The sequence below is a fragment of the Camelus bactrianus genome, chromosome X (genome assembly GCF_048773025.1).
Source record: "Camelus bactrianus isolate YW-2024 breed Bactrian camel chromosome X, ASM4877302v1, whole genome shotgun sequence".
Lineage (NCBI taxonomy): Eukaryota > Metazoa > Chordata > Mammalia > Artiodactyla > Camelidae > Camelus > Camelus bactrianus.
Window position 1 is genome coordinate 87,004,017 of NC_133575.1, and position 72,089 is coordinate 87,076,105.

Sequence of the window (72,089 nt, forward strand, 5' to 3'; positions counted from 1 at the left end):
GTAAAATGAAAGTTTAACAGCGTCTTTATCTCCTTCACATTGTGTGGCGGATTCACTTTAAAGAAAAAAAACCCCTCGAAATAGAATTCTGGATTTCCCTAACCCGGTTGGTTCTTCATTTCAAAGGCTACATGAGGTGAAACAAACAAGAAATAATGCTCCTTTTCCTTCCTAAATAGTTATTTAAATGTTTTCTTTTTCCCTAGCGGAGAGAAGCTAGTAGCTTTGGACCGTTCCTTGCCTGTGAGGGAGGAACAGGACTTGAGAATATTAATTGCAACCTCCTAAGGGGCTTCGAGCCTTCAAAGAACGGTATGAGCCCCGAGCCTCCTCATGGAGAATCCCGGCCTCCCGCCTCTGTCACCAAACGGTACGTAGCTGCTTGCCTTTCCTGCTCTTTTGGTTCCCATGGTATCCTGAGCACATGACCCGTCCTGCTACCCGGGAGACCGGCTACCCTTTCTTTTCAGGTTTTGGACTCTTCTACCTGGCCTCATTGGCAGGGGTGCACTTTGGGTTGGTTTCATCATCTCCATGGTTGTGTCCAACCCCTTCCGACTGATCTCCCCTCCTGCCCCGTCCCCAATGGTATGTCCCAGAACCAGATTGGAGAGGCAGAGGGGCTTCACTAACAGACACAACCGCTGGCCGAGAACTGGAAGGAGGTGAGGGCCAGGGTTTGGCGGGCCGTGGAGGTCTCTTGCTGCCTGAATCCAGCTGCCAGCCCTCTTCATAACCAAAGGCGAGTCTGGGGTGGACATTGAGGAGGAAGAGGATTATTTCTAGACTAATTAAAGACAGCTGGAGTTGAAGTTTCCTCTCCCAGCTCAGCCAGTACTGTGTAGTATGCCCTCTGACAAGTCATTGTCCACCTCTGGGCGTTGATTTTCTCTTCGGCTTGCCCAACGCTAAACTTCTTTGATTTCGGGAAAGGCAGCCTGGCTGGTCCCAAATTCTCCTTCCCCCAAGGCTGTTTGTGGAACCTGGCTGTTCCAAAGAGAACCCCTTGAAGCCCTCCTCCCTAACTTCCTCAACTGGGAGCAGCAGGTTCAGGCATTATGGCACAGGGTGGCAGTTGAAGAGCCCTCCTCCCCCGCATCCCTGGGTCAGAGCCAAATTTTACACCACCATCAGCTTGCCTCTTTCTTTTCTCCCCAGTTCCAGATACCATCAAGATGCCCAAGATTGAAAAAACCGTGCTCCAAAATGATCCCAATGAAGCAGAGAGTGGAGCCCGTAAACCTAAAACACCAGGGCAGAGTCAGGAAAACAAGAGCTTCTGTTTAGATGACCACTCTCCTGGTACGTGTAGAATTCTATCATCACTTCTTTGGGTAGTGCTTGAAAGCAGTTAGGTTAAAGGAATAGGTAGCTTGTGACTTAAGTGCCTTTAAGGAGCATAGAATGCTCTTTGCAACCTTGCATTTCCCCCGCCTCATCCCTCTGGTACTCCTCTTTTAGATTATTCTTTTCCTTGTCTTTTGTTCCCTCTAATCTTTACATATTGGACCTAGGCCTCCGGATTGGCAAGTGAAATTAAAAGATATTTTGGCTGTAGAAATAGAGGCCAAGAAACATAAAGACTTGTGTTTGACATAATGACAAGACTTGAGAGTGTCTAAGTTAGTTCAAAACATGGGAAATAGATTGCATTCTTATATTTTGATTTTGTAGATTGTAAATGGTAGATCCAGGATGAATTTGAAAGAATTCTAATTATCTAGTGCTGGAATTGTGTTCTGTCCTTTTCCAGCAACATTTGTTGGCATAAGAATTATCACTGCTATAGGATAAAATTTTTTAGATCTGTAATAGTGCTTTTCTGTATACACCGAGGCATGAGGTATCTTCCAAGCCTTATGATAGGCATTTATTTGAGGTTTTGGTTTGATTGGTCCAACCTCATAGGAACTCAAATTGCAATTCTCTTACTATAATCTACAATGAATTTAACCAAACATCAATCTGAAGATCTGTTCAAATGTGGTGACTTTGATCTAAACTTTTGAAGACAGAAATGGGAAGAATAGTCGGAAGCCACAATACTGTTAAGTTGAATCATGTCTGTCTGTCTAGTGGCCATTTAGGGTCACTGTCAGTAAACAGAATGGCATAATTATTAGTTTATAGTGTCTCTTAAATAAATGGCTTACTGAATTGATTAAAAGATACATTTTAACAAATATGTAGCTTTTTAGTTAGGGTAGGACGGAAATGTAGATTGGTGGTACCAACTTTTGTTGAAAGACTTTTTAAATGAGAAGTAAATATGCATAAGTAGATCATCTCCTTGCTGAAAGTTTTAGAATTCTTTTATGTGAGTCTTATATTTTGGTTATAAATAGTTCTCTCTGAACAAATTATGGAACAATATTGAAAGTGAGTGAGAAAATAGTTTTATTGCATGCTTTATTTTGTATATCAATTAATAATTATAGCTACTATGTGTGCTGACTGTGTATCTCAGCTGTAATTAAGCAATCTTTACAGCTATCCCTCTGTATCCATGAGAGATTGGTTCCGGGACCCTCCACCCCTCAGGATACCAAAGTCCTGGTGCTGAAGTCCCTTAGGTAAAATGGTGTAGTATTTGCATATAACCTACTTACAGCCTCCTGGATACTTTAAATCATCTCTAGATTACTTATAATGCAAAATTCAGTGTAAATGATATGTAAATATCATTGGGGAAAAATTCAAGTTTTGCCTTTTGGAATTTTCTGGCATTCTTTATTTTAATATCTTTGATCCCATGGATGTGGGAACCTGCGGATGTGGTGGAGAGGGGGTTGGACGGGTTGGTGGGGGTTGGTGATTACATAATGAACTCAGAACAGTGGTTCAGAAATTCTGGTGCTAGTGTGTGACAAAGTTCTTACTAATCTTGAATGAAATAAAACAAAGATATTGCAAATGAACTTTTAAAATAAAGTTAAATTGATGCAATTTAAACGGTTGCTGTATTTTGACTCGTTTCTTTTTTGCCCTTTGAAATGTTAAAATACACTTTTTAAATGAAATGATTATTTGGATGATGGTAAGGTGAGTTTTTTTTTCTTTTTTGCCGCAATGCCTATATGTGGAAAAATTAAAATTGGCAAATCACTGTCAGTCACTCATTTTTGTGTGTGTGAAATTGTATTGGTCTGTGGAATCTCCAGATTTTAGAACAATGTTTTAAGAACGGTTCAGCTTTAGAGCCATCTAGTAAGATTTGTGGTGTTATCTGTAAGAAGACTCATTTTATGTCTCTCCCTGTCTCATCAGAGGTAGGAAGAGGATAGTAGAAACAGTAAGTTTTAGATAAAGGTTTATTTTATAAACCATAACTTATGCACCGTTCCTTTGCTGTATTTTACTGATTGTTTTTACACTTCAGGCAAAAGTCTTTGAAATCATCTTCGCTAATGTTTTTCGTAAACTAACTTCCTTATGTCTGACCTCTCTGAGTTTCCAGAGATGTTGAAGAGCAAAGAGTTCGGAAAAACCTTAAATACTGAAATGATTGAGTTTGTGTAAGATCTGTTTGATAAATCTAAATTTGAGGGTTTTACAGGGCTTAGTGAATCTCTAAATAAAATAAAAATTCTTTTTGTGTGAGTTCCCTGTTGATGACTGCTATGCCTTTTTCCAGAGAGTCAACATGAAGTTCTTTCTGTCACAGATCTGATAGAGACAGTTAACGAAGTTTCTAAGCTTAGCATTGCTCATGAAATCGTGGTAAATCAAGATTTTTATGTGGAAGAGAGTGTATTACCTCCCAACAGGTACAGACTCTTCTATTTTTTCCATTTTACTCCTCCTGGCATAGGTACATAGCACAAATGACTTTTGATCAGGTTTGAAGCATTTTTATTAATACAGTTAATGTTTGAGTATGTCTTAAATGGTACCAACAAATAAAACAGAGGAGTAATCAGTGTAATTATTAGTTTAATAGAGTGAAAGCAGAATAATTATATTTAAACAGGGAATAAATCAATGCAATTACTGTCAGAATGTTAATTTTGGTATCCCAGTTAGCAATGAAACACAGTGAATTTCACATCTTCTCAGACAGCTTTGAAGGAAGTAGCTCCTAGAAGTTCATTATTCTTTTAATTATCTACAGATTGACCAAGTAAGGGTGAAAAGATTGCCTTTCTAATAGTGGTATTGCCAACTCTTCATGGGATAAGTGATGTCAGGGAACATTTTTGCTTCATAATCAGCTTAATAAAAATTCTGTGAACCCAAAATTCTGTGAGCCCACTAATAAATAATGTCCCTCTAACGTTAGACTTTATTCTGCTTCTTATTAATTATATTGATATTACAATACATAAATAGGAGTCATTCAGTAAGTATGAATTGAATACTTCTAATGATTTGTTAATAGTTAGATGGGTAAATTTCTTTGTCAGAAACAATATTGTATATAGCATTTCTAATTTGCCACCTTAAAAAGTGGCTTCTATTTTGCCACTTCAGGGATTCTATTACATAAGCACCTTGCTCTATCAGTTTTTCTCCCGGTCTTCACACTTCTTAGTTTGCCAACATGTACCCATGCCGGGCACAACTTCACTGAGGGGGGTTTTCACCAAAACACAGACCTGCTCGTATCTTCCTCGGTGTCTCTGGAGCCTTAGTTAGATTTATTTTTTCTACTGGCTGGGGTGCAGAGAAAGTAAAACTAGGGAGGGGAGTGAAGGTCTATTAAAGTGAGGGGTGGGTAAATGAAGCAGAGGTAATACTATTTAGAGCTTGGTTTTCATTGTTTTGTTATTAACAGCCTTATTCTAGTGTAGTAATGCAAAAAAGTATACCGGAAAAGAGATTGAATTAGAATTTGGGGTTATCTGTTATCTATAGATAATCAATGATTGGTTTCACCTTTGGGCTTATAAAATCGTACTAATTACAGTTATGGATTCCTGACAAGGGAAATCTCCTTGTCAGGTACTCATTCAACAGACTTTATTGAGTACTTACTTACTAGGTGGATGGCAAAATGTTAAATGCTGGGGACATATAGATGAGTAACATGCTGGTTTTGCCATCAAGAAGCTTCTGTAGGAGAAACAGTCAAATAATAGATAGCTCCTGTGCAGTGATAAATTCTCTCACACCTAGTATATGGAGTTCTATGTTCATGTTTAGCTGCCTGAGGAGGATCAGGGGAGCCTTTCCTGGTAAGGTAACACTGTATGAATAGGTGCTTTTCAGATGGTCTAGGGGGAAAAGGATTCTCCTGGAAGTGGAAGTGACATGTCAGAAGCATAGAATGGTGGAAGATGATTATATATGCATTATAAGTAGTTTGTTATTGTTGAAGAACAGAGTGTTAGAAGGAGGTTGACGATAAGGTAGGAGAAGTAGCAGAATGGGATCATGAAGGGTCTTAGAGGCCAGGTATCCTGCTGGTGATGGGAAGCTTCTAAAGGACTTTAAATGAGCATGTCGTTATGGTCAGATTTTTATCTTAGAAAAATCATCGGTTTTAGCAAGAATATGTGGCGTTGTGGGAGTAATACTTTGTTGGGGCAAGAAGGCCAATTACTAGACTATTGCAATAGACCAGATGGGGATGGATTCCAGAGATATTTAGGAAGCAAAATCTCTGGGATTTGGTGACCAAGTGCATAAAAAGGATGAGGGGAAGTAATTATTACACACTAGATGAATAATATTTGGTGACATCTCACAAATGGGATTGGTGTGTTGGGGGAGGAACTTTGACTTTTTTCATTTATCTTTGTATTGCTTGTAAAAATTTTAACAGAAGCATGCATTACTATTGTATTTTTTAGTGGGGAAAAGGATAAGCTTTATGGCTTGCATGAATAAGGAACAGATTTGCGAGGGGAAGATAATGAGTTCAATTTTAGGCTTGCTGAGTTTGAGGTGCATGTAAGATTTTCAAGTGTTATCAAGAAGGAAAATCCTTCACTGGCTTTTAAGACTGAAGGAAAAGATCATTTAGTTCAAAGATGTAAGTCTATGGATACAGAAACCAAAGCACACACATTTAGATGGATGAAGAACCTCGGCTAGAACTCAGGGGCTCAACCTTTAGTTCATGGTTCTTCTTACTGCAGGAAGAGAGCCTCTCTGGAACCATGAGGTATCCTTCTGAGGAAATTTGGCCAATGCCTTTACATCTGAGACTAAACTCAGTTTATTCAACTCTGCTGAAGTCTAAACATAGCTCCTGTCCTGTCAATGTAATGGTCCTTCATTATCTTAAATGCTGTTTTGGATTTAGGAGATCATGATCCTATATCAGTTCTATGGGTAAAGAGCAATTTGCTCATTTAATCTTCTTATAGTCTTGAAGGCAGGATTATGGAGATGATGTACAATGCTTTTTGGGACCATCTGGAAGACCAGCTATCAAGTATTCCCCCCAACTTCACTTGTGCTCTTGAACTTCTAAAAGAAGTTAAGGAGGTGAGTAACCAACCTCCCATTTGTGGATAGCAAGTTCCTGAGCATCCTATACCTTTTGATTGCTGATGGCTACCAATATTCTAAACATGTCCACTATTTAAGTAGATCGTATGGAAAAGCTTCCATTGTATTTGTATGAGATAAAACTTGAAAGTTGTGATCTTGCTATAACAACACAGTATATCATTTAATGAAACAGGTTTTCACTGAACCCCCATTATGTTTTATGTGTTTCAGAAGCACGTAGATGAATAAGAGAGCCCTTGCCAACAAGGAACTTATATTTTTGAGTCAAAAGGTTATTTTAAGTGATCCTTAATAGTTTCTTTGCCTTCTGAAGTAAGACAATTTAGTAATGTCTTTATCCTTTATTTAGAATGTCTCATTCAGACCCACAGACACAGAAAACAAACTTATGGTTACCAGGCGGGAAAGAGCGGGGAGTAAATTGGGAGTTCAGGATTAGCAGATACTAACTACTATGTCTAAAATACATAAACAGCAAGGTCCTACTGTATAGCACAGTGAATTATATTCAATATCTTGCAATAGCCTATAATGAAAAAGAATACTATACATATATATATATGTATAAAATTGAATCACTATGCTGTACACCAGAAATTAACACAACGTTGCAAACTGACTATACTTCAATTTGAAAAAAAGAATGCCTCAGCCACCTTGTGGTGGTGCACTTCTTTTATCACACTCTTGTTTTCAGTCATATCTTTATCTCATTCTGTCCAGAAAGTAATATGGTGCTACTGTTCCTACTGATCCCAGTGAAGCCTTAAATTATAATTGGCCCCTAAACAGAGGAAAATAATATTCCCTATAAAAAATTTGGAGACCTAGTTTCTGGATCTCCTGAAGACAAAGACTGAGATGGCTTTGTCTTAAGGGGGTTGTTCATTACAGAATGTTTGGGATTCTAAACAATTTGGCTCCACTGATTTTCTTTTCCGGGCAGATCTTGCTATCGCTGCTATTACCACGCCAGAACTACCTGAGAAATGAGATTGAAGAAGCCCTGGACATGGATCTCCTCAAGCAAGAAGCAGAGCATGAGGCCCTGGATGTTCCTCATCTCTCTAACTACATTCTCAATTTGATGATCCGGCTATGTGCACCAGTCCGAGATGAAGCAGTGCAAAAACTAGAGAGCATAACAGATCCTGTGCAGTTACTGAAGTGAGAAACTGAATGTACTGTCCCTGAAATCTGTCTTAGACACTATGCCAGAAAACTCTGGGCTAGATTCTGTGTTTAAGCCCCTGACTTGTCTAGCTCTTCTATACTGAAGAACTGACTAATACCTCCATTTTCCCTCTCTGGACTATTGGCTGTTATATTCCAAGATCAGACTCTCAGGGCCCTTTTGATGATCTTTACATAGTTTAGACCCTTCTAAAGAAATGATACTGTTAAGACATTAGCATACAGTAATTCTTTCTTCTAGAGATTTCAAACAGCCCTTTCCCAGACATCCTCCTATGTGTCCTAACTCAAACCCTGTGAGGGGACAAGAATGAGGATTATCCTTGCTTCACAGCTGGAAGAACCAAGACCCAAAGAGATAAAATGGTATGCCCAGTGAGTTAGAAATTCAATCACCATCATTCTAACTACCCACAGAGAGTTGTTGAGATTTTGGTCATTTTTCTGAGAAGACAGAGCGACTAGACTGGATAGAGCTTTAGACTGATAACTAAAAGGTCAGAAGATGTATCTGTTCCTAGCTCTGCCAACAACTCACTCTGTGGCCTTGGGTCCCTGGGTAGAGTGTCTTTATTTGTAAATTGAAGTAGAACTATGGTTTTTAAGGCCCCTTTTAACTCAAAAATACTGTGATTTTAGGACTCCTTACTTGGGTTCCACCTCTCCACACTAGATTTCCTTTCAGAGTGTAAACATTTTATTTCTTCCTGTAACAGGGGTATCTTTCATGTTCTGGGCCTGATGAAAATGGACATGGTGAACTATACTATCCAGAACCTTCGACCCTACCTGCAGGAACATTCTGTCCAGTATGAAAGAACTAAATTCCAGCAACTCCTCAACAAGCAGCCCAGTATGTTTAAAATTTAAGGGCAGAAGAGGGGAAATTTGACCTTGGGTCTGCCTTCTTACAGTGATAGAGTATTTTCTATTTTTTGAGTAGAAACTGTCTTCCTTGGGTAAGGGGTAGGAAGAAGAAACATTTCTCTAAGACAGAAAGACCTACAAAATCACTTCTTTATTGACCAAGAATATATCTTCAAGCCTTAGTCTTCAAGCCTTGGAGTTTGAAGATATTCAAATATTCCCTTCTATGTATGTCATAGGTCTCCTCGATTGCACCACAAAATGGCTAATCAAAACGGCTATAGATCTCACTACACCATCTCCAAGTTCTCCTGACTCTCCCAGATCCTCCAGGATGGCCTGTTCACCTCCAAATTGGGCAGCTAACAACTCAGAGCTTCCCAGTTCCACCATGGTGCTGTATGAGGGTTACGTGAACCTTCTTCTCTGGGATTCTGACATTGAAGAGTTTCCCGAGGTAGGAATGTGTGTTAGAATGTTGCCTTTTTGTTTTGTATTAAATACTTCACTAGAACCCTCTTCTCCTGACAATTTGCTCTTCCCTGCCTCACCAGACTCTGCTGATGGACAGAATGCGGCTGCGGGAGATAGAATCCCAGTTGAACCAATTAACGATACTGGCCTCAGTCTTGTTAGTGGCCAGAAGTTTCTCTGGTAACATTTTATTCAGCACACCTAAATTTTTGGATAAACTAAAATATATAACCAAGGCCCTGATGGAAGAATTTAACCCCAGGTAAGCTCCATAGATCTTTCTGAGAGTTGAAAATAGTATGTGGTTTTTGGGGACATAAGCAGCTAATGTATTATTGCTTATTCTTCAACACAAATGACACAAAGAACCTTGGAAACCATCTGCAGAGGTCATTGGTGTCTTTTGATAAACTGTATTATGGCTTGGGATAGAGAAAAAATTCTTTCCAAGGAGGAGAGTGTGGAACTAGTTTACTACAAATGATTCTTATCATGTTTGCTAAAAATGAGTCATGATATACTTAAATGAATGACACTGGATTTGTGTATATATATCCAGAAGTTGATCAGTTGGTCAATAATACTGATTGATCATTTGCTGCATGCAGGGCACCACAACCAAAGTAAAAAGAGGAATTAGAAATTCAGGTCTCAATATATCTATAATTTAATTGGTGAAGTAGGGAAAACAGCCATGGAAAATGCCTAAGAAAATCTTTAAAAAGTATTTGAATAAAGTTTATGGGACTAAACAGTACTGAGTGGATCCAAGGATGGAACTGAACCCTCATCCAATTTATCTTGTTTTCTTTGAAGTGGAGTATAGTACTGTATGTATGAATTAGTTGGCACCTTGAGGGTAACAATGAAGATATTTCACCTGCACACTGAGTCCTGCTGTCTGCTAGTGGTGGAGAGCTGGAACTCTTTTCTGAGTGGACTTTGGCCTCTGGTATGGGGCTGTCTGTGCTTTGACCCTATGCCAGGGCCATTCTGCTTTCTGTCCTTCATTTCTAGGCCTGAAGAGGCTATGGTGAGTGTGAGTGAACAAGTGTCTTATGAAATCCATCAAGGCCTCAAAAACATGGGCCTCACTGCCCTGAGTAGTGAAAAGACAGCATCTCTTATAGGCCAACTTCAGAACATTGCCGAGAAAGAGAACTGTGTTCGTAGCATTATTGGTAAGAGTCCCATGGTGGTGGTGGTGGTGGTGGTGGTGGGGAGGGGTGGCAAGGATGTAGAAGATGAGAAAGTGGAGTTAACCCTGGCTGGAAGTCAGTTATGAAGCCATTTAAAAATGGAAAAGCATGATCACTGGGAAAGTCTTTTGGTTTTAGTTTCCTTATGTATAATGTGCAGAATTGAAGTAGAATCTCTTTCAGTTTGAAGAATGAACGTATGGTTTTAAGGTGGATCTGCAGCTACGACATATAACTTACCGGTGTGAGATACTGTCCCACCAACCCTACTAAGTCATCACTGGTCATTGTCTAACTATATAGTCCTAGACCTACGGTGTGAAACCCCTTCTCTATCCCATGCTTTAAGTTACCATATAGACCCTCACACACCTCCAAGGAATAGATGCTAACTTAGTCTGTAGGACATATTCCGTGCTAGAATGGAAGCAGTGAACTTGGCCACCTTGCTTCTAACTTTTGCATCTTAGCATAGTCTGATTTGGATCTGTGATCCTGAACTTGGTGCACTGGCTGCTATGTGTGTCCTTAGAATTTCAGGTACAATGTCTAGGATCCTCTTTTTAAGTCAAATGCATGCCAGGAGCTCACTTAGAGCCACATAACACTATGAACAGCCAGAAATTTACTAGCTTTACATCTTTTGATCATGCATTGTCTTTGGGAGCTTGATAGCATTCCCTCCTCCAAAATAAAACAAACAAACAAATCTCATTTATGGGGTTTACCCAAATGAGTGGGTAGATCAGTGAATATCTCAGTTAATTTAAACTTTGGTGAACAGAGAGTGCAAGAACATTGTGTGTTTCTTCTGAAACCTCTTTGATCTTTCTCGCTTCACTCTTTCTTGCTCACAGATCAGCGGAGCCGCTTTTTTCTCAAATGCTGTTTGGTTCATGGTATGCAGGAGTCTCTGCTGGACTTCCCTGGAGGCCTTATTCTCATCAAGGAAGAGTTGGCAGAACTGGGTTGGAAGTTTGTCAATCTAATGCATCACAATCAGCAGGTGTTTAGCCCCTACTACGAAGAAATCCTGAAAGATATCATCCCTCCAGCTCAAGCACAAGAGAAAGAAGTGGAGTCTATCTGATAGTGCTGGACCCCGACTATGGCAACAGGGACCCAGGAGAGGGCTCAGCATGTTCCTGGGATGACATCACCTGTGGCCAGCAGATCAGCCTCTTCCTCAATAAAGCCCAGACACGGCTGCAGGGTTCAAGCATGTAAACACCAACTGGCTCAGCCTCCTTCATAATAAACTGAGCTGCAAGAAAACCTCGATTCCTTCTGTGTTGCAACTGAATCCAGATTCCGTTAAACGCTTAAACCCTACCATGTAAGAAGCCAGTGAGCCCTCAGTTTTCCCTTCACTGGCTGATCATTCGTCAGTATTCTGCTTGAGCATCAGAGCATCAGGTGCTAGCGTTATTTTCTCCAATGGAAAATCATTTCCTTGAGGGCTATGAAAACTTTTGGGGGAATTTTCCAGAGTATGAGTTCTGGAAGTGTAAGGGCTTCTGGAAGTCAGAAATACACTGAGATCAAGAGAGGCCAGAGAACCCCATTTCCAGTACCAAATTTTCCATATAATTTAAAAAGATGCAGTAACAGTAAGAGTCCCCACCTCCTGTTCTAGTGTGGGGCACGAAGCAGTATGAAAACCGGGGACTGGATGAAAGTCTGTATTGTCTGCTAACAGGCATTCAGCTGAGGACAGTTCTCAGCCTCAGCAGGATTCCCCCCCACTGCCCCCTCTCTCTCCCCTGGGGGTCAGGTTTGGAATATCTGAGACTGACAGCAAATCCAAGCCCTTAGGTCACTGACATTTGTATCAAGTTCATCTCTGTTCCCATTCCATAGCTGAATCAACCTCCTGTTTTCACATTTTTAGGTTTAGAATACCCCTTTCTTTTTGACAGAAGTGATGTGGGTATTCAAGGGTAGGGTAACCATCATGCTTCTTTCCACTTGCAGACTGAGACTCTAACTCCCAGGTTATGATTTTCAGCTCAGTTGGCATCAAAAATGACAGATGTTCTAGGTCCACAAGGATCTGGGCTTGTTTTCTGAAATTGTAGATATTCATCCTATCATTTTCAGGCCAACTGCAACAGACCAACAATCTAGGAACTTAGGGAAGAAAGTCAGTTTTGATTTGGACTTGTTTGAGATCGACGGGAGAAAATAGAAATTCACTTGTGGGATATTACAACTGGATGGAAAAAATGTCTTCACCATTTCACGGGATGGAAAGAGCTGAGTATGATTTATATAATCCAAGAATGATAACAGATGGGATTTGAGTTCCATTACACTGAAGGTAATTTTTCTAGAGGGTGGATCCCAGGTGATTGACACAGCTAGATGAATAGAGTGACATTAGACTGAAATGAAACTTTGCCTTATACTTTATAATTAAAATTTGGTATAATTTATTTCTTAGACATTCTGAGTTGGTTCTCTATCTCCATATGGAAGAGATAGAAATCCTAATCTTAAACAAGGAAAGATGACTTCATTCAATTCTGCTTACCATTTAGGGAATATATACGTGTGTGTGTGTGTGTAAATTGGTAGTATGTGTACATGGTTAAAAAAGACATGGTGAAAAGTCAATTTCTCTCCCACCCTGGTCTCATGTCCTCTACCCAGAGGAAATCATTATCAGATTTTTGTATATCCTTCCAGAGATATCCTAGAGTCAGAGATGTAGTGCACTGTATGTTAGGAGGGCAGTCAGTTTCAGTATTTCAGGTCTAGAGGTCACATATTTCAAAATCAAAGTCTGAGCAGTGTTTTGTTAATTAATATTAATATTTGTTTCATGTTCCTAAATATTTTCCTAAATGTTCAGACAGAGATTTGCCTGAAAAGGTTTAACTATACTGCTGTCAAGGCATGTCTCCAGCAGCAGTCATCTTCAATCTCACAATTAACTGGAACTGCATCTTCAGGCAGAAAAGCCAATGGCTCACTCTTCCCCTAATTCAAGGCAGAGCACACAGAAATGTTAACAGCTTTAACAAACTTCATCTAAAACCTCATCATTATCTAAAATGCTAGGCCCTTACGTCACTAGTCTAACTGTCTAGCTTACTCGTCTCTCCTGAGCCTCAAACTCTCAGTTATAGCTTCATGTGGAACAAGGTGAGCGTTAGTACCCACCACCCCATGCATGCTGTGATCTCTGAAACGTGTGACAACCAAGGGCCTCCAACAGACCACTATTAATGCACCTTCACCATCACCAAGTGTGAAGTCCCTTGTTTCCTGTCTCTCCAGCTGTGCTTGTGTGTCTATAGGGGAAGCAAGAACTGAATATCTTAGTGTGGTGCTGACAGGAGCTTTAGTTTCAGTGAGTGCACAGAGCAGTCAGCCTGCACAGAAGGCCATAAAGCCGTGGTATTTACTGACTACAGGCCCACTAGGACCCTCGGTATGAAGTGAGCCCCAAGCTCAGAAGAGGCTCTGGGAGGAGGTGTGTGAAGGTAGAGGCTGTAGGGAAAAGGGACACACAAGTTTAGAGACGTATGTACGTGTTGGAGTGTCAGCCTCTTTACAGGGCCCTTCACATAGAATTTCTCATCAGCACATTGGGAAAAATATTAACCTTCAGGCTTTGGCGGCAGAGACAATGGGGGCAGGGATACTGGTCATAAGGAGAAATAGCAAAGGGGCTCATACTGGGCCGGGCCTCATCAGCTTCCTGGACGCGCACATTTTACATTTTAAACAAACAATATAAACCTTTAAAATTTTAATGGATTCTGCCAAGTAAAACTTAAAGTTATAAAAATTTCAAGTGAAAACCCACAGTATACGAGAAGGGCCTATTTCCCAATACTCCTTCCACCTAAAATTTAGTATAGTTTCTGCCCCAGCCTGTCCACTTTTGAAAACTTAATTAATATATTATATCAAGTTTTGCATTAGGATTTCCATAGTGATTGTAGTTAAGAAGATTTTCATGGCTATATTTGGCCTTTTTGTTGCTCTTAATGAGAATTTTAGGTTGATATCATTTCATTTTTCTACAAAGTTATTTCTATACCAGGATATTAAACCTTTTGCAGGTAATATATATGCCAATTTTTCTTCCCACATTTTTATATTCCTTTTAATTTTTTGGAAGCAAAGTGTTTCATTTTAAATTTAATAGATGTTTGTGATTAAGAAAATAACATGGTTCAATGTTTAAAAGTTAATGAAGAACACCTAGAGGTCACAGAACTCCGACCTTTGAATTGATCAGTGTCACAGAGCATCCTCACGCAGCGGAGGCGCCAGGAGCCATGAGGTGTGCCTTGGGCTTTAGGGTAAGTGCAGATTTTGAGTCCTTGCTTTGCATTTTCCTAGTACTATACCCTGTGGCAGGTGACTGACTGGCTCTATCTTTCATCTTCTTTGTAGATAGGACAATGGTAATAGTACCTATTGTGAAAGATCTGATAAGGATTGAAGCAGATCAACTGACAAGTTCTCTCCACAGAGAAGCAGATTGGTGACTTCATATCTGTCCCTCAGGTTTCCTTCCCCATGTTCGTACCTGGGCTTGTCCCTACACACCATGGCTTCTCGGGAACTAGCCACATAATAATTACTGTTGAGTAAGGGATTGATCATGATTTCTATTTTCTTATTTATGTTTTATATATTTCTAGACTACATAAAATATTTTATTATCTTAATAAAAATCATCTTTGCTTTGAACCTAAGCTTATAATAGCCACTGGCCTTCTCAGCAGTGTGATACCTTTTTTTTTATGATATTCATCTGTGACTTGATAGAGAAGATGAGATTGCTGAGCAGGAGATTTCATCATAATTTCATTTTACTTACTCCTTCAGCAATTGCTAACAAAGCATTTAGCAAATTTTGTTTCATTTTCTTAAATAATATTTTTCATTGAAGAAAATTTAGAAATTGGAGGTCACTGACCACTAATGTAAAGAAAGCTATGTATGTATATGTGCATGAGAGAAAGAGAGAGAGAGAGGATGTCAGTATGTATTGTCGATGAAAAATGAATCATTCAATATAAGATAGAAATGGAAAATTTTATTTGAGCCAAATTTTAGGATTATAACCCAGGAAGGGCATCTCAGAAAGCTCTGAAAACTATTCTGCTGGTTAGAAATCAAGGCACAATTTTATAAGTTTTTTGAGATAGAGGGCTGTACATCAAATGACGTATTATTGACAGTTTACATGATCCAGATCTAAGCGTCAATCCTGGTGGGTCATGTGACCCCTTACAAGATCAAGAAGTAATGTTATCATTTAAGGAGTTGTCTTGGTGATGCCGGGAGAATGTGGCATCTTTATGGTTGAGCAGGTATCCCTGCCAACGGGGGAGGTCTGGTCGCTGCATAATGCAGTTACACAATGCACAGCTGGGGGAGAGAGGGAGCCTAAGGGCAGAGAAGAATTTCTCATGTTTAAATTTTTCTTGGCTTGCCATAAAATATGAATTTTATTTCATAATTTCCCCCTGTGGACCATTAATCTTTTGATAGAAAGCATTAGGTGATCAAATATTTGGTCCCTAGAAGCCAGGATGGCTGCGTCTGCCTCAGTGTCCATCATGTCCCTCGATGCCTTGTCCTAATAGTCTGGTTCTCTCTTTTTGGGGGCTATACTAGCAGAATGTTAGGCAAGGATTGGCAGCCAATTCTAGGTTGTCCACTAAGGAACTTAAGCCAATTTTCCTCACAAGTGCATTGTGTATGCCCATTATTTTATAGAGAGCTATAGAGGTGATCTATAGTTTCAAATCATTTAGACATCATTAATCTCATACGAGCAGATGCCACACAGTATGAAAGGCAAGAAACTGTCACCGTATCAGTTCCACAAACAAATTTAAATTGGTAGCAGGAACAACAATGTCATCAGCAAAAATTTAAGCCAAAATCCTCCTGAACCAAACCAGTTTCCTAGTATTCCCCGTAAACTGGGAGGAAGGTTGTTCAGAGAAGAAATTTCACTCTTCGTGGGTCATAAAATGATTTAACAAATATCGTGGCCAAATGGTCATACCATTGGAAAACTGATAGAAACCAGCATGCCCACCCTAAAGGCAGATCGACAGATTGGCAAGGGCTGTTTCCAAGGCTGCCTGGAAGTGACCTTGAACCCAAGGGAAACCAACTGTGCATCTCCCTAGCCAACCTGGGGAAAGGCAAGGTCATAAACTTGTTCCATAAATCCACTGGGTCCTGTTAGGAGCTACCCAATATTCAACATCTAATATAAAGGATTATTTATGGCCAAAACAGTCATCATTAATTGGCTGCGTAAAAAGGATCTGACTTAGTGATATTGGCAGTAATGTTAGCTTGCATGGTGCTGGACTTTCTTTCTTTTAAAATAAAATTTCTAAAGCACCCAATCAGAGCCTTGGAGAGGTGAAATCCACCAGGGCAACCTGGGTGTACTGGACATAGGTAATTGGTCATAAATCCAGCAACTGGGTTTATTTTTGAAACTTGCATATGATTGAGCCCAAGAAATACATTTGGCTCACAAGCAAAAGTATGAGCAAAATAATCAGTATGCAGGCTGGTCTGGCATCTTGGGTCAGCTGTCTACTTCAGATGTCTTCTTCTCATCCTGGTCTGGTAGCGCTGGTCTTAGTCAAAGTCAGATGTCAGAAACAGGAGTAGCAGTTCATTCAGGAGATGCCTGACATGGTCCCTTCCAATGTGGCTGCAACGAGTCTTTCATCTCATGTCTTTTCCTATATGAATAATCTAGTTGCAGGTCATGGAGAATCAGATCTTCATCCAAAGTTGGATTACTGTGCTAAACTTCAGAAACAAAGGTAGAGTGTCCTTTTAATAAATAAACTTTTCAAGGAACTATCTGGGAAGTCTTAGCCAGTAAATACAGACCTCAATTAACAAAACTAGAATTTAATATTTACTGAAACAACATAATGTTGTTCCTAAAACTATCCTCATTTCTACCAAATACCTGATTAATTGGCCATATAGTCTCTTATTTTGGAGAGTTGGTGGTGGGGGGGGGCGGTGTGATATAGATTCCTTTAAACTGGCTGTGCTGGAAGTTTATATAAAGAATCTCAGACTGAACTTTAAAAGGCCAGGAAGGGCATGTCATACATTCTGACTGTGATATCTATAGATTTGGGTGATGGACTTGGGTGAATTCTTCTCTTCTCCAGGTCCCCAAAATACCTTGAGATTCCTGCACCTGTTAGGAGGTGGCCTTCTTTATATACCTAAGAAAGCTGCTGGGAACCCAAGAGTTTCCAAAATCTGGAGGGATCAGGTAGAAAGAAAAGATGTGTCAATTCTATTTACAGAGGTGTAATTTGAAGGTTTCCTTATATCTGTACAACACAGATTAAAAACCAGTAATATTTCAGACAAAGACCAAAAATTATAACTACACTCATTAAGTTCACTTAGTCCTATGTGACTAATCTGTGGTCTTAATCTGTTAACAGTTTTATGAAGCCATCAGATTTTCCACTAAAGCTCTTTAATTTCTTACCCAGTTCAGCAGTATGACCTGAAAGTTATCAGGAATTTGTATTTGTCAAAAAATCCTTTCTATGAATCTTGAAGAAAAGTATTTGTGCAAAAACATCAGAGTACAATAATAATTGTCTACAAATGACAAAAATTTAAAAAGTCAAGGTTAAAGACTTCTTTATCACATCACAATTGAAAAGAAACGTGGTTACAGCTGTGACATACACTAACATTATGACTGATGTCACTTTCTAAAACATACCAGAATTTTAAAAGTTCCATATAATTTATAGAATGCATATATTAATAACATTTACCCATACGACACAATCTAAGAAGTTTTATCACCACTTATTTAACAATGCTTTACTTTTAATTTAACATACCAAATATACCTAATTAGTTTAATATTACTCTCTCTGAGATGGAGAGAAAACAAATCTTTTGAGATGTTCCAGGGACCTTTTGAAAAACCTCAAATTTAACTAGAGGTCACATGAACTTCATTTAGAATTTGATCTTTGGAAAGTTTGTCCAAAATACCAGTTTCTAAAAAAAATATAGTATAGTCAGTTTACAATGTTGTGTCAATTTCTGATGTACAGCATAATGTTTCAGTCATACATGTACATACACATATTCCTTTTAATATTCTTTTTCATTGTAGGTTACTACAAGATATAGAATATAGTTCCCTGCACTACAAAGTATGAACCTACTTATCTATTTAATATATAGTAGTTAATATCTACAAGTCTTGAACTCCCAAATTATTTCTTCCCATCTCCTTTCCCCACCTGTAACCATAAGTTTGTTTTCTATGCCTGTGAGTCTGTTTCTGTTTTGTAAATACGTTCATTTGTGTCATTTTTTTTTATATTCCACATAGATGTGATACGATATTTTTCTTTATCTTTCTGGCATTCTTCACTTAGTATGACAATCTCCAGGTCCATCCATGTTGCTGCAAATGACATTATTTTATTATTTTTTATGGCTGAGTAGTATTCCATTATGTATATGTATATACATATACAACAACTTTCTTATCCTGTCATCTATTGATGGATATTTAGATCATATCCATGTCTTGGCTATTGTAAATAGTGCTACTATGAACATTGGGATGCAAGTATCTTTTAGAATTAGAGTTCCCTCTGGATATACACCCAGGAGTGGGATTGCTGGGTTATATGGTAAGTCTAGTTTTAGTTTTTTAAGGAATCTCCATACTGTTTTCCATAATGGCTGCACCAAACTACATTCCCACCAACAGTGTAGAAGAGTCCCCTTCTCTCCACAAAAATATCAAAGTTTTAAAACACTCGATCAAATAGAATCATAGATCACTGTGAAACAATACCCATTCACTTAGCCAAGGTGGCAATAAAAGATCTCACTAGCAAATACAGATCATTTAAACAAAGAAATTCACAATCTATTACCAAAAGCAGTTCAATATTTTAAGAAAACTTTGTCCCTTTAGGGAGAGAACCAAATTCAGGTTTTGTACCAGTTTACCTTTGAAATTCATCTTCTTAATTAAGTTCAATCTTATCTTAGCCAACCTTGACCATGCACAAAACTCTCTCAGTGTTCCTTCTCCACATATCTCCCATAACTTTCTGATCCATTCAGAAACAACCATTACTAGGACAAAACCACCTTTTTTCCTTTAACAAAATACATTTTCATTCCCCATAACTTCTTTGCTGAAAACACACATCTTACTTTCCCTTGCATACTGAAATGTTCCCTTATCATTTTTAACCTCGAAGCTTTAATCTCTAGTGAACACCAAGAAGTAATTGTAAACTGTTTGTCGTATCAGTATTTCCTGATTGACACACTTACATTTTAGTCTTCCTCTCCTAAGAAGACAAAGGTAGGTAAACTTAGACCTGCCCAGTAATTAATGTCCCAGTATTTTATCCTATTTGAAATGACCTGGATAGTGAATGAATTTTTATTTTAACTTAGTTTAGTTTCATGTTGTCAAAATCTGGAGATACTATCCTTACAGCAGACATTCCTAAAACAGAAATATTCCTAGAGTACCTAAAAGCTCTTCTCATTTACCTCTATTATATTTAGTTAAAAGTTTGCCATTCTTTTTCTTGCTGACACACTTTGTAGGAGGAATAATAAGGTCTTATTTGATTTCTAGTAAACCTAGTTACAATAAAAGTATTATTGTTGATGACTCTAAGGACATGTCAGTATTAATCAAACCCACGAGCTTAAGCTAACTTTAATACCACATATTAATTCAATACTGATTATTTCCCAGATCACATAAACCTGATACTCATTCTGGCTAGATTCTTTTATATTTCCAAGTATTTATATAAGTACTTAATTTCCTTTAAGCCAATTAAATAGAGCTCTTTTAAAAATAAATTCTGGCAATACCACACATCTACAACACACATATAGATACATACAAACACATAAACAAACATGGAGACCTCATAGTTCCCATTCAAAATTTCAGTCCTGAATCAGATACAAAAATGTAAAACCCCTTAGTTACAAGAGGTTGGATTCAAATTGAGTTTCTGGCAGATGAAACAAATCAAGGTCGCCTGTCTAGATGGCTAAATCCTTTTCATTAATGTTTACGGAGAAGACACTTAAGATTTCTATTTATCCTTTGCAAGTCAAGTACCAAATTACCTACCCCCTTTCCTGAAATTTGCTTTTTAAAAACATGATGGAGATAAGAGTTCCTGGAGAAGACCAAGTAGCACATTTGCATCTCAAAGGCATAGGAGATCTTTTCATTTTGTTTATGGTTTCCTTTGCTGTGCAGAAGCTTACACATTTAATAAGGTCCCATTTGTTTATTTTTGCTTTTATTTCTATTGCCTACGAAACCTAGGAAAACATTGCTATGATTTATGTCAGAGAATGTTTAGTCTGTTTTCTTTTCTAGGAGATTTATGGTGTCCTAACTTATGTTTAAGTCTTTAAGCTATTTTGAGTTTATTCACGTGTCTGGGGTGAGGGAGCGTCCTAGCTTCACTGATTTACATGCAGCTGTCCAGTTTTCCCAGCACTACTTGCTGAAGAGGCTGTCTTTTCTTCATTGTATATTCTTGCCTCCTTGTCAAAGATCAACTGGCCGTAGATGTGTGGGTTTATTTCTAGGCTCTCTATTCTATACCATTGATCCATATGTCTGTCTTTGTGCTAATACTATGCTGTTTTAATTACTGTAGCTCTGTAGTATTGTCTGAAATCTGAGAGGATTATTCCTCCAGCTTTGTTGTTTTTCCTCAGTATTGTTTTGGCAGCTCTGGGTCTTTTGTGATTCCATAAAAATTTTAGGATTATTTGTTCTAGTTCTGTGAAAAATGTCCTGGGTAATTTGATAGGGGTCTCATTACATCTGTAGATTGCTTTGGATAGTATAGCCATTTTAACAATACTAATTCTTCCGATCCAAGAGCATGAGCTATCTTTCCACTTTTTAAAACCATCTTTAATTTCCTTTATCAATGTTCTATAATAATCAGTGTATAAGTCTTTCGGTCCTCAGTCAAGTTTATTCCTAAGTATTTTATTTTATTTTTTGATGTGATTTTAAAAGGGATTTTTTAAACTTTCCCTTTCTGATATTTTAATGTTAGTATAAAGAAATGCAACAGATTTCTGCATGTTAATCTTGTAACCTGCTATCTTGCTGAATTCATTTATCAGCTCTAATAGTTTTTGTGTGAAGTCTTTAGTGTTTTCTATATATAGTATGGCATCTGCACATAGTGACAGTTTTACCTCTTCCCTTCCAAAAGGATCTCTTTTATTTCTTTTTCTTGTCTGATTGTTACGGCTAGGACTTTCAATACTATGTTGAACAGAAGTGGTGAGAGTGGGCGTCCTTGTCTTAGTCCAGATTTTAGCAGGGAGGCTTTCAACTTTTCACTGTTGAGTATTATATTGGCTGCGGGTTTGTCATAAATATGTATGTTTTCCTATACCCACTTTGGTAAGAGTCTTTATCACAAGTGGATGTTAAATTTCATCAAATATTTTTTCTGCATCTATTGAGAAGTTCATGTGGTTTTTGTCCTTCCTTTTGTTGATGTGGTGGTGTTTGCATGTGTTGAAACATCTTTGTGACTCTGGGATAAATACAACTTGATTGTAGTGTATGATCTACGGACTAGGAGAAAATATTTGCAAACAATGCAGACGACAAGGACTTAACTTCCAGAATGTACAAACAGCTCATACAACTCAATAGCAAAAACAACAATACAAACAATCCAATCAAAAAATGGGCAGAAGACCTAAATAGACATTTCTCCAATTTGTATGTCTCCAGACATACAGATGGCCAATAAGCATATGAAAAGATGCTCAATACCACTAATTATTAGAGCATTTCTCTATGCAAATCAAAACTATAAGGGGGTATCACTACCTCACACCAGTCAGAATGTCCACATTTAAAAGTCCACAAGTGATAAATGCTGGAGAGGGTGTGGACAAAAGGGAATCCTCCTACACTGTTGGTGGGAATGTAAATTGATGCAGCCACTAAAGAAAATAGTACGAAGATTCCTTTAAAAACTAAAAATAGAGTTACCATATGATCCAGCAATCTCACTACTGGGCATATATCCAGAGAATACTCTAATTTGAAAAGACACATGCACCCCAGTGTTCACAGCAGCACTATTTATAATAGCCAAGACATGGAAGCAACCTAAATGTCCATCAACAGATGACTGGATAAAGAAGATGTGATATGTGTGTGTGTGTGTGTATATATATATATACACACACACAAAATATACAATATATACATATATATAATGAAATACTACTCACCCATAAAAAAGAATAAAATAATGCCATTTGCAGCAACATGGATGGACCTAGAGATTATCATACTAAGTGAAGTAAACCAGAAAGAGAAAGATGACACAAGATTTTATGGTAGCTCACAGAGAAAAAAATGTGACAATGAATATATATATGTTCATGTATGACTGAAAAATTGTGCTCTACACTGGAATTTGACACAACATTGTAAAATGATTTTAAATCAATGAAAAAAATTTTTAGAGATGAATATCATAATATCAATTATAAGGGGTCTTAAAAAATGACACAAATGAATTTATTCATAAAAGAGAAACCTACTTACAGACAAAGACAACAAACCTATGATTACCAAAGGGGAAAGGAGTGGGAGAGGGATAAATTAGGAGTTAGGGATTAGCAGATACAAACTGCTATATACAAAATAGACAAACAAATTTCTACTGTATAGCCCAGAGAACAATATTCAGTATCTTGTAATAACCTATAATGAAAAAGAATACATACAAATATTTTTTTTAAAGGCATAAGAGGAGAAAGTCAAGTTCATCCTAGGATGACTTTGTTCCGTTAAGGTCAGAAAAAAATTTTTTTCTCAATACTTACAAGCCTCTTAGGATAAATAGGGAGGTTTGGGCAGTGGTAAAAAGATTGGTGGGTTTTGGATTATTTCTGGAGCCACACCTCTGATCTTGTAAAGACAAGATTTGTAAAACAAGGAGTTTTTGTTTGTTTCTTCAAATAATTTGGTGGCCACCTCATTCTTCAAAGGACTGACACATTCATTCACCTATGTTGGAATGTTTTACTTTTCCTCTCTTAGCTTAGGGAAGAAGGCCTCCCCCCAAAATTTCTATCAGGCTCTGAATGTCAGCTGTGGTCAGTTTAGTCAGACCCGGTGGCCTCCCATTCTAGCAATCTAGTTACACTTTTTTTAATGGAGGTACTGGGGACTGAACCCAGGACCTCATGCATGGTAAGTATGCACTCTACCACTGAGCTATACCCACCCCTAATTTTTCTAAATAAATTTGTAACAGAGTTAAAAGCTTTTCGGGGGGAGGGGGTCACACAGCTAGTTTTTAATTCCATTGGTATCTATATCATGCCCACAATGTACATAAACAACCCATCCACTTGGTGGTGAAGATGATGATGGAGATGAAATCCTGTTGCAGACCTAGAGGCTTGGGTATAGAGCCAGAAGGTATGATGGGGTGTGGGGCCCAGGCAGAAGCACAGGAAAAGGTGTGACCTCCAAGGAGAGAAAGAAGTTAACATTCATAGAATTATTTTTAGTCAGAGACACTTTCTATGGTGTTTTCTTTAAGCCAAACAAGCATTCAGTTATTATCTCCATTATTCACAAGTGTGTAATTAGGTCTAAGTTTTTTCCATTGTTTCCTGAAGGTCTTAATGCTTTGAATGCAGAAATCCCTAGTAGTCCTGGTAGCTGATGCCACACTGTCTGTTGCTCATTTTTTTTTCTTTCATGAGTTGCATAATTTTTACATTAAAAAAAATCAGTGAATAAATTTAAACAATTTCTGTACTGCCAAAAGAAATGTTAAAAGTGTGAAAAGTAAATATTTATAAACAGTATTACAGACTATGCTAATATGCTTGACCAAAGAAGACTTTTGCTAATCAGTAGAGAAGGGGAGGAAAGTATCAACAAATAATTCACTTAAAATGCAAAATGATTCTCCAGTAAACTTCTGGAAAGGTGTCAAACCACATTAGCTAAAAGAAAAGAAAATTGGGAGATGTCATAAGTGAAAAAGTCAATATTGAGAAAAATTCTGTGATTATAACTTTTAAAATAATATACAAGCATATTAAATGTGGCAACCAGTCAGTGACATGGTGACACATGGGTTGGTAAAAGAATTTACCAAACGTAAACTATGAGAATAAAAAGTTTATTAGGGTGTGCGCTGCCATAGGCACCAGCGGGCCACGCAGGCAAGAGGTGCCTGTGTGAGCACTGACGGCTGGTTGTTGGGTGTTTCATAAGGTTGGGTCACAAGATGCCTGATCGGCTTGTGCACGTCTCTGATTGGTTGTAGGTGAGGTAAGAGGTTTAGGGTCCGTGAAGGGAGGTGGGGTTTGACTCTGATAAAGTTAGGAATTACCTGGGGCTATTAGTTTGCTAGGGGAAACACACCCAGTGAAGAATGTCAGGCATCTGAGAGCCTAGGAATGGGGGTCATTGGACTTTGAAGGACGTCAGTTGGCCCAACATTAAGTGCTTTAAAGTAGTTTAAGGTAGGTAACCACATTACCTAAGGAAAAATGCATCTGGAAATTTGACACCAATCTGTTTAACATTGGATATTGGTGAATCATGGTGATGGAATCATATAGATGGAAAATGCAGAATGATTTCATTTTTTGAATATACCTTTGTAGTGTTTAGTGTTTTGTAATTAGCCAAATTTGTTGAAACAATCGAACATAATGTAACAATAAAATTCTCATATATTTTTGGGTTTGGAAAAATATTCACAGTATGCTTTTTTTTTAAAAGCTGACAGCTCTTGACAGTTTATCTCTGTGTGTGTGTGTGTGTGTGTGTGTGTGTGTGTGTGTGTATTTTTGTCTTACGTTTCCATCACCCAAAATGTTTACAACTCTCATGCAGATGTCTCTTCAGCTCATTCTGGGGAATGGACTTCTTCTCTTAGGGTAAAGAGACTCAGGAAGAGATTACTGTTAGGAAATGGACAGTTCTGCCCGAAGCCCCTTCCTCACTCCCTCCCCCTTGCAAATTCAGCTGCTTTGAGACTTCCAGAGTTCCAATTCCGGCTCTGACCAACAGGGAGCATCTATCTACATTGACCACATTTTTTTAAAGGAAAAAGCATGACTTTTTTCCCCCTACTCTTATTTCAGTGACCACTAAACTCTGTTTTCTATTTCTTTTATTCTTTCCATATCTGTTCCTAGTATGCCCTCTCCGGGATGGGCTGAACTTATTTCCTGTCATGCAGCTATTTTCAGATCTTTCTGTAACTATGCACTTTCTTAAGAAAAAATCCCATATATTGCAGTAAGAGTTTATTAAAATTATCCATGCTGGTGTTGTGCTCATTCAATAGAGATCAGCCCCAGTGTCTGCATCTCCATGTAGCATCTGAATGACACCTTATAAACTCCTACACTTCACTAAGCCTCAGCAACTTCAGAGAGGGAAAGGGCCTAGTGATTCGCGTATCAGAGTCCTGATCAGAATACGTGAAGGAAGAGAATATAAAGCAGGAGGCACAGGGCCTGGCACACAGCAGACCCTCAGAGTTCCCTGCATTTATAGCCACAAGGACCTGGGACCCAGCTCTCCTGACTCTCGCTAACTGCCTCTGCATGTGTGGCTGGGTTTGTAAGGACTCTGTCTTTGTGGCAAACTCAGAGGGCAGTAAACACTGGGAGCTGTCTCCTCTGGCCCCCAGGAATCTCCTCTCTAGGCCCTTGGGGAAGGAACTTCTGAGGATCCATCTTGCTTATGTGGGCCTGTCAAGGTAGTTTGGGGTCTTTTCTTGGCTTCTTTGACATCTTGGCTCTCGATTTTCTAACAACTCATGGCTCCATCCCACAGATTCTCACAGACACCCTGTGAAGACGTGGTCACTGTCTACACACCACACTATGAGTGAGCTGGTCACCATGAGGTCTCGGCCTTAGGACCCTCTAGGGCAGGTGAGATGGTAGGATCCTCAGCACCTCAACCCAGAGGACTCCCCTTTAGATGGATGGTGGTGGTGCAAGGGCTCAGGTTGACTGTTTTCCACTCTTCTGAGGATGTAGGCTGAGTGAGCCCTGTCATGCTGACATGTGACAAATTTCCCCTTTTGTGGCTGTGGTCATGGCTGTTGTAAAATCCTCTTTCTGCTAGAGCGGAAAGGCCCAAGTCATGTGATTACTTACGAGCTGCAGAACTCTAGGCTCATAACCAAGCCTTCAAAATCTCTGCACTAAGAGACGACCAAACTCTACCATGACTTCTAGCAGCTTAAGGCTCTGTCCCTAGGACAACCCCAGCTCCCTCCCACCCCCACATACACCTTTAAATGCAGGCCTGAAAAAGCTGAGTGCGAACAATAGAATTTACTGTTTGCTCCATCTAAACCTTGGTAGTAGGCAGATAGGCCCCAGTCAATACCCACTCTTAGAGCAGTTAGAAATCTTGCATTTGCTAATCCTTTATCTCCCCTCTGAGATATAAATGTTTCCTCAAGGATGTGAGAGCCATCTCTTTGAAGTGCAAACATTCAGGGAGGTAACTTTTGTTCCCAGTCCCTGTGGTACATAAGAGCCTAACTAAAGTGTCAGCGCCTTGCTTCAACTTACACCACTGCCTCCTGTCGTAAAAATGAGAAGATTGTTTCTCTTCCAGGTAAGTGCCAATTAACAAATCCAAGTGGCCTCATCACAGGGACTAGCCCCTCTGCCCCGCGCCACTGCTGCTCAGTGACTTTCCCTTAGTACAGCCCCACCTGTAAAAAGTCTCCAGGCATCTTTTCACGGATCTGAGTTCAGTTCACACTGGACTCTCTTCCCTCCATAGTTACTGTCCACTGTCCTTATCACTTTTACTAGTGTTTGGCCTTGTTTATCTTTGATATGTCTCAGGAGAAAGATTTGGAGAGTGGGGAGGGTCACTGGGGTGGAAAGTGTTGGAATGCTTGGGATTTGTATTTGGGTCGGGGAGGGGCAGAGACCCCACCATTACCTCTGAATCCTCACAGCAACATTTCAGGGTACATTGTAGTACTCCCATTGAAGTTTCTTGAGGCTTGCTTTATGGCCAAGCATATTCTGGAATGTTTTATCCATAGTTGTTATGTGCAGTGTTCTATTCTGATTGAATTAATTTTATTACTCATGTTGTTTAAAACTTCCCCATCTAACTGATTTTTTTTGCCTGTCTGTTTTACTTGTAGTGCAGTGAGCTGTGTTAAAATGCCTCACTGTGACTGTCAATTTGTTCATTCCTTCATTTACTTCTGCCAGTTTTTGCTGTGTGTATTTTGGCTTCTATGATAAAAGGTGCACCAATTTAGAATTGCTTTATTAATATATTCTTATTGAATCAAACTTTTATCTTTATGATATATTCACCTTTTCTTTTTAAAAAAATTTTTTGGTGGGAGGAGATAATTAGGTTTATTTATTATTTACTTATTCTTGGAGGAGGCACTGGGGATTGAACCCAGGACCTCATGCATGCTAAGCATGTGCTCTACCACTTGAGCTATACCCTCCCCCCTATCTTTTTAATAGTAATATTTTTCTTTAAGTATTTTTCCCTTATTAGTGTGTTTATAACAATTCAATGTCTTTTGTTACTTTTGGATATTTCTCAAACATGATCTCTTCCAGTACTTCTCCACTCTTCTCTTTCTTTCTTGGACTCTAATTAAACATGTATTAGATTTATTCACCATATCCCCTTTAACTCTCACCCACTCTCTTTTGGTGCTGTCCATCATTCTGTCTTTCCAGGTTTCATTCTCTGTATTTTCTTCAGACCTATGTTTTATTTTTCTAATTCTTCTTTCAAGCAGGGAATTTACCTTTGACCTTTGAACCACAGCACCAAACATTCAGGGCATATTTTATTATGCACCTAGACTATTGAAGGGAGATAAGGGTTAGAGATGTTAAGCAAATGTTTCCAGGTGACCCAACATGAAAAAGGCAGAGTACAAACTAACATCATAGACTAGACCCTCAGCCCAAGTTCTTCCCACTGTGTTTGCTTTCTCCTGGGCTGTGGATCCTCCCAATCTCTCATATCCCAGGAAATGAAACCACAGTGAGCTCTTCCAGCATTTTCAGAACTGTCTAATACTCTTTTTTAGATCATAAAAATCAGTGATTTTGCTTCATTAGTCATGATATTTTCCTAGGACTTTGTTCTGGCATTTGGAAAATTGATGTATGGTTCCCAGATCAGATCTCAAAGAAGAGTAAATCCCAGGATGCTTTCCCAGGGAAGTATGGCATGGTCTGAACATGACAGTTTTAGTATACATCCTTCATCCTACCAGGAGCAAGATGGAGACACAGCAATGAGTGATGTCCATATGGGCTTCTATGTAGTCAGTAGGCTGCAATGTATCAACAAGCAGAATAGATGGCCACTTATTTAACTCTTTCATTCTTCTCCTTTCTCCAACTTGGCAGTCTGAGGAATACTAGGACTGGATTAAATGCTTTATTATGGTGGTGGCATCAAAAGAGCAAATGTGTGTAGAAGACTTTCTTAACATTCATGGACTCCTTCCTCCTCTCCAATTCCCTGGGTCCCCACCCTCCCCCACAGGTACTGTCACCTGTATCCTGTCATCACTCTGATGAGCACTACGCCCACTCTCAACCCAACTTTGATCTGGCTCCTTATCACCTCGTTTATGGAGAGGTTCAGAATCTTGACTGTGGGAGCCTTCCAATGTCAGACAGGCCACCCAGCCAGTACAGTTTGTTGTTGCCCAAGTTCAAGAGTGACAGCTTTTAGGGAAGAAGAGCTAGAGTGATGGTTACTATCTAGGGCAGGGGAGATAAATCTGCTCCCTATCCCATCTGTTCCACCCTCTACCATAATACCTGCTCTGCGCCTATGGGTTTACCTCAGGGAAATTCTACCGATGAACCAATGGCATTATCAAGACCATATCTATGCTAATATGTAGAGACGAATAATTCCCCCAAAGAGATGTACAGCTGGGAAGATGGAACCTCAGGGAGGTGGTTTGAGATCATAGTGAGTACCTTGGCAAAGTACAGAGAATATACAGGTGAGGCAGGTCAGAAGGAGTTGTATTAGTCTCATGGAGAAACGCTAGGTATTTTGCTGGGGGTTATAAAAGTTATCCTTTTTATTACTAGGAGTTAATATTTTCAATCATCTAAGGGCAGGTTCAGAAAAGTGACAACACAAAATAAGCTGACTGCAGAAGGACCAGGGGAGTTGTCTAAATGCAGAGGTGGAAACTCCTGCCAAGAAGATGGAGTAACTCATCATCAGTACCTCAGGTTGACAATATGGGGGCTAGAGGTTCTGGAGTCTTTGCTGGAGTTTAATGTTGAGGCAGGCCTTCCTAATCTATGCTGAGATGGAGCTTTCCTCCAAGAGTAGTGCTCCTTGCCTTGCTCCTAAAGCACCCCCCCTCCAATCCCAGGCTCACGTGGGGGCAGCCCTTCTCCATGCTAAGGGCTGAGGTCCTATTTAGCTGCCATCATGACATCCACTTCTCTAGCCAAATGCCAGGAACTGGGCCCTCCCTGGGAGAAATCAGGGTTCCCTGAGTCAAAGAGCCAGAAGTTGGCCACCACCAGTGAGCAGAGGTCTTCCTTAGGTAGGAGTGGAAGTCAGAGGGCAGAGGTGGTGGAGGAGACAGAAGCACAGGGCTCTCAGGGGCACTTGCCCCTCTGTCCCAACACACGTTACATCATCCTGCCTGGTCCTTCAGAGGAGCCTTGGGTAGCCTGAGACAAATATGATTCTTCAGGTAAAGAACCAACTAAGACAGGTGCAGAGACCGTCAGGAGAGAAGGCGGTTATCATAAGAATGGGTCACAGACCCTCACTCAGCCCCACACTGAGCTGGGAGCTGACTCTTTACTCCTTCTGGGGAAGGTCTGCCCCCCGTGGCTGCTCTGTTTCCCACGTTCAGCTCAGACTGAGCTCACACAGGTGACAGACTCAACCAGCATCCAGCAGGCCCCCAGCCCAACATGTGCATGGTTTCCATCCCTACCTCGGGCCCCTGGGACATGCGGGGGCAGGTAAAGGAAAGGGCTGCAGCAGGGGAGCCAGCTCCCCTTTCTTCTCTCTTCTTCCCTAACCCCTACCCCCTTACGGGAGAGGTTCTTTCCCTTCCCTTCACTTTGCTTTCTCTCTCTCCCTTGTCTCTATGCCCCTATGTCTCTATCTTTTCTTCTCCTTCCTTAACTCCTGTTCTGTCTTCATCCCCCTCCGTTTCCCTCCCTGCCTCACTGGCCTCCCTGCCTCAGCATCCTGGGCCATCCCTGGGGGGTGTCCTGGTCTTGGCAGAATGCTGGACCCCCAGGGAGGTAGCAAAGCCCTGGGCTCCCACCCCATTCCCTCTTTTCTCCAGAGCCTTCAGTGCGGACCTGCAGGAAGGAAGGGAGGCGAAGGAAGCTTGCTTCCTTGTTGCTTCTTGTGGCACCTGGAGAAGAGAGTCAAGGCAGTCTAGGTGGGAGGTACCCAGGAGGGAAGGAGACAGAGGGACAGAGAGAGAGAGAGAGGCTTCACCACCCTGACCGGTCAATCACTTCTTTCTTTTTTTTGGTGTTGGACAGTGCCATCCGGGATTGTTTCCCCAAGTTGTTATGCCTGGTAAGTGCCTATGTTCATTACTCTTATTAACACTGGTGACCTCCCCAGCTGCCCTCAAACCCTTTAGATTGAAGAAATTACTCCCTATTCCCAGTTTGCTGAGAGCTTTTATCATTTATAGGTGTTGGATTTCGTCAAAAACTTCTTCTGCATCCATTAATGTAACCATGAGTTTTCTTCCTTAGGCTGTTGATGTGAGGAATTACATTAATTGATTTTCAAATGTTGAATCGGCCTTGCATACCGGGAATAAATCCCATGTGGTCATGCTGTATAATTTTTTTTATACATTGTTAGATTCTATTTGCTAATAGTTTCTTGAGGATTTTTGCATGTATCTTCATGAGAAATACTGGTCTGTAGATTTCCTTTTTTGTAACATCATTTTCTGGTTTTGGTATTGCAGTAATGTTGGCCTCATAGAATGAGTTAAGAAGTACTCTCTCTGCATCTATCTTCTGGAAGAGATTATAGAAAATTAGTACAATTTCTTCCATAAATGTGTGGGTATAATTCACCTATTAAGCCATCTGCGCTTGACACTTTCTGTTTTGGAAATTCATTAATTATTGATTCAATTTCTTTTAATAGATATAGACTTCGATTGTCTATTTAAAATATATTTTAAATTGTGAAATATATAGATCTGTGTTTTTTGTTTTTATTTCTTTTGTGCATTTAACTGCCTTATTGATGTATAATTCACATATCACACAATTTACCCAAGCTATACAATTGTTTTTAGTCTATTCACAGAAATATGCAACCACCACCATAGTCAATTTTAGAATTTTTTCATCACTTCAAGAAGAAACACCTAACCTTTGAGCTGTCACCCCTTATACTCCCATCCCTTAAGCTTTAAGCACCTAATGATCTACTTTGTCTTCATAAGATTTCTCTATTTTAGACAGTTTATGTTAATGAAGTTATGTAATACATAGTTTTTTGTGACTGGCTTCTTTTACTTGGCATACTGTTTTCAATGTTGATCTCTGTTGTAAGATAAAATGGTAAGTCACTCCTTTTTATTTCTGATTAATATTTTATAGTGTAGATATACTTCAATTTGTTTATCTCTCTGTCAGTTGATGGACAATTGGATTGTTTCCACTTTTGGCTATTTTGAATAATGCTGCTATAAATATTCACCTATAATTTTTCATGTGAACATATATTTTCATTTCTCTTGTATATATACCTAGAGTGGAATTATGGGGTTGTATGGTAACTCTGTTTATTTGTTTCAGGAACTTGAAGACTGTTTACAAAGTGGGTGCTCCATTTTACATTCCCACCAGGAGTGTATGAGGGTCCTGATTTCTCCACATCCTGACTTTTTGATTCCAGCTATTTTATTGGGTTTGAAGTAGAATCTCCTTGTGGTTTTGATTTCCCCAGTGACTAATGATGTTGAGCATCGCATTGTTCATTTTAATACCCTCCTTGGAGAAATGTCTATTCAGATCATTTGCCCATTTAAAAAATTGGGTTATTTGTCTTTTTATTACTGAGTTGTAAGTGTTCCTACATATTATGGATATAAGTCTCCTATCAAATATATGATTTGCCAATAATTCCCACTATTCTGTGGGTGCTATTTTCACTTTCTTTCTTTTCTTTTTTTTTTTTTGTCAATATTTCTTTTCCTTTCTTTCTTTCTTTTTTATTTTCACTTTCTTGATGGTGTCCTTTGAAGCACAAAAGTTTTCACTTTTGATAATGTCCCTACTGTGTATATGTTCTTGCTTATGCTTTTGTTGTCATATCTAAGACTCCTTTGCAAAATCCAAGGTCATGAAGATTTATCCCTATATTTTTTTCTATGAATTTTATGGTTTTAGATCTCACATTTAGTTTTTTCATCCATTTCATGTTAATTTTTGTATATAGTGTGAGGTAAAGTTCCAACTCCAATCTTTTGTATGTAGCTCTCTAGTTGTCCCAGCAGCATTAGCAGAGAAAGCTATTCTTTTTTCCCATTGGGTGGCCTTGAAACCATTGTCAAAAATTGGTTGACCAAAGATGCATGGTTTTGTTCCTGGACTTTCCATTCTGTTCTGTTGAGCTCTATGTATATCCCTGGGCCAGTATCACAGTCTCTTGATTACCATTGCTTTGTGGTAAGTTTCGAAATAGAGAACTGTAAGTTCTCTTGCTTTGTCCGTTTTCAAGTTTGTTTTGACTAATCTGGTTTCCTTGAAATTCCATATGCATTTTTAAATTAGCTTGTTAATTTCTACAAAGCAATCTGCTGTGTTTCCTACAGACACTGCATTATATCTGTAGATCAATTTGGGGAGTATTGCCATATTAATATTTAATGTTCTGATCCATGATCATGGGGTATTTTCCTATTTATTTATATCTTTAATTATTTTCAACAGTAGATTGTAGTTTTCAGATGAAGACTTTGTGATTTTTTTTGTTAAATTAACTCATACGTATATTTTTTTGATATAACTGTAAATAGAAATGATTTTTAAATTTCATTTTAGATTGCTCATTGCAAGTGTGTAGAAGACAAGTGATTTTTGTATACTGATCTCATATTGAAATGCCGACTCATTTAAAGTAATAGAAGATCAACTTCTACTCTGAGGATTATTGTATTTCTTTTTATTAAAAATATCTAGCTATCTAAGCATTTTTGAGATGCAATAAGCCAAACAGACTAGGATATGATTAATTTAGGAAAATAATCAAATTTACTAAACTCTTCTAAGTATAAAGAAATATTACACTCTTACAAACTTAGGAGGAAAGGCTTTTCATTTACAGACCTGAAGACACACAGAGAGCTCACAGCTTAAGCTTCACAACCTGACGAAGGAGTCTAATGCAAAATCAGACACAAATGCATTTGCAAACAAACTCTACAGGAAAAAAAATCATTGCAAAGAGATGACCAAGAATGGATACTTGGTCTTTTAAATTATTTGTATAGGAGCTTTCTGTGTTTTCAAATAATAATCTCTTCATTCTGTTCCCTTTACTCAAGAATTTCATGACCCACCTCCCCAACCCATGGAATTTATTAAACAAAAGAAGCTTAATACTCTTTTTCATATTTCGAAGATTTCACAGGCTTTCAGTTTTGAAACTTGTTATCAAAACTAGGATACCAGTCTCTAAACTGAAAGAAAAGTTTACCAGTCTCTCCCCTGCAGCTGAAGTTTTCATTCATGAATTCCATCAGCAAACCCGAGCAGATCTTTTAGACTTCCATTTGTTGAGAAAACTTGGAATAGCAAAACGGAGTGGTTCCCACTAGTATTCTGTAACTACTTAGAGAAACATATTTTTAAAAAATAAATATAACTTAGTTAAATAAATATCATACTTGGAAACCCGAATACACAGAAAATAAATCTGACCTGTCACGTTTCAGAAAGAGCCCATCATGGGTCATAGCACCTCAGGCATCAGGAAGTTCAAGGAGAAGCAAAGCCCTGCAAAAGCAAGCTTGATGTTACATTTTCTTATCAAGCAATGGCTCTCCAACCAGTGGATGATCAAAAGATGAGCAGATCTTGGCAGGCTCACTAGAGTCATAAAAATATAATTGACCAATGTCCTCGAAACTTCCATTCCCAGCCAGCTTGAGTAGTCCCAATCCTCCCAAGTGATCTCTACATCAGAACACCCTGGATATAGCATAGCAAACAAGCAAAGGAAACTCAAAAAGGTGAAAGGGGACGATGAACTGGTTAGTGCCCTTGGGACTGGAACCAGGACACAAGAATGAGTCCCCTCAATTTTCTTAATTCCTCCCAAATGTCCCAGATGGGCACTGCAGAAGCCTCCGGCTCAGAACCAACAATACTGACAGACACAAAGCTCTAAGAAAAGTCTGTTCCTCTGGCCAAAGGACCATGAAAAGAGTAGTCTAAATATAGAAAACCTGTTTGGTAATAATGCACCCCGTCTCCAAACTGCAATGGAAAAACCTCATCCTAACCCCTGAGGATTTAGAGGCCAGGAGAGGAGCTAATCTTCCACCCTGCCTCTCTGAAGAAGATGACACCCACCCAATTCACCTGTCAGGGTAGTGTCAGAGGGGTCCAGCAGCAAGCTGAGCCTCCACCTCCACTCAACGGCAATGACTCTGAACAAGGCGTTCAAGATTGGGATTAGTAAGCATTCCATTTATCCCCATATCTGGTGTCAGTGATGCCCAGAGGTAAGCTGAACCTCCACATCCATCCAGCACTAATGAGGTGGTGTGAGGTGGGACTAGTCAACACTCCACTTTCTCCCTCAACCCTCTTTGTGTGCTGGGCCCTACTGAGAAGTGAGCCTCCACCTCCACCCAACATCAAGACAGAACCAAGGAGTGGGAGGCAGGGTTGCTTGGCACTCAGCTTTTCCCTTCCTTCCCTTGATGTCTCAGAGACCAGTGGGAAGCTAGCCAAGCTTCTTGCCCCAGCCCTGTAGCCAGCCACCAGTTGTGGAGTCTGCCCTTCCCTTCATCCTTCCCTGGTGTCAAAAGGGCCCCGGGGGAACTGAGCTTACACTCTCATTCTGAGGCAACAAAGTGTTGTGAATTGGTGCCTCTCTTTCGTTTGAAAGGTATCACAGGGCTGGAGGGGGAGTTCAGCTACCACGGACACAGTGTGATCAATAATCCACTTCCGCTAGTGTGGTATCAGAGCAGAAATCTGAACATACAATCCACACCACTCTGTGTTATACCCAAAAATTATGGAAAAATGAAGATTAAATGGGATCTGGAGTCTTACGATGTGGTATCCAAAATGCTCAGGATATGAGAGATCACAATACCAAGAATCAAGAAAATCACACCTCGAATAATACAAGACAATGTACAGATGCCAACACTGAAGTGAATGATGTTGGAATTAACTGACAAGAATTTTGAAGTGACCATCTTAAAAGTAATTAACAAGCAGCTACAAATTCTCTTAAATGAAAAAATTGAAAATCTCAACAAAGAAGTGGAAGTTATAAGAAAGAAAGAAGTGGAAATTATAGAACTCAAAAATAGTGTATCTCTGACTGAAACTGCATAGATCCTGGGAAATGATAGTGTTGAGGCAGCAAAATGGGCTTCTTCTACTTTACTTACTGTCTTACTATCCACCTACCAATATTAGTTTCAGGATTCAGAAAGAAGATGTCATAGAGTGTCATTTATACATTTACTGAAATTGAAAAATGAAGTCAGACTTTTACTTATAAATGGAAATTCTGTTCATATATGAAAATTTTTTTTCAGTGAGAACTATAGTTTTCCAACTGAGTCATATGCTGAGCATTTTCCATAGATTGATTGAACTATACTTGCAATGCCAAAATTTAGAAGAAGAATATATAAAACACATCTATCTGGTATATCTATGATATACCAGAAATCACATCCTTTGTAAATTAAAAATATGAGAAGGCTGTTTTCAAAATTCTTTTAGGGAATATGAGAGGAAAAAATGAGCTTAAAATTATCCATTTGAAAAGTTTCTGCTGTTCTGATTTTCAGCAAGCAATAGTCCACCTAGAGAAGGATGCTGAGCGCAGTATCATTGCACCCTGCCCAGTTTCTGTCTGTACAAATGGCACTCCGATCCAACCTCTCAATTATTTTCTATTTGGAATTGTCTAGGCAGAACCTGACACTAGGTTGGGCTAATGTCTTGTCCTTTGAGGAAGGGAGAACAAGATTTGCACTTTCCTTGCCTGGGGTTCTTTAGAATTGTTTTTCTGGACACCCTAAGCACTTTAATTGGCCTTTACCCATTGAAAAAGTGATACTGGGTTCATGGTGAGTTAAAGACTTACATTGTCCTTAAACTGCTTATGGTAAATAGTATTGACAGGGCTCAGTATTCCTTTTGACTGAAGCACAATTTAAAGCACAGTGTGGTTTAAGGTGTCTTCTTGGAAATCACAAAATATTTTTAAGAAATAGAGAATAGGAAGAACCCTAGATCTCTAGACATTCAATCTGATAACTTACAGTCAATGATAATTATCATAATCATCCATTTGTCAACACTATCAAGTGTTCTACTAAGTCCTCTCTATGCATTCTCTGAATGAAGCCCCATCAAGAGACTTGAGAGGTCACATCAATTGTCATTGTCATTTTGAAGATGGATGATGAAATCTTGAAAAAGTTAATGTGCCTGGCCAAGGTCATGTAGATGCTAAGTAGTGAAGCCCTAAAGCCAGGGATCCAATCTTAAGATATTTGATGCCATTATCCCATCTACTGAAAGATGACGTTGTACTGCAAAAATTAAGAGTCCTGGTGGGACTACTTCTTTACCTGCAATTAAGAGTATTAGAAAGAAATGTTTAAGGAAGAAAATAGAAAAAAACAAAACTAAAGAAAAGTGAAACAAATAAAAGCTGTGATCAAATGCTAAGTGTGATGAAGAAAAGTAAGATTAGTCTGATAAGGTGACCAGAGATGTGAATTAAGGTGGTTATAGGGCTATCTAGGAGCAGGCTTTTACATGAAAACATGATATGGGAACATGCTGGATGACTTAGTGTTAGAGGAACGAAAAAGAGGCTTGCGTGGCTGGAGAAAAATTCATTTAACAAATATTCAAGTATCCAGTGAACCAGGCATTACTATAGGCACTTAGGATACATTAATGAACAAATAAACAAAGATTTTTGCCATCCTGGAATATATATTTTTCCACCGTGGGAGATGGACAATTTAAAAAACAACATATGAATAAAACACATTGTATTCCAAAAGGTGGTAAACAATGCAGAAGACAAAAGGAAACATTAGGGAAGGGGTGGAGTCGGGAGTCCGGGAGAGGGTTGTAAACAAATTCTATTACCTTTATGCTTGCGATGGGTAGGACAGGTTTTTTTTTTTAGAGGGTGAAAATCTTCTCCTTTAGGATCCTTTTGCTAAATGCCAATGTAAATTTTATGCTGGCTTTACTGGACAGAGGCCAGAATCCATTTTTCCTGTCTCGGTGGAGACTCGACCCCTTGTTTAACATAGCATAGCCCCAGGGCGGACTAATGTCTGAGGGCTTTTTGTCATCCAGTGACTACTCGTTCTTTAAGTTCTTACCCTCTGAGGCGCAGCCCAACAATTTGGGCATTAGTTCTCTGTGCTTTCTGGCAGAAAGGCTGGCCAGGCAGTCCCAGGCCATAGGGAGAGGCACTGTGCCTCGCTTTCCCCGCAAGGGAAGGTAGGAGGGCGGGGCTGGCGCCTGAGCGGAACCCTCTCACGCATAACCCTCTCTCAACTCGGGGCCTCTGGGCGGGTCAGGAGTCAGGCCCCGCCTCCCAGAGCAGAGATGATTGACTGATGTGGGGTCACCTGACCTGAGCTGCGCCAATCCAGGTCCTCCCCCAACGAGTTTAACTTTTAGAGGGAACCGGTAAGACGCCGAGTCTAGTTCGCGGCAAGCTCGGGAGAGGAAGGTAGACTGCCGGGTCTTGGACTCCTCAAGTGTTTCCCGATCTTCTTCCAATCAGGTAAATTACAACAGTATTCTTTCTATCAGTTACGAGGATGTTGGCTTAAATTAAGTTAGCTGGGGTCAAGATCTAGGCATTAATACGAAAGGCAATCGAGCTGCATTGCTCGATGTTCCACCCTCCTCTTGACCGCTGTGCATCCGTCTGTCCTCATGTGTGACTCGCTTTACTCGTAGGGTTAATCATTTTGTGCTCTTTCTTGAAAATCCCTTCGTCAACCTTTCTCTTATTAAAAAAATTATATTCCTCCTTGGGATCTTAGTTTTATTTGCGGTTAGTTTTGCTCTCTCAGACTTACAATTGTAAATATTTTATTGTATGTGTGTGTGTGTGTGTGTGTATATATTTCTATTGTGTTTCATTTCTTTTATATTTAAAAATGCTTTTCTCATCTGAAGAACAAATAAATATTCATCTGCATCTTGGAGATGACTGTACTTAGACTTCTTATAATGGGCTCTCTCAAGCTGTTTGAAATAGTTCTTTTAGTGGATGATGTGACGTGAGCATTTATCCGTTTGACTATCCATCCTCCTAACTGTATTTCACTTGGTTAAACTATTATTAAACAGTGTCATTTATGGAATAACCATTCCTTTAACCACCGATTTGGGGGGGGTTAATTTTTCATTTTGGAATTTAGACTTACGGAAAGGTTGCAAAAATTAGTACAGAAACTCCTCACCCAGATTTCCCTAATGTTAACATCTATAATCATAGGAAAATTACCAAAACTGGGAAATTAACATTGATACAGTACTATTAACTAATGTACATAGTTTATTTGAATTTCACCATTTGCCGCAGTAATGTCCTTTTTCTATTCCCAGATCCCATTCCGGATTCCACACTGCGTTTGGCCAGCATTTCTCCTCAGTCTTCTCCAGGCTGACAGTTGCGCAGTCTTTCTAGGTCTTTCCCAGCCTGGACACTTGTGAACACACTAATCAGGTATTTTATAGAATGTCTTGTCAATTTGAGTTTGTCTGGTGTTTTCTTATGATTAGATAGATGTTACACATTTTGGGCAAAAATTCCCGTTTTTTCCTCCTCCTTCGCCCCATTGGTGCTGGAGGGATTTCCACCCTAGTGCTAATGGGGGTGACTGAACGCACGGCACTGGACTGATGCTCTCCACAGCGGTTTATCAGTAACATTTCCTCACAGCCTGGGGGAGGGGGACACTATTCACCAGGTGGAGCCTCACAGGAGTCATGCTCTGGAGGAGAGTGGACAGGCAGGGGCTGTGGGGGGCAGTCTGTAGTAACAAGAGGACAAAGTGACTCTTGGTTCACTTGGGAGGATGTGACTGGCTGGTTTGTTAATTCTGTGGGCTGGTGGGGACCTGACCCCTGACAGTCAGGGGTCAGCAGGCACTGTGGCCAGTGTCCATGGTAAGGCAGGTTTTTTGCCCAGGGACCTTATCCCTGAGAGCACAAGAGGGGCGGCAACCTGTGGTTCGTCCATTCGAGGCCCTCTGGGTTTTCCCCAGGATGTCAAGGCATACATGTTATGGTGCTTTAATTCTGAGTCTTGTACCACAATACTGCAAAAGTGATTCTGTTCCCTTCCCGAGCATCATGTCAGGGGATACCTGGTCTCCGTATGTTGTAATAATGATATTCATCTGCATCACTTGATTAAGGGAGTGACAACTCTGTTGCTCCATTGTAATGGACTGTTTTCTCATTTGTAAGTAATAAATATCATGTACGAAATACTTTAAGACTGAAAATATGCTGTTTCTTCTCGGGCTTTTATTCACTACCTTTAGGCTCCATCAGGGAAATTTGCCTACGGCAGTTATTACCTAATGATGACTTTCTGTTTCCTCATTCCTGCTACATTTGTTCATTGGAATTCTGAGAGCTGCCTTTTCTCCTCCATTTATTTGTTCATAAAATTTCAAAATATTTATAAAAATTATTGTATAAAATTTATTTCAAATTATTGAAGCAAATAATTTATTCAAATTTTTAAGTCAGTATCGACTCCTGAATAACTATTTTATACTATGACTTATAATCAAATTATATCATTATTTAGTTTCTTGAATTGTTCCAGCTTTGATCTTGCGAGTTTCCGTTTGGTTGGTTCTGTCCTCTTTCCACATGACCTGCTCCTTTTTTGTACGTTTCCTTACTGGCACCATAAGATGTTCACGTTCATCTTATGTTGTTTTTTTCCCCATCTCGGCCCTGAAATCAAACCACTTCTGCAAGGAGCCCTGGTTCCTTTTCTAGGAGAACATTTAGAAACTTGTATGTCAGTGTGTCTTCCTTGCTGCTAGGTCCTCCCTCTCCATCAACAAAGGAGGGAAATATATTGTATGTATATACTCATGCTTACAGACACTTCCGTATTTCTCCACCTACCCATACGTATAGATACTAAAATCCAGGAGCTCTCACTGATGATACTTCATCTTTTAATCCATTCTAGCTTTATTTGTAACTTCTTTTTCTGACATGGCTCTCATTATCTACAATATTTACTTGTTTGTTGAGTCCAGACGTATACATGAAGTAGTTGCAGAAATGCTAACCAATACCCCTATCAGAAGCAGATGTAATACCTTGTGTTTGTGTACAATTCTTTATGTCTTAAGCCTCAGAGGATGCAGTCTAAGTACTGTTTTCCCAAATTCCTTAGCTTAGCTATTTTTTTCCTCACCTCTTCAGTGTGGTTAAGATACTCATTTGTCATATAATTAGGTTAATTTGTTCATGTGTACATTTGAGTTTGCCCCCTCCCCACATCCTAGTTGATTTTAATTGTTTATTTAATTTTGGGATTTGTGAATTAATACTGTTACTCAAAGAGTCAGGGCTACACCAAAAACATCTACTCAGGGTAAGTGTCACTCCACATCCCTTCTACTCCCTTTCCATTCACCACTTCTCTCCCACACTCCCAGTTAGATGAGCAACCTCTTCTGTTTCTGGTTTAATCTTTCCTTTATTTACTTTGCACAAGTGAACAGATATGTATATGTTTTCTTATATTGCCTTGCATGTTAAATGAAAGATGGCATTTTAAAATGCTCCTTTGCACTTTTCCTTTTTCACTTAACAGCATTCCATAAAATAATTCCTTTTTCCAATCATCATTCTTTTTTTGCAGCTTCATTGGGCTCCATTAAATGGGTGTATCACTCGCATCCAACCACTCACCTATGTAGGGGCATTTAAGTTGTTTTCAACATTTTGGAATTACAAACAATGCTGGAGTGAATAACCTTGGGTGTATGTATTTTTGTATTGGTGGAAATGTATCTTCAAGGTATATTTTCAGCAGTATGATTGTTGGGCCAAAAGTTAAGTGCGTATGTAGTTCTGTTAGGTATTTCCAAATTTCTCTCCAGAACAGTTGTACTTACTGGTCTTTGTTCCCACCAGCAATGTATAAGAGTGACTGTTTCCCCACAGCTTCACTAACAGAACATTTTGCCCTACTTTTGTGAGCTTTGTCAGGGTGGTAGCTGAGAGGTGGTATCTTGACGTTGTTTTAATAGGCATTTGTCCAACTGTGAGTAAGTTTGACTCGTTATATTTTGAGGACTGTTTTTTATGTTTTTTGTGAATTATCTGTCCCATCTTTTCCACATTTTCCTGCAGAAATTTGACCTCTTTGTCCTTCGGTATGTAAGAGTTCTATATATCTTTGGGCTATTATTCATTTGCCTGTGGTGGAGGCTGCAAATCCTTTATCCCAGTTTGTCAATTTCCTTTTGATTTATTTATGATGTGTTTGCCATACATATAAAAATGTTTTGTGTAGCCATATTGATCATTGTTTTCTTTCATTGAGCCTGGAACTGGAGTCACAGTTAGAAAGGCTTTCCCTACACTGAGGTTAAACAAGAGTTCTGCCATATTTCCTTCAAGACTGTTATGGTTTCATTTTTTATGTTTAGATTCCTAGCCTGGTTACAATTTATTTTTGTGTATGGTGTGAGATGTAGCTCTGCATTGATTTTTCCCCAAATGTCTCAGTTGTTCCAGCATCATTTATTAAATGTCCATCTTTGCCCTAGTGATTTTACACGCCCTTTTATCATGTACTAAAATGTCCGTATATAATTGAGTGAATTTCTGCATTTTCTATTCTATTCTATTCCACCGGGCTATTTGTCTATTCATGTACCAGTACCACGATGTTATGATTTCAGAGGCTTTACAGTATGCTTTAATGTCTGGCATCATTACTCCCCACTTACAGATTTTCTTTTTCACTTGTATCTGGCTATTATTGCATGTTTTTTTAATATGAACTTTATTATCCGCTTGCCTAACTCCATAAAAACAATTGCTGATATTTTTGAGAGTATATTAAATTTTTACTTGAGTTTAGGGACCACTGACATCTTTTTAATTTTCAGCTATTCTACCCAGGGTCATTGAATGGTCACGTTTCCTTCTACGTTGTTCAGGAGTGTCTAAATTTTTTCTTGTATAGATGCTCTCATTATTTCTCATTTTAAATGCATAATTTATTTCTATGCATTTAATCTTTGTTTTTGCTATTGTATATGGGATTTTCTTAACTAATGTGTCCTCCAGCTGCTTGTGTGTGTGTGTACACAAAGACTATTTTGATTTTTGTATGTAACTTTATAGCCTACTACCTTGCTGATTTCTCATTGTTTTACATAATTTGTCATTGTTTCTGTAGGGCTTTTCAGGTATACTATAATATCTGCACATAGAGGTGGCTTTACTTCTTGTTATCCATTCTTATAAATTTAGTTGATTTCTCTAATCAACTAATTCTTTTTTAAAATGTTTATTTACTTATTTAAAAATTTGGGGGGTTATTAAGCTTATTTATTTATTTATCTTTAATGGAGGTACTGGGGATTAAACCCAGACCTCTTGCATGCTAGGCACACACTCTACCACTGAGCTATACCCTCCTCCCCCTAACTGCCTAATTCTTGTATTACAAAATTCAATAGGAATGAAATAGTAGGCATATTTTCTTGTTCTTGACCTTAGTGGAAAATCTCTAGTGGTCTCCCATTAAATAAAATACTGGCATTAGAAATTAATTATATAGCTTTTATCATGTTAAGAAAGCACCCTTCATTGCTATTTTCTTGAGTTTTTTTTTTTTTTTTGCATGAATGGGTGGTGAAGTTTCCCAAAGGTTTGCTTGGCATATATGGTGATAATCATATGATATTTGTCCTTAAGTGTATTTCTGTGGTGAGTTATATCAGTGGAATTCCTAATATAGAACCAACTTCGTATTAATGGAATAGGATAAATCCCACTTGGTCACAGTAATATTAACTTCTAAATGTATTGTTGGATGTTTGCTATTTCTTTTTAGTATTTTTATATCTGCATTTTACCTGTTAGTGTTATACTTGCTTCATAAAAGAATTTAGGGACATTTCCCTCCTCTTCAGTGTTCTGTAACTTACAGAGCTTTGGTACTATGTGATCTTTGATGGTTTACTAGAATTCACCTGTAAAACCATCTGAAACAAAACGTGTCTTGGGCATAATTCCTTAATAACTCTTTCTATTTCTTCTATGAAAATTGGCTAATTTAAGCTTTCTAACACTAGAGTTAGAATTTTGGTAATCTATATTTCTCTGGGAAGCTATCTATTCCATGTAGATTTTCAAATGTATTAGCATAGAGGTTTGTGAAATAATCTCTTTTTTTTTTCTGTTTCAATGATTATTTACCCTTAGTCACTTATTATTTTGTATATCTGTGATCTGTCCCTTTCTTCTTTCATTAAGGTAGCTAGTGGTATGCCTGTTTCAAAAACCAGAATTTTGATTTGTTTTTCGATTCTGTATCTTATTCATTTTTGCTTTTGTATTTATTATTTCTTTCCTTGTGTGACCTTTTGCTTTACTTAGTTGTTCTTTTGGATGGAGGTGTTTTGTTTAGTTTTGAAACCATAGTAAATTCTTTATATTCATTTAAAAATATTTTCTACTCATAAAAATATATATGGCTGTGAATTTGCCCCTGATCACTGATCTAAATGTATTTCATAGATTCTGATATGTAGTTTGTCATAGTCATTCTTTTAAAAAATTTCTGTAACTTCAGTTTGTATCTTCTCTTTAGTTCAACATTTTAAAACATAAGCTTTAAAAAATTTTTAGGTGGAAGGGCTTTTCTGTTTGCGGTTTTTGCTCCTAACTTTTGTTGCATTGTGATTAGAAAGGATTGTTTGTGATATTTCTACTTTACAGAAATTAATGATGTCATCTCTGGGAGAAAATTATGGTCCATTTTTGACAAGAATATATTCTCTAATCTCAGGGTATATTTATATATACACACACATATATATTTACCTTATTGATTAGCTTTCTGTCTCATCGATTTGTTTAGATTCTCTGTATCCCTACTCTTTTTGTATTATTTGACCAGTTTTGTACTGAGATTGATGTGTTAAACCTCCTATTGTTACTCTCATTAAATCTCCTATTATTTTATCTATGTTTCCTTGCCTTTTTGCTTTGTAAAGGTGATTGATGTGTTATTGGTGCATAAATATTCCTAAGGGTTATATCTTCATTGTGAATTTTGGTTTTTGTTTGTTTATTTTTATTTTTTTGGAGGAGGAGGAGGTAATTAGGTTTATTTATTTATTTGTTTTTTAATGGAGGAACTGGGGATTGAACCCAGGACCTAGGGCATGCTAGGCATGCACTCTATCACTGAGCTATACTCTATCCCCATGAATTTTGGCTTTTATCATTAAGACATACTTTTGCTCATGTTTAGTGCATTTTTAAAAAAATCTTCCTGTTTTCTCAGCACTTTACTATCGAGTCCATGCCTTTTTCCACCAGTATCGTTTAACACTCATCTGCTGTGTTATGATAAAGGAAGTTTGTTCTATTCTCTTCTTTTTTGAATTTATCCTCTTGTATTTTTCTCCTTTCTCTTATTTTTAGTTGCACAATTTCTATTTCTTCACAACATAAAACTTGTGTACATTAGTCTTCTCCCTTTTCCTCCACCTTGATTTTAATAATATATGTAAAATACTCACCATCAGATATTTTGGTGAAGTTTTCCCTGTCCTCGAGTGTGAGAACACAATCCCAGCTCATCTTTTGCAAGAGTACTTGGCAGACACTGTAAAGGGAGATATAGGAATTATTTTAAGTTCCTGGGCCACAATGTCTGTGTGACACTACTCAGCTTTGCTACTGTAATGCAAAATCATCCATAGACAACATAGAAATGACCCCTCATGACTTTGTTCCCATAAAACTTTCTTTACAAAATCAAGCAGGGGGCTTGATTTGGCACAGTGGGCCAGTCTGCAGACCCCTGCTCTAGTAGCTTCCTTAGGAAGGGCTGAGGGGTGCAGAATTTTCTAAGTTTCTGCATGTTCATAAACTACTTCTATAGCCTGTAATATTTGCAAGCATACTTTCTCCCCCTCCTTTAACAGAGGCACTGGGGATTGAACCCAGGACCTCGTGCATGCCAAGCATGTGCGCTACCACTGAGCTATACCCTCCAGCCCAAGGCTGAACTATTTGAATGACACCCCAGTTGCATATAAAATCTTTACTTCAGACTTTCTTTTTAGTCAATATGTTTTTAGATTCTTAAAAATATAGTGATTAAAGGTGAGTTTCATATCCTCCAATGCTTGCATGATTGTAATTATTTCTGCTTGGAGTGTTGACTTACAGTCTCTTTCTGCTTCATGGTTGTTTAACATCTGTGCAGTTTTGTTTCCTCATCTTTCTTTTTTAACAGTGTTTTGGATGAAATTCCCTTCCTTATGTACATCTGTATGATACTGGCTTTTTCACAAGATTTCTAGTTTAATGATGTCACTTTTTGTCAGTATATAGTAAAATCCAGATTCTGTATTTATTTTGTTTGTTTTGGTGATGGAGTGAACAGCTGTGAGTGCTCTGATTTTGTGGTTCTCTTGTCTTGTAAGATCCTTAACTTTCCCCTTTTGTTTATTTTCCCCATAATTACCCAAGTACCAAAGGATGCTTCTGCCTTCCTCTTTGCCTTTTTTCTTCTGTAAAAGTTGTATGTTAGAAAGACTGCACTTTTAAATCACCCCTGTCCCTTCAAAGTCTCATATTTTGGAGTCCCTTCCCTGTAGCCCCAGCTCTCATATTCCGGGACATCTTTTTGCTGTTTTTAGATTTATTCTGTACTAAATCTTTCTGCTGTAGTTTTATATCACTTTTAAGCCCCTCTCCATCTTCCTTCCTCTGTATCTCTTGCAGCTTTTCTTGGTCTTTTTGCTTGCCACAAAGCCTAGTAATGGAATGTGACAAATCTTGTGTGGGGGTTTCATGATTTTCTTTTTTTACACACAATTATTCTGAGTTTTTGGCATTCTCCATTTTAAAGTAATGATGAGGGTGTGGCTTTTCTGTAATTTACATTTTCCTTCTTATTGGTTTGTATCCTCTTGGGAGAAAATGTTGGGAGGAAGGCAGATAAGTAGTCAGCATTGTATTCTGCTAACTTGCCTCTGATTTCTAAGGGCATTATCTTATGTAAATGTGTTTATGTATACATATATAGTTAAATATACATACAAGTCTATTTTCATTCTATTCCTATAGTAGATGTAAATTGGGGTGGCCATATGATTCACCATATCTTATTCAATAAATATTTTGTCCGTAGCTAACCTTGTGAGCAAACAAGACACTGTAGATGTCTTCTCAGGATTTCTAAATATTCTTCACCTTGAAGCAGGTTTATGAAGATGGACCAAAAACCCACAGCCACACTGCTAGAACTTGCTGCAAAGAGTCTGCTGAGTAATGAGCCTGCAGCTATCCATGCACTGAACGAAATCCCAAGAGACCTCTTTGTTACCTTGTTCAACGCTGCCTTCTTGGGTGGGCATAAGCAGATGCTAAAGGCAATGGTGAGGGTTTGGCCTTTTTGCTGTCTCCATGTTGGGTCACTGAATACTCAAGAATCATACTATGAAATCCTGGAAGCCATGATTGATGGTCTGCAGATCCTCCCTGCCCAGAACTCTTCCTCTTGGTAAGATTATGACTAGTAGAGACATAGTGAATCAGCAGGAGGGTATGCTATCGCCTGGGGCAGGGGAATACCTAACAGTCTCCCAAAAATAGCCAATCATGAATGCTGCAGATCTTTGCAGAACTCTCGGTCCAAAAGTTGGGGTCATCTTCAGGACTCCAGTGTCCTATGGAGTTGATTACAAAATAGAGGTGATTGAGAATATAATAGATTTATTTGCCTCATGGGTGTGATTATATAGAAGGATGTGGGCACTGAGATAGGCAAAGATGGGAAGGAAAGACAGTCTCGGGAGGGGCAGGGTATAGCTCAGGTGTAGAGCGCGTGCTTAGCATACATGAAGGCCTAGGTACAATTCCCAGTACCTCCATTTAAAAAAGCATGTGGAAAAGAATGAAAGATGCTGAAATTGTGTAGAAAGGACTTCTTGGTGAATGGTATATGAAGTGGAAACCAAGGTCAAAGTGTTCTGTCCTTGCTTCCCATCATTGACCTCGCTGGGTTGTATTAAAATTGGCTAACTCTCATATGTTCTGTCTCCTCCTTTCCTTACAGGGGGCCAAAACTGAGGATCTTAGATTTAAGGCATGACCCGGACTGTGGGACAACATGCTCTCAGATCAGGACCACATTCCCTTTCTGTTTTCAGTCATGCATTTACTCTCAGCGCTCTATTCTTAAAATAGAAGAAGCTCAGCATAATGTCAGGTGCCTTGGGACTGGTAATTCAGAGTCTGAGCCTCAGTCAGCTCAGGAACCCATGGAATTACTAGTGGATATTTCACTCACAGGTACCTGGAGAACAGAGCAATTTCTTTCTTTCCTTCTTAGTAAAGTTGAGCAGAGCTCAGGGTCCTTGCACCTCTGCTGCAGAGATTTGCAAATTGAGAAAATATCTGCCCATAAAAGTATCCTGCAGTTTCTGGATCTGGGATGTATTGAACACCTGGATATTGATCAGGCTTATCTGAGTGAAGTCACCACGCTTTTGGCTCGGGTGATCAACGTGAGTGGCCTCAGTCTTTCTAACATCCCCTTTAAATCTTATAAGGGAAGAAATTTCAGATCTTTCCTCATCTGGCTTGGGCAGCTGGACAACCTCCAGGAGTTCAGCTTGTCTTTCTTCAGCCTCAAAGATCAACTGCACAGACTGCTCAGGTGAGGGGTAGGGAGGAACCTGGGTTCCCTAAGCACCTCATTGTTAAGACAGAAGAGGCCATGCTTGGATATTCCTAAGCTCCTTGTAACAAGATTAAAAAAGGAACTGTGACAAGACAAGATTGGAAAAGGAACTGTGATCATTCATTCATTCATTCAGTGACCACATGTAGACACTAGATAAGTCTATAAATATATTGGTGAAAAGACTCAGTCCTTCTCCTGTTGGAATTTAGAGCTCTCTAGAGAGGAAGGGGAGACATTCAGATGGGGAAACATTTTAAGCTATAGCACTAATACACATGCCCATGGACGGGCCACAGTAGTTAACACTGCCAGATAATTTTGCTCCTACATTCTCCCCAAGGCTTAGACCCTGAATGGAGAACATGTCATCTGGGAACTACTCAAAGGAAACCCTCAGTTGGCTGCTTTCCCAGACCCATCCTCACCAAATAAGTGAACCAGATCCAACACTGATAACGTCGAATATACTAAGTGCAAACAATTTTTTCACTTAATCTTCCCTGCAATCCTGTATAATAATTACTGTTGTGCACATTTTCAAGATTAAAACCTTGTGTCTAAGAGTGGAAAAGTAACTTTCTCAGGGTCACAAATCTATAAAGTCTGATCCCCATGCCCCCATTGTTAACCACTGTTGCAAAATATGTACACATTAGTTTATTCTAGAACCTTAGATACCTATAGTTTAGGGCTGTTTGCCCCCATTCTTCTGAAATAACCTTTCTTTTTTCTCTTTATAGAGTCCTGCCATCTCAGATGGATATGTTGTCTCTATCGTACTGTGACCTTTCTAGCAGAGATGTCACTGTCCTGTCCCAGAGTTGTCAGGCCACCTATCTAAGGGCATTGAATCTCAGTAGCAACCAGATATTCTCAGAAGCTGATGAGCCCTTCCAGACTCTACTGGAGAAGGTCTCAGGCACTCTGGAACATCTGGAGATAACTAATTGTATGATAACTGATTCTACTCTCTCTAATGTCCTCCCTGCCCTGAGTCTCTGTTCCAACCTCCGTATCCTTAGCTTTGCCTTCAACCCCATTACAATGCCTGCACTCAAGAGCCTTCTGCAACACTTGACACACTTGATGAAGCTAAAGTATGTGATTTATCCCATCCCTGTCCATTGCTATGAAGAATGGAATTTTCGTGACACTTTGGACCAACAGAAACTTGCTAAAGTTCAGGCCCAATTAAATGCGATGCTGCAGGAAGTAAAGCGGGATGATGTGAACTGGACCACTTTTCCTGAATAATTTCCACAGTACAAGGAGTTGTTTCAACCCTGACATGTGGCCATTTAAGCATTCATTGTTTTGCCTTAAGCCCGAATTTGTAGAGACACATAGATAAAGTTCTACTGTTCCAGGAAACTGGGGTTAGGGTAAGTAGCTGACCTCTATAAAAGAGGAACTTTAAAAAGGAAATAGAGTGATTTGAAAGGTCCTCTGCTGTCTACATCTTCTGGTTACTAACCACAGTGTTGGGTATGTGAAGTAAGCTAAGCCAGTCGTGGCACGTCATTTCCTTCTCCACACTGATTGGTCCATTTATCCATTTATGGGCACTTGACACAAGTCAGATCAGTTGAAACTCTTTCTAGATGTGGTAGTTGTTGAAGCCAATAAGTTTACCCTGCAAATTTCTTGTATTTCTGATTGTCTCAGGTTGCTTCTAAGAAACCATGTGCAAGCAAAAGGAAACAAACTACGCTCACTACCTACTGGTGCCTTCAACATGTTGCTGCCTGATTTCCCAGGTCTCAGACCCCTGGCTCAGTTATTCCTTATTCTACATGCATTGATCAAGCATCTGTTAAGATTTAGGTACTGTTCCAGATGCTAAGAAAAAATCCTTGATCTCAGTCAGAATGTAAGATGTTTTTATGACTTATCAGTTTCTCCACTCTTTCCTGGAGCATTTGCAAAATTATTTATCCCCCCATAAACCCAATTTTTCCCCACTCTTTCCCTCACATACTCCGCTTAAACCATATTGACCTCTTTATGCTGTTGGATAACTGCTTAGTCCTCAGGTCATGGCTTAAATGTTACCTCCTCAGATAGGTTTTCTCTTTGCCCTACTAAAGTAGGTTTATTCTGCCATTGCTCTCTCTTAATGTACCAGGTACATTACCTTCATGGTGCACATTATTCCACGTGCATTTGCTCCCTCTGCTCTTCCACTAGAATTGCATTGTTGAGTATGGTACACACTAACCATCTGTGGCTGCTGAGCTCTAGAAATTTGTCTACTCTCCAAAGTGATGTACCCTGAATGGTAAATGCACACTGTATATCCTAGAGTTGGTAAGAAACAAAGGATGTAGAATGACCACTTGATAATTTGCTTGTGCTATTTATGTAATATAATAACATGCTGCATATCCAAAACAGTAAAGGAAAAAGAATGTCAAATAAGTTGTTTAGATTGTTGCATGTTGAAATGATAGCATTGTATTTCCAAGACTTAGTAAGAAAAAAAGGTTAAAATAATTACCTGATTATGTTTATGTGTCAAAGTGATGTAACTTTGTATTTCAAAGACTTACTGAGAAAAATAATGTAAAATTAATAGATTGTTCCCCTTGTTAACATGTTGAAATAAGATATAAACTGTTTGTGATTTGGTAAGAAAAAAAGAGTGGAAAAATAATTAGTAGTTTGTGTATAGTGTTTCCTGATTGAAATGAAAACAGATTGCATTTTGAAGATTTAGTAAGAAAGAAGAATGTAAAAGTAATTAATGATGTTTATATTGTTTCCATGTTGAAATGATAACACATTTCAAAGACTCAGTAAAAAGTTTAGAATTTTTTCTTATTACTTAACATGTTGAATGACAAACTGCATTTCAAAGACCTTGAGAAAATAATGTAAAAATCAATCAGTAATTAATAAAAATAGTTGATAAGTACCATTTACTACTGCATTTCTGACTTAGACAAACATGTTAAGGTAACTAATAAATGAATTGTATATATTGTTTCTTTGTTGAAATGATAACACATGGCATTTCAAAGACATAGGAAAATCAGAATGCATCAAGGCCACCATTACCCTGATACTAAAACCAGACAAAAACACTACCAAAAGAGAAAATTATAGGCCAGTATCTTTGATGAACATAGGTGCAGAAATCCTCAACAAAGCATTACCAAAGCCAACACAACAATACATAAAAGGGTCATAAACCATGATCAAGTTCTATGTATTCCAGGGTCACAAGGATGGTTCATCATTCGCAACTCAATCAGTGTGATACACCACATTAACAAAAGGAAGGATTAAAAACCACATGACTATCTCAATAGACACAGGAAAAGCATTTGATACAATTCAACATCCATTCATGATGAAAACTCATCAAAGTGTGTACAGAGGGAACATGTCTCAACGTAGTGAAGGCCATTTACCACAAACCCATGGCCAACATATTCAAAGGTAAGTTGAAAGCCCGCTAAATTCAGGAATAAGAAAAGGATTCCCAGTGTCACAACTTCCATTTAATATTATATTGGGAATCCTAGACACAGCAATAAGACGGAAAAAGAAACACGACATACCCAGGTTGGAAGGGAAGAGATAAAACTGTCACTCAACAGATGACATGATACTTTGTATAGAAAACCATAAAGCCGCCACCCAAAAACTTAAAAACTAATGAGTGAATTCAGCAAAATTGCAGGATACAAGATTAATATGCAGAAATCTGTTGCATTTGTATACACTAATAATTAAATATCACAAAGACAATATTAAAAGGGAAATCCTTTTAAAAGCCCATCAAGAAGAATAAAATACCTAGGAATAAACTTAGCCAAGGAGGTGAAAGACCTATACACTCAAAACTATAAAACACTGATGAAGGAAATTGAAGATGATACAAAGAAATGGAAAGGATAGCCCATGATCTTAGATTGGAAGAATTAATATTGTTAAAATGTCCCTACTACCCAAAGCAATCTCCAGATTTAATACAATCCATATCAAAATACTCGTGACATTTTTCACAAAACTAGAACCAACAATTTTATTATTCATATGGAACCACAAAAGATCCAAAATTGCCAAAGCGATGTTGAGAAAAAAGAACAAAGTTGGAAGTATAACCCTTCCAGACCTCAGATCATAATACAAAGGTACAGTAATCAAAGCAGCATGGTACTTGCACAAAAACACATAGATCAATGGAACAGAGTAGAGAGCCCAGAAATAAACCCATGCACCTATGGTCAATTAATCTGTAACAAAGGAAGCAAGAATATACAATAGAGAAAAGACAGTCTCTTCAAGAAGTGGTGCTGGGAAAAATAGACAGCTACATGTAAAACGATGAGATTAAAACATTCCCTCACATCATATACAGAAATAAACTCAAAATGGTTTTAAGACCTAAATGTAAGATCTGAAACTAAAAGTCCTAGAAGAGAACATAAGCAAAATACTCTTTGACATAAATTGTACCAATGTTTACTTGGATCAGTCTCCTAAGACAAAAGAAATAAAAGCAAAAATGATCAAATGGAACCTAATTAAACTTAAAAGCTTTTGGATAGCAAAGGAAATAATCAACAGAATGAAAAGAAAACCGATGGATTGGGATAAAATATTTGCAAATGATGTTACTGACAAATGGTAACATCCAAAACACAAAGAGCTTGTACAACTCAACAGTGAAAAAATACATCAACCAAAAATGGACAGATGATTTGAATAGACATTTTTTCAAAGAAGATATACAGATGGCTAACAGGCACATGAAAAGATGCTCAACATTGCTAATTATTAGAGAAATGCCAATCAAAACAATAATGAGATATCACCTCACACCAGTCAGAATGATTATCATCAAAATGTCTGCAAATAACAAATGTTGGAGAGGATGTGGAGATAAGGGAACAAGTGTATATTGTTGGTGGGAATGTAAATTGGTGTAGCCACTATGGAAAACAGTATGGAGGTTCCTCAAAAGAACTACCATGTGACTTAGGAATTCCACTCCTGGATGTATATCCAGAAGAATAATGAAAACACTGATTCAAAAAGATACATGTACCCCATCTTTTAAAATTAATTCATATTTTGTGGTTGGCTTTATTCCTTTGATAACTACGTAAGTTTAAAAAGCTAAAGCTCTAAACGTTCTTAGAAACAATGAACAGTACAAATATGTAAATTTAAAAATATATGCAGTATATTGTGTGTATGTATTTTCATGCAATATATTGAATATGTGCAGTCAAACTGTAACAATTGTACCTAATAAAACTGAAAAATGAAAAAAAAGATGCATGCACGCCAAAGTTCATAGCAGCTCAGCACTATTTACAATAGCAAAGATATGGAGGCAACCCAAGCACCCATCAACAGACAACTGGATAAAGTAGATGTGGCATATATACACAATAGAACGTTACTCTTTTCATAAAAAAGTATGAATTCTGCTATTTGCTGCAACGTGGATGGACCTAGACAATATTACTGCTTAGTGAAATAAATCAGAGAAAGATGACTACTGCATGATATCACTTATATGTGGAATGTAAAAATAATACAAATGAGTGTGTATGCAAAACAGAAACAGACTCACAGATATGTAAAACAAATTTGTGGTCACCAAAGGGGAGAGGGAAGGTGGGAGGGACAAATTAGAGGTATGAGATTAAGAGATACAAACTACTATGTATAAAATAGGTAAGCAACAGGATATACTGTATAGCACAGGGGATTATAGCCATTATCTTGTAACCACTAATAATGGAGTATAATCTGCAAAAATACTGAATCACTATGCTGTACACCTGAAACTAATATAATATTGTAAATCAACTATACTTCAATAAAGAAAAGACTACAAAAATTATTTAATAATTTGTTCATATTTCTTACATAATTGAAATAATGCACTGCATTTCAAAGACTTCTGAAAAAACCTAAAATTAATTAACCATTAATGTATATTGTTTCCATGTTGAAATTAAGTATTTCTAACTTTTAAATGAAATAATTATTAAAAAAGAAATTCACCCTTTTGAGGAACTTTTTTGGGTTTTCCTTGTTTTGTTGTGGCTTATACTATATTCTATTGGACAACACAGCACTAGACCATAGCTCTGTGCAGGCAGAGGCTGTTTCTGTTTCATTTATGTATTAATCATTCCTTCTCATGTTCTGTATTTTCTGATGTTTTGACATCTGGGGCCTTGCTGTCACTGGAGAGACTGCCCCTCCCAAGGCTAGCTAATTCCTAGAGATAGCAGACTATTGCCTGTGAGCCTGTGAGCATGCTTTCCTTATGCAAAACAACCAGTACAGAGCTCTACCCCCACAAGAATCACCTTGTTTATGGGCTCTCACAGGGCTGTTACACTCTGGGCCATTATCCCTTTAGCCTAGTCACCCCAGGTACAAATACCAAACTACTAGAGAAAAATTCTAACTCTCAGCGCCCAGGGAAAATACTCAAATTAGCTCATCTTGAACCTGTTTAACCTACCTTGCCCTGCTTTTCCCTTAGAAACCACAGTAAAGGGGACAATTTCTAGACCAGTAAGCAAAGGGATAAATAAGAACTTTATTGGTGTGGTGTTGACAACGTGAATAACATGATTAGAAATTCCTTTTGAAGTCTGGTGTTCCCAATTCTTTGTTCCCAGAAGGCTGAAAGTATGACCTAGACGACTTGTTGGATAGGGAATAATTAAAAATGATTTTGGAGGATAACAAGACATTCAAATAATTTACTGCTGTTTCTACGGGGAAAAAATCTTCTATTACTTTGTTAGGGTCACAAACACAGACTGACAGAAGTCCAACAATTCATTTTGTTTCCTGCAGAAGACCAAATGCTTTAGAACTCTATTGTTTACTTATTTATTTATCTACCTATATGTCTTCCAGTTTTACAGAGATATAATTGACACACAGCACTGTATAAGTTTAAGGTGTACAGCATAATTATTTGACCTAATACATCATGAAATGATCACCACAAAAAAATTTAGTGAACATCCATCACCTCATATAGATTCAACATTAAGAAATAGAAAAGAAGTATTTTTTCTTTGTGTTGAAAACTCGCAGGATTTACTCGCTTAACAGCTTTCATATATCACACACATGTGGTATGAAACACATACAGCGGTGTTAAGTATATTTATCATGTTGTATATTACATTTTGAGTACTTACTTATATTATAACTGGAAGTTTGTACCTTCTGACTAACTTTGTCTAACTCCCACTCCCCTCATCTCCCATCTCTCGTAACCACAAATCTCATCTCCTTTTCTATGAGCTTGTTTGTCTGTTTCCTAGTTTGTTTTGAAGTGCAATGGATCCACAACACTATATTAGTTCCTGGTACTTAACATAGTGATTCTGTATTTCTATACCTTTCACAATGATCATTATGAGTCTAATTGTCACCTAGTTACACGAGACACACTGACTTGCACAAATGCTGTCTTCTCTTACCATTCTTCACTCCAAACCTTGTGATATCTATCCGTAGGCCTAGAACCACAGAGTCTCTTGTCTTTTCTAAATTCCTCAACTTTAACAGCAGTGGAAACTTTGGTCTGCTGCATTTTCCTCAGCTCATTTATGTAGCCAGGCCACACTGCAGGGACCTAGTGAAATAACACCAACATAGATAGAGCATTGCTTGCCTAAGCCAGCAAACCAGAATGATCAGATCAAACTTACCCTGGACATACTGACGAAGCTGCAGTTTCCCACACAAATCAGAAAAAGAAGTGTTTGTGGAAGTTCAATTAAAATAACCCTGCAGTATATATTCTTCTACTCCTTTCTGTGTGCTTTCTGGGGAACACAGACAGCATATATACTGTAAAATCTAATGAATTCAGATTCCACTCATTTGTAACTGTTGTAAATCAGACAAGGGGACAAGTAAAATAATTAAACATTAGGATAGTTTCCTTTTCAGTGTTTATTTAAAAGAAGGAAATGATTTCAGCTAACATCAAGCAATTTATACAATGCCCTCATATACACGTTTCACATATTACAGATAGGTTTATATTTATACATAAATCTCAAATGGATTTCATTAAATGGACTCCTTTTTTGACTGGCTCTAATTACTCATAGTATTTGAAATTATTTACCTGGCATTTCCAAAACATTTCTTATGATTTCAGCTTTTCAGTACCTGGGGCTGTTTGCCAGATTTTTTGAATCAGGAAGGATGAACCCCATATTTCTTTCTGTTGAGGAGCCCGGCAGGTGACCAGAACACAGAGCCTGGAGCCAGATGGCCTGTGGGCAACTCTTGGTTTGCCACCTACAATATCTGTGACCTCTTGGCCAACTGATTAAGTTAATACCGCTATACTTCAATCTTCTCACTGTAAAGTTCTGTAACAATACCTAACCTATACAGTTACCTCTCCAAATGAGTTATCCTTTTAAAGTGCGCAGCACATAGTAATCACTATATACTTGTTTCTTCCCAAATTAACAACTAAAACTCATTAGATTTGCTTTAATTTCCTTTAGACCTACATGAGACTGAAGTCAACAGTGCTTGCCTGTACCCACTATTTAGGCTCTTACAGTAGTTTCTACAGTATCCCCAGGATTGTGGTTTTGGGGAGGACTTACTGCATCATTATGTATTAATTTGTTATGTATTTAATTCCACGTGTTATCTGGAGAAAAATGAGATAAAATTAACACATTAAAGAGTGATGCAAGTAAGTAAAGCCCAATCTTGTGTGCTGTGGAAGGTCACCTGGAGGCACCAACGTCGTGTGGAGGGGACCAGGAACGTGGGCAGTCTCAGATCTCCAGTTCTCCTGAAACAAGCAGATCAAAGGGAACTCTCCTGTCTTCGGCCCCTAATTTCAGGAAGCTAAGTCGTCCCAGGCACAGGAATATTGTGGGTTCCAAAGGCCGCGGGCCCATGTGGGTGCTGCCATCATGTGGACAATAGTTACGTGGCAGGCCCAGCCCTACTTGTCCTGTCAGCACCAAGCCAAAGGTTATGTGGCCCTGTTGCTGCTATGATCATGAGGTAGATCCAGCTCTTCAAGTCACTAGAGTACTGTGGGCTCCTAAACCCTGCCTGTCACGTGGATCCTTCTCTCATGTGACCCCTAGTAGCTACCAGCATGTGGAAGCTTCAGCCCTTGATGTCACATTGGTGATCTACTGCTTAGGTCATGGATGCTATGGTCTGGTACCCCTCTCTCCAGGGTACATGACCAGTTCAGCCATCTCTGTCCTGTGAAGGTTGTGGGCAACGAAACTCTGTAGATCCACATATAGGCAACAATGTGGCTCCCACCACACGCGGCAGACAAAGCCCTAGCAGTCACGTGAGCACAGCAGCTTCCCTATCGCTGTTGGTCAAGTGTCTCCTATGGTCAGGTGCCAGGATGTGGTTACATGAGACTCAGGCCTTTCAGGCACATGAAGATCGAGGGCTCCTGAACTCACTGTTTCCCGAGGTGATGGGGCCGCCTATGGCCGTGCACTAGGGTGCGTCCCTTGAGTGTGGACGTGTAAGGAGAGTCTACTGAGCTACAGCCCGGCTTGGCTTTCAGCGGAGTCAGACGTATAGGTGCAGAAGACCGTTAGTTCTGTGGGGGCGCTCTAGCTCAGGGGGAACTCTGACGAGACTCGGGCTCGGGTACTAACCTTTCCACCCACTATTCTATCCCTCCGTGGTGGACGGTACTCGGGTAGGAGGGGCACCCACTGGTACTAGAAGTTTACTCAGAGAACTGGGCTTCTGGGGCCCCCAAGCGACCTCAGACCAAGGCCTGGCCAAAGAGCAGAGGGCCCCAGAGCGGACTGGACGGAGGTAGGGGGATGGCTTCTGAGCTTGGCCTAACTCGTACATCTGGCAGAGAAAGCCTGTGGGTGTGTGACCTAAACTTGGACCCACAGGAGCTGTTGTCGGCAGAGAGTAAAGTGGAGGAGGACAATGTCCTTCCTCGAAGGGTGGGATGGCTGCGGAGGGGCGGCAGTGACTCATGGACTTTATATCATCTCTCAGCAGCAGGGCCCTGGTTCATCATGAAGGTGGCATTGAATGAGTAAAGTTGAGCAAATAGTATCCTGTTAATTTGTGATGAAATAAAAATTCATATTTCAAGACAAGATAAGAAAAATTTAAACATAAAACTTTTCCTCTGCCCTTTGGCATCCTCTCTCCCCTCTAGTGTGCACCTGCTTTATGTGTTAACCAGACCTCCTCAGTGGCAGAAATACGCTCAACCATAAAGATCAATTTTTCTTCTGGTGCCAGCCATGTAACTCCTTAGAAGATAACATTCCTTTCTCAATCCTGTAAGGGATCACTATGAGCCCCCTCTCACCTTGTATGTACAGATGTTTTTGGTGAACTTTATGTATAATATGCAAATGTACTTATGTACAATATGCAAATATATCATCTCCTTTAAAGATAGTGATTGGTGCAGAATAGACTAGTCAGAAAACTAAGATGTCTATTCATCTTGACAAGCAGCAACCTTCTATTGAGATGTGTGGGGAGATACTGGGCCATACTTAAGGGAAGTTCTTAGCTTAAACACTTATGACCTTATTGATGTTACTAGCTATATTACTTGTATTCTGCCTATTTTACAAGATTATTGTTTCTCACATTACTGAATGTGTGACTGTGTCTCTGATAAAATGATGGCTAGGTGACTTGAAACGGTTGACCAAATATATAGTTCTATAAGAGCAATGATTGTAATAGTGTCACCCTAGATATGGGAAGAAGCAACAAGAGGGAATCATTTCATGGACCATAACAGACTAGTAAGACAGGTGGTCCAGAGGCTTTTGGTTACTGTTAATAGGGCCTAGTCCAGTAATAGCCCATCGAGTGGCCTATCAATGAAATCCTGGCCTGACCTAGGAATAAGCATTCCTAACACAGTGAGACAAAATGGTCATGAAATGTCTCCCAAACCATGGTTGAATTTATGACCATGGAGCAGTTGGGAGTGGGGCCAACTGACAGCAAAAAAATGTCACTCACCATCTAGTTCTACAAGAATGAAGTCACTTAGCCACTGCAGTCACTGACCTTTAATACACACTGAAAGGAGTTCAGGAATAAGGTACTCTGTGCTCTGGGAAAATTGGTAGAACAGGCCTTCAGATAATTAGATATTTTCAGGAGAAAAATTTATGAACTCAATTTCTTGCATCTTCTCATACCTAGAAAAGCACTTAAAAGCACTTAAAACATTTAACAGAGACATCTGTTCCTTGTGAATAGCAGCAACCTTCTGCCAAGATGTGTGCCTGACTGCATGTACCCCCTTGACCAAAATCATAAATATATTGACCTCTCCTTTTACCTCTTTGGAGTAATTCCTCGGCACCATTTGAGAAGCTGTCTCCTGGGCTATCAGTAAATTCCCAAATAAAACTGAACTCAGAACTCTTACCTTGTCGATTTTTTTCAGCCAACAATTCATGCCTACTAATATGAGTAGACTCAAAATTTCAGATAATAACAAATGGTGAGGACATGGTGAATTCAGAACTCTCATACATTGTGGGTAGGAATGTAAAATGGTCAACCATTTTGGAAAACAGTTTGGCAGTTCCTCAAATGATTAATCCTATTGTTGCCATGAACTTTGAAAACATTAGGCTAACTGAAGAAGCCAGTCACAAAAGAACACATATTATATGTTTCATACATACGAAATGTCCAGAACGGGGAAATTTAGAGATAGGTACTATGTTCGGTTGCTTTGGCCTGGAGAGGATGGGAGGATAGGGGAGTGACAGCTAAAGAATACTTTTTGAGTTTCTTTTTGAGGTGATGAAAATGTCCCAAAATTGACTGTGGAGATGGTTGTATGTATCTGTGAATATAGTAAAAATCATTGAAGTGTATGCTTTAAATGGGCAAATCTTGTGGTATGTGGATTATAGCGCCATGATGCTGTTTTAAAAAGACATAAATAGAGTCTTAACCAGATTTGGTTATTAATTGAATATAAGAGACCATGAAGAGGGATTCAAGGATTATGGTCAAGTCCTGGGTTGGCCAATGGGTCGACACTAAGACAGAAAACAAAGGGAGAAAGAAGCAGGTCTAAGGTGAGAATAAATGACTAGAGATAGGGAGACAGCTTATATAGAAACTTAAAAGCTTTTTGAGAGGCAAAGAATCACAGCCTCTTTTGAGAATCTGCTAAGAAGTATGGCATCTCTTCCCACAAAAAATATGAATATATTACCACCCCCCAAAACACACATACAGATAATTTTGAATAACATTTAAGGTGTTCCACAGACTTCCATGCTTGAATGCCTAATCTAAAGTTACTCAGGATGGTCAGCAGAGAATGTTCCTTGGACCCTGGCATAAGTGAGCAATATCAGGGTGGCTATGGACTGGCAGATAGTGACCCTATAGCAAGGCTGGGTTCTTCCTGAGTGCCCTGGAGGTAAGGAGGTTAGGGTGAAGATCCCAGCTCTCTGCACTTCCTAAGCCAGGTGAGAGATAGCAGAAGTTTCCAGGGAGGCTTCTATGTGGACAAGGTTGAAAAAAAGGAAAGAGCAGGCTGACTTGTGAGGCTCTCCCCACAGCAATTACTTCTCTAGAATTCTTGGGATTCTTCACCACAGAGGTGTAGAAGAGCCCCATCTGGTGTCCAGTATAAGAACAACACCCCCCCCCCACCTATCTGGGAGGTGAGTCACTAAGTAGGACTTTGGGGAAGAAATGGAGGGTCAGAACCAAGGGAGTTTACTCAGGTCATGATCTCAGTTACCTGTCCATCTATATTTTTGGGGTAAATAACAGTCAGGAGCCTGAAGGCAGGAAATGAGAGAATCTGGAGTGTGGCAGCAGGAAGACCAGCACCTTTCCAACCCCTTGACAGGGCAAAGGTGATCTGACTATCTCAGCATCCCTCAGCCTGCCTCAGTCTCACAGCTCTTCCCTTGGCTTAGGTCTCCAAAACCATCATTAGTAATAGCCATTAAATTTCAGCAGATGACTTCAGTTGCCAGCAAATGCTTTTCCATATTTAATGTTTATTAGAATAGAATAGAAATGTTTTTCAATAAAACTTGGAATTTGTCCCAGAAAGAAAAAAGGTGGATTATTTACATAAAATGGCCGAGATTTTGAAGGAGAATTAATAAAATGGCTACACTTAGGCTAACAGATTGCTTACTCTTATGCTTGCCTTTAAAAGGTCAACAAAACTGACTGGCCAGTTATTTCTCACAGCTCCAGGCCCATTGTTAAAACTAAAGCTATTGATCTTACTGTTTCTGCTTTATTTCAGTAATCAAAAGTTATAATCATGCTTGGTCTCTGAGTCGTTCTCCAGGGAGAAGGTCACGGGACTGTAACCTTACAAAATAGTCTGAATTACCAAGAAGACCACGCCTTGGGCGCTCATAAGATAGAGATGGAAAGAGCGACAACCACTAGCCTGTACAGACTTGGTCACCCGGAGACAGCATGATGCCACTCAGAGTCTTATGAGAAGAAAATAATTCTGTTGATTGTTATCGATGCTTTATAGTTTAAGCTATGGCTATATAACCACCCTGCCCCATCCCCAAGATAGGTTCACAGTTTTAAAGGCACTAGCCTGCTGTGAGTCCCCTTTGCCCAGCAAAGCAATAAAGCTGCCTCTTTTCTTCTAAGCTCCAAGACCCTGTCTCTGAGTTATTTGGCTTGTCAGGGACGGGGGCCAATTTTTCGGCAACAATTTGACAGACTTCTTGAAGATTTACTTCACAGAGCATTTTCAAAACACCAACTGTGTTCAGGAAGATTTCCCCCTTTTTTAGCCCATAAAATTCTGAAACAAGGTAGAATATTCTAAAACTGAAGTTGAGTGTAACCCACAAAAAATATTTTCTGTGTGGTGCAAGAGAACAGAAACAATGATGGTTTTTTAACTTCCCCAGGATGAAGCATGTCTTTTAAAAATGAACTTTCATAATTTTCAGGTTTTTGAGGCATGTTGATTTTTAAAAAGGAAATAAAGAGAAATTATTAGGAAGCAAATATACAGCTACAGAGAACAGGAGAAAAAAGGCAGAAAAGGCCAAAGTCAATGCCAAGGCCTTGGAGTGGTGGGAAGGGAGATGTAGCCCTTCCCTGGTAACCAGAGAAGGGCAAACCCCAACCATAGGGCAGTGAGGCCACTTGTGAGCCCTCAGATTGGAAAGAACTGAGTTGAGTGACGGGCCTCGCGGAAGCTGGGTGGAGCGGGAGATAATAACGCGCGGAGGGTGAGGGGAAGGTCCTGTCGAACTCCCCGTCGGCCCTGGGAGTGGGGGCTGGGGAGGGCGAGATCGGCTGTGACGCGAGGCCCTCACGTGATCGGGAGCCGCAGAGCGACGCAGCCTTCGGTGCAGTCGTCACTCCTGTCTGGGTACCAGCTCCCCACTGCCCTGCGCGCGGCGGGCTGGCATCGGGCCCAGGGAAAGCGGAGCAGGTAAGGGCCCTGGGGCCCGTGCGCTGACGCTAGGGAGGCAACGGCCCGGGAACGCCAGAGGCCCGCGCAGGCGATCAGCGCAGCGAGTCCCGGCCACCTCTCTCCACACCCCAGCATTCTCCGGGGCACAAATAGGGGCTCCCTGGGGTGGGGGTGTAGAGGCCATGGGGTTCCAGGGAGGGCAGCAGAGTAACTAAGAGCGATGGGAAATCACCCCCGAGTTCCTGTGGTGAAATTGTGAACCCAGGATGGGGGTGGGGATGGGGGCGGCAGACGGTGGGGGCAGGGGACGCGGGGCGAGGGCGACCGAGGGTGGGGGGCGCAGGACGGGGAGGGGGCCGAGCGCCCGGCTGCAGCAGTCCCCTTCCCTTCCCCTCCCACCCCCCCCCCCCCCCCCCCGCCCTCTGCAGGTCTGCCGGTCTACGTGTCAAGTTTTGCAACGACGCACTTGCATCGAGAATCCGGAGGAGAAGGAGACAGCAAGGATAGGCCCAGGTTGGTGCAGGGGACAGTGGTGGGGGTCAGGTGAAGAGCCCAGTCAGACCCCCTTCCAGCTTCTCCATGCCCGGTCCTCCATTTTGGTGTCTGAAGAGGCCTAGGGGTGGATCTGTAGGGGAAATGGTGGGTTTGGGAGGAGGGAGGGGAAAGAAGTGAGAGGGAGGGGGGTAGGGCTCAGACTGGGTACACCCTAGAGGGCGCAAGAAGCCTTTCAGGTGGGAAAATGAAATTTAAAAAATAAGCTTTGATATCCAGACCTCTGAAAGATAAGTAGCCAGGCCTCTGTCCTTGGTGCTGATCTGTTCGTCAACAATGCAGTCCCTTCTTTAGTCTTTTGTCTCCTAGGAGCAATGGCGTCCGAAGAGCAACAGATGCTGAAAAACATCAACATGGAAAATACCAACGAGGAAAATGAAAAAAAGGATGAAAAGGAGCAAGATGATAATAAAGGAGAGTCGTTGGCCCTCCCTTTGAAAGCTGGTGAATATCGTGTACCTAGAGGAAATCGTAGGCGGTTCCGTGTTAGGCAGCCCATCCTGCAGTATAGATGGGACATGACTCAGAGGGTTGGAGAGCCACAGGCAAGGATGAGAGAAGAGAATATGGAGAGGATTGGGGAGGAGGTGAGACAACTGATGGAAAAGCTGAGGGAAAAGCAGATGAGTCATAGTCTGCGGGCAGTTAGCACTGACCCCCCTCACCATGACCATCATGATGAGTTTTGCCTTATGCCTTAAATCCTGATGTTTTCCCTGAAGTTGATAGGGAAACACACCTGCTTCCTAAACTTACATGTTCATGATGTATCTTTGTTGTAAACCTTTTGATGTCATTCGTTTCTGGTGGGTCTCTTATTACCAGTTTCTAGATGAGTGTGTTTTTGACCCAGTCTGTAAGATTTTGTTAGCACGAGAATTTTACCTATTGCATGGCAAAATGTTCATTATATACTGTGAAGTTAATAAAGCAGTTAAAAAAAAGCAATCTCTGTATGTATCCTTTTCCCCCCCTACTTTTTGAATTAGCTTTTTTTGAATTGAAGTATATTCACTTTACAATGTGTAAATTTCTGGTGTACAGCATGTCTCAGTCGTATCTGTATGTGTTCTTTTTACTTCAGATCTAATATTTATCTCATAGGTGAAGAGAAAAGTGCTGAAATTAAATGTACAAAAGGATTAATACAGCAACTCATTCCTGTGAGATGGGTTGATGTGTTTTCTTTTATAAATTCTGTAGTTTGAGAAATGCAAACTATTTTTAATGACTTTATGAAAGCAGTAGGGTCACTTAATACATACTTGGTCATGAAATTTGGATCTTTTTGTCAGAATAATAAGTTTTTGTCAGGAATTCTTTATAACTTAGGGACAATATTTGCTTCACATGACTGTGAAACAAGGTCAGGAGTGTGTGAGCTGTGTTTACCTATTTTTGGCCCCATCCCCATCTATCAGGCACGACCCTCTTTCCCCAGGTTTTTCCTTCAAATATTTAGCAGAGTCCCCAAAGATAACTCTCACCAGTCCAGCATCCCTCCTCCCCTCTTAGGACTGAAGCTTCTGCCAGTCAAGGTGTGAGTTCTACTTGACAAAAGGTAGGCGCATAGCAAAATACAATTAATAACATTTGAGTCAGGAGCTCTGAGTTCTTGTCTCAGTTTAGTCCCTGAATAAAATAACCTTGAATATGTAACTTCAATTCTCTAGAAGAGATTACTTGCAATTCTTAAAGGAACACTGAATTCATTTAGTGTTTCTAAAAGTAAGCTGATCAGCCACCTGTGTGAGAATCACCTGAGGACTTTCTTGAAACTGTGGACTCCTGGTCCGACCCTAAATCTACTGAATGGAGCTTGAGAACTTCCATTTTTAGCAAACTTCCCTGGTAATTCTGATGCACATTAATGTCTAAATGGCTACAGGTGTGTATGTATATATTAAGATCTCATTTCTTAAATAGGAACCATACTAATGAGAAAACAAAGAAGAATACTAGAATTCATTGGAGAGAAGCATTAAAATGCAAAGGATGAGAAAATTTAAGAGACCTTTAGATTTCCTACATAAACATTAAAATAGAAAGTATGTACACTAAAAAGTTAACAGTGGTTATCTCTTGTGGGATATTGAGTGATTTTTCTTCTTTGTACTCAACTACATTTTTCTTAAGGAATATGGATTACTTGTGCAAAAAAGAAATGAAAGCCAATACTAGATCCAAATCCAAAGAACTCTTCGGTGAGCTTATAAATGCAATGGAGGCACTTAAAATTCTCATTGACAGAAAGCTATGTAGATTTCAAGTTACCCATGGATGTGGTATTCATGGCTTGGTTTAATTGTCTCTCCCATTGGATGTGGGCAAAATCACTAAATCTTACTTCCAATCAGTAGAACAGCAAAAGTGATGCAATGTTACTTCTGTGATTGTGTTATAGAAGATTGTGACTTCTGTCTTGCTAGGAGACTCCCTCCCTATCACTTACTCCTTTGCTAGCTTTGATGAAACAAGTTGCCATGTTGGAGAGGCCCATATGGCAAAAAAACAGTGCATCTCACAGCCAACAGGCAGTGAGGAACTAAGAACAGTCCTATAGCCTTTGAGGGCAAAAAACATAAGTGAATTTGGAAGCAGATCCTTCCCTACTGAAGCCTTCAGATAAGACTGTGGCCCTGGCCAGCATATTAACTGCAGATTTATAAAAGACCCTGAGGCAAAAGACACAGATAAGCCCACCCAGACTTCTGATTCACAGAACCTCTGGGATAATAAATGTGTGTGGTTTTCAGTTGCTAAGTTTTGGGGTAATTTGTTACACAACAATAGCTAATACAGTATGTATCTCTAAAGGATAATGATATTTTAAAAACATAACCACAGTACCATAATCACAAATAAATATAGACAACAAGTATTTAATATACAGTCATTGTCCAAATTTCCAGTGGTCTAATTTTTAACTCCAAACTATTTAAACTGACAAAAAATAAATTGGGCTCCTGAGCAACACTATTGGCCTTGTCTAGATTGCAAGTGCCAGGAACAACCTAATGTAAAGTTTTCTATTAGGAAGCTAAAAAGTGTGTGTTTGAAAAAGTGTCTCATATCTAACATAGATCTGGATCCATGAACTCTGAAAATCTAGCAAATGCTAAGAGAAAAACTGGTCTGTTCTATGTAGTGAAAATATAGGGTAGAGTGAGGGTCAGGAAGGGGCATCATACAAACAACTTCATAGCCCAAAAAAGTCATTTGAGATTCTGACACTTGCATTTTGTAGAAGTCCTGGAAAACAGCTATATTTGATCAAATTTGCCAAACTAATTCATTTAACTCTAGAAGGAAAAGCATTTGATAGAAAAAGTGGATGTCAGGCTGACAATGTTGGAAAGATGCAGGCATAAATTATCAGATTATCAATCACCCTCGTGGTTTGGTAAATACCTGCAAAAAAACTTCTATTACTGTGTTACAGTTAGAGGAAGCATGGGACTGAGATAACAGGATGAACAAGCAGGTATATGAAATCATTTTATCATCTAGTTTGATTGCATAAGACATGGAGTATGTTACTAAGAAGTCTTTTTTATTTCAAGAAACACAAAATTTAGAGGACTAATATAAGTACATGGAGGATATGATTTATGGGTTGCCAGGACCTCAAATCTTAAAAATGAGGATGCCCTCTGAAAGTTTTAAATGGATAAATCTGATAGACAATGAACATGGCTTTCCATCTCTGTGAATAACAAAAGAAATTATCTGTGAATGTGATACTGAAAAGGTTGCAAAGATCTAGTACTCCAATCAGTATCATTTGGGAGTTCTCCAATGGAGGCAAGGCCATGGAAATATTTCAGGAAGGAAAATGATAACAATAATATGCCCATATGAAGCAGGGTCTTGGAAATCCTTTAAGTGACTTGAAGTTAAAACAGGTAGAAATCCAAGGGAACATTTTAGAAGATATTAAGGAAGAAACTATGTAATAGATGGCATAAATGAGGCATAAGAGAGTAGGCAAGATGCAAAAATGGGGCAAAAAATAATGCAAAATGAGCTGAAGGGGGTTCTGACCATAATATCCAGCTGGCCTAGTAAGGAACATGCATTCAGAAAAGATATTAACGAATGCATACTCAAGGTACTAAAAATAGATCTCTTTAATAATAAAAATAATTTCAGTTCATGCACAACTAGGAAATAAAGTTGTCTTCTGAATATTAAAGGAGTAAAATTCACCATACACACTATGAATCAATGTAATAAGCTAAAGGAGTTAATGTAAAAGTTTGGGTTCCAGAAAATAACAGTAGTTACAAAACCAAGGGAAAAAGTAGATGGGCATATAAGCTACCTAACACCTACAGCAATCCCCAGACAGAAAAAATCAGATGCATAAGCAGTGCCAAAGCCAGTGGTATGCTGATAAACTAAATGTTAAACAACTGGGTTTCCAGTAAACTATTTGTAGTGTTAGCCTATTTCCACTGTGTAAATACTCCTAGTACAGCTGATTTTCAGCTACCAGCATGATGTCACTTAATGCAGAGTTGAGAAGAGAGATGCACAATTAGCTGTCCTGAGCCAGTAAGAGCCAACTTCAGCTCACCACTGGCTCAGAGCCCTCCCTTACCAAGGTGGTTAAAACAGGGCCAATACTACACAAGGAAAACAAAAGATAAGAATGAGAAAAGGAAATGCCTTTTGTAAAGGAGATGAGCATAAAGGAGGGAAAGATAAAAGAAACAGAGGCCCAGCGTATGCAGGATTCTGTGAGTTAAAAGGGACTAGAGGATTGTGTGTGTGTGTGAGAGAGAGAGAGAGAGAGGGAGAGAGACAGAGAGAGACAGAGAGACAGAGAGAGAGACTGGTAGATTACCTAGGCATGGATACTTCTAGGCAATTTAAAGGATTTTTCATAAAGGCACAGACTTTGGTGTCAGGTAGACCTTAGTTCAAATATTGGCACCATCACTTACAAGTTTTGTGACCTTAAACAAAGTTGATCAATCTCCTTTACTTTCATTTCTCTTATCTATAAAATGTGGAAAGTGTTTAGCAAGATGCCTGCCATATACTAAGCTCTCACTAAATGTTAGCTATTGCTATAAAACATGTAAAATGAAAACAAAGTTTTAGGCCACTAAAAACGAGTAGCCTAATGTTTCAAAGTTAATTAAATTAGTGGATTTTTAAAAAGTATGTATTGATCCCAGTAGTCAAAATTTGGCATAAAAAGGATTACATTTCTGTACAATTTTTGAATCATTATCGATATTTAATAATTGAGAAACTACACAGGAAAATCCGGGTTTTAGGTTTCCATGAAAAATCAGTAGGTCTGTCAACCCTGGGCCTGCATTCCCATGTTGTACCAATTGACTGGAGGGAGCTTAGTGGTGGCTTCAATTCTTTAGAAAAACCTGTGTTTCAGTTTTACTTTTTGTACCTAACTTTATTATTCAAATTATATAGTTACCTGTCTGCCCCTGAGAGGCACTTCAATTCCCCTAATCCACATCAATTACATTTCAAAAGTAATTTGAAGCAGTAGTTCAGCAAATGAGTGGGATTTGGCCCAATATGGGACTCAAGACATTTTTATGTTCCAAATCTGCAGTGTCCAATATGGTAACCATGAGCCACATGTGGCTATTGATAACTTGAAATATGACTAATGCAATTTGAGATGGGCAAAAGGGTAAGGCACACATAGGATTTCAAACACATAATGCAAAAAAAAAAGAATATGAAATATCAATAATTTTTATATTGATTACATGTTAAAATGATAGCATTTTGGACATACTGTGTTAAATAAAATATATTATTAAAATTAATTTCACCAGTTACTTTTTCCTTTTTAAAAATGAGTTTACTAGAAAATTTAAAATTAGATATGAGGCTTACATTTTATTTCTACTGAACCACACTTTTCCAAATCATTTTTAAGATATACCATGTTTTTTAAATTTAAAAAATCCTATTTTAAAAATTTCTGATAATAAATGATACATATTCATTTTGGAAAACACAAAGGAGTATAAAGAAGAAAAAATTTTAAATCATCTGAATCCTGCTAAACGTTGCAGGGTATTTTAGTTTCTTTTCTTTCAGTCTTTTTTCCACATAAAACATCCACAAATAGAATCTCGTTCTATAAAAAAATCAGTAATACTGTATATACCACTTTGTATGCTCCTCTTTCTTAACATTTAAAGATAATTCTTTCCACTATCTTTAAGAATTATTTGAAGCAAAGTTGTTACTTAAGTGGATTAACAAACTGAATATAATAATAACAGAACTGGGAGAAAATATAGATGATTATTTAATTTAAGCACACTAAATGCATTTCTCAACATATAACCCAAGGCAGAAATTATGCAGAAAATAACTGATTCTGTTACATTAAAATAAGCTTTTATATGGTATAAGTATAATTTTTAAAAGCACATGAAATACTGGAAAAATAACATATAGGAAAGACAAACAGTTACTACCATAATTATATAGTGAATTGGCTCAAATCAACAAGGAAAGGGCAATACAGATATCAAAATGGACCAAAAAAAGAAAAGATAAACCATTTTACAATTGAGTAATAGACACGTGGAAAAAAATGATCAGTTTCATCAGTAATCAAGGAAATGCAAATGAGAACAAGAAAACATTTCCAAGTAACAAGTTGGTAAATAAATTTTTAAACTTAATTTTAATTTTGTTCCTCCTTCTTTTGGGAGGGAGGTGGTTATTAGTATTATTTATATCTATTTATTTAGACAGAGGTACTGGGGATTGAACCAATGACCTCATGCATGCTAAGTACATGCTCTACCACTGAGCTATACCCTCCCTGATAAATAATTTTAATAATAATAACAGTCAACATTTATTGATCACTTATAATCTAAGTACTTTACATGCCTTATTTAATTTCCCTAACCACTTAAGTTGCATGCAGATACCATTGTTAGGCCCGTTTTATAGTTAAGGAGATTGAACCACATACCCAAAGCCACATTACTATTAAGTTGTGGAGCTGGAATTTGAGCACAGATGGTCTGACATCTGAGTCCATGCCATTATTGGTGATTTATACCTAGAGGTGAGGGTTCAGAAAATGGACACTTTCATACAGTGCTGGTGAGAATGAGAACTGGTACAACTTTTCTGAAAGTTAGTTTGCAAATATGCATCAAAAAACCTTAAAATAATTCTACAGCCTTTAACTCAGAAATTCTATGCCTATGACTATATCCCAGGTGAAAAGTCATACAAGTGATCTGTATCTGAGCTTTGAAAACATCGAAGTGTACAGGTATGTAACTATATGCAATGACAGGGTATTTATTTCAGCTTTTTTTGAAATACCAGAAAAAGTGGATAAAATTTTAATACTTATAAATAAGGAAGAAAATAAATATGTTAGGATGCAATAATACTTTGGAAAGCTATTACAGCCATTATAAATAATGTAGTACAGAAAAGAACAAAATGGAACATTCTCTAAGAAATATTGTTATATCAATTATATTGGATGGAGAATTTTAGCTGTATGTAAATAATAATTGACTGAAACTGGCTTAAATATTAAGGAAGTTTACGGTTTCACTTGGCAGGAAGAGAAGAAGTAGGTAGAACAGGCTTCAGGACTGACTGATTCCACAGCTAAAGGATGTAATCAAGACCTAGGTTCCTTCCATCTCTGGTCAGCTTCTGCCATGCTTAGTGTTAGCTTCATCCTGAGGCTTATGGTTACCCCTGATGCAACAAGATGGCTGCTTATGGTGATATGGTGTTTGAGGGTACATTCTTCTCTGTTTCTATCCTTTCCTCCAACTATGGAATACAAGGGCTTCCCTTCAATCTGACTGGGCCATTTTAAGATTGTTGGTCACCCTCAACCAGCAACAATCCTCAGAGAAATTCTGGGTCCTGACAGGTTCAGAATAATAAGGACTTGCCCCCAGAAGCTATCAGTGAGGTGGGGTGGGGTGGACATCCAGATGTTTGGAGTTCTGCTAGGGAGGAAGTGGTAACTTGATGTTAGAGAAGCATATACTACACTGGATGCTTCAAAAATAAGAATGGCCCAGAACACTCTAACCTCCAAGAGGCCCTGAGTTGGGATATCAAACAGCCAGAAAACACACTAAATAAACTGTGGAAGGAAAGGAGATAGAGCGTAAAAAAAAAACCTAAAGTATTGCAAAACAACACAACAAACCTAAAGTACTCCAGAAAATGTCAACCTGCAGGGGGAGGAAAAAGAGTTGGAGGGGAAGAGAGGGAGGGAGAGGAGGAGGGAAGGAAGTGGGGGGGGGGAGAAAGAGAGAGAGAATATGAATCATGACTGTGACTCTGCAAAAGCTCCACTACCAATAGAAATCTGAAGGATCCCTGGAGCCCTGGTATTAAAAATCAAAACAAGGGGCCATTTCTCTAGGGTACCAAGACCAGTAAGACCACTCACCAGGGCTAAATGGAAGGCATGTGAGTCTGTGCCCACAAATGCCCAAGAAAATGGTCAGTGAGAAACAGAATCCAG

At 39.0% G+C, this 72,089-nt stretch overlaps 2 protein-coding genes and 1 non-coding gene across 10 annotated transcripts; 2 read left to right on the plus strand and 1 right to left on the minus strand.

Annotated features, from left to right (window-relative positions):
* Nucleotides 1–225: 225 nt before the first annotated feature.
* TCP11X2 (t-complex 11 family, X-linked 2) lies at nt 226–14,894 on the plus strand. Of its 6 annotated transcripts, XR_012504633.1 has the most exons (12): nt 226–370; nt 1,159–1,302; nt 3,635–3,767; nt 6,312–6,432; nt 7,406–7,626; nt 8,370–8,506; nt 8,760–8,977; nt 9,075–9,256; nt 10,012–10,175; nt 11,051–12,513; nt 14,395–14,509; nt 14,604–14,893. XR_012504633.1 is itself a non-coding variant. In XM_074359137.1 (10 exons), exons 1-10 carry the CDS (start codon nt 334–336, stop codon nt 11,281–11,283), a joined length of 1,590 nt encoding a protein of 529 aa, XP_074215238.1. In that variant the 5' UTR covers nt 226–333; the 3' UTR covers nt 11,284–12,628. The 6 variants fall into 6 exon arrangements, 4 of the variants coding, with proteins under 4 accessions (XP_074215238.1, XP_010962104.1, XP_045379184.1 ...); XR_012504632.1 differs by having other exon boundaries at nt 14,395–14,894; XM_074359137.1 differs by lacking the exons at nt 14,395–14,509; nt 14,604–14,893 and having other exon boundaries at nt 11,051–12,628.
* Nucleotides 14,895–23,461: 8,567 nt separating this feature from the next.
* TRNAG-ACC (transfer RNA glycine (anticodon ACC)) lies at nt 23,462–23,534 on the minus strand. The gene has a single exon. It is a non-coding gene; the product is annotated as a tRNA-Gly (tRNA).
* A 39,277-nt stretch (nt 23,535–62,811) lies between these two features.
* Nucleotides 62,812–64,524, plus strand: LOC105075854 (protein BEX1). Of its 3 annotated transcripts, none has more exons than XM_010963799.3 (3): nt 62,812–63,034; nt 63,445–63,529; nt 63,863–64,524. In XM_010963799.3, exon 3 carries the CDS (start codon nt 63,883–63,885, stop codon nt 64,267–64,269), a length of 387 nt encoding a protein of 128 aa, XP_010962101.1. In that variant the 5' UTR covers nt 62,812–63,034; nt 63,445–63,529; nt 63,863–63,882; the 3' UTR covers nt 64,270–64,524. The 3 variants fall into 3 exon arrangements, with proteins under 3 accessions (XP_010962101.1, XP_010962100.1, XP_010962103.1); XM_010963798.3 differs by having other exon boundaries at nt 62,813–63,034; nt 63,881–64,524; XM_010963801.3 differs by having other exon boundaries at nt 62,817–63,034; nt 63,878–64,524.
* The last annotated feature ends 7,565 nt before the right edge of the window (nt 64,525–72,089 follow it).

What these genes read in the sequence shown, in the direction of transcription:
- TCP11X2 (XM_074359137.1), top strand. Translation starts at nt 334, where the DNA reads ATGGAGAATCCCGGCCTCCCGCCTCTGTCACCAAACG. An exon ending in AGTGTATTACCTCCCAACAG is followed by an intron (nt 3,768 to 6,311) that starts GTACAGACTCTT and finishes ATCTTCTTATAG; the next exon opens with TCTTGAAGGCAGGATTATGG. An exon ending in GATCCTGTGCAGTTACTGAA is followed by an intron (nt 7,627 to 8,369) that starts GTGAGAAACTGA and finishes TTCCTGTAACAG; the next exon opens with GGGTATCTTTCATGTTCTGG.
- LOC105075854 (XM_010963799.3), top strand. Translation starts at nt 63,883, where the DNA reads ATGGCGTCCGAAGAGCAACAGATGCTGAAAAACATCAACATGGAAAAT.